Raw genomic sequence first — 72,089 nt, 5'->3', positions numbered from 1 at the left:
GTGATCAGCTTATACAATCACATGTTCTGCCCCCCTAAGAGTGACAATACCATTCACCATCAATATTTCCAGGACAGGACAGGAACAGTCAATGTCACAAATCTCACAAATACTGATGGTGCACACTAATCAACAACATAACCCCATCCTGACTCACTGCTCTGGCGTTAATGGCAGATGTTGAGTAGAATTAAGAATGACCCCATGTCAGCACCAGATATAAGTATCAATCATCTGATGATAAACGATGCAGTCGAGGGAAACTGAAAGGGTTCTGCTTCTGTGTAAGAGCTGATAACTCTCTCTAAACATATCTCGTCCTTCACCAGAATGTCAGAGTGAACCTGTTTCAGAGACAAAAGAATGCAATGATTAAATTCCTGCCTTCAGCCACAGAAACTCAACACTCTGGAGGATAACACGAGCCAAGGTCATTGCATTCACATTCCAAAGCAAGGCTCCTCGGGTCCATTTGCTTGTTGTTGTTTTCCCATTGAGCTCCCTGTGAAGAAATATGAAGTCTGAAACGTGGAAGAGGAAGGAAAGTCGGAGAAGGATTGGTCGGAGAACTATCAATGTGGTGGACTGTAATCTATTACAATGATGTTCCCAAGGATCAAAAGCAATGAGCTGCTGACTGTTTGATAAACTGCAAGCTTACACTGCAGTATGGTCTTAACTATGATTCATTACTGTCACTAGATCTTCTATGAAAATAAAAGAGGTGCCCGAGGAGGCTGCTGGATTCCAGCCACACTAAATTGCTGTAAATTGCCTTTGCATTACATGTAAAGACTTTTTTTGGTGTTCATTTTGCTCTGTTTTCTTTCCTATTCCCTTTATTTTCACACTAATTAAAAATGCATGAAAATAAGAGTTTTAAGATCCTCACGAGTTGCCACAGGGTTTTTCAAGTTTACATACTCAAGGCACAGTTTGATATTTTATTCATTAATGTGTTTCCTCACATCATAATTATAGAGGTAGACTTAAACGGCTTGCCTCAAAGTCAAGGCTGACATTTCTTACTTTATGAGGAAACTAACTATAGTGAATGTTCTTCAGCTCTTGATGGCTTCATCTCATCTCTTACAGCTAAATGAACTCTTTAGGACATTCAGCTAAGATAAAAGCTGTCATATTGAGGTCAGAAATCTGTAGAATGAGAGGAAATACATTACTTATTACCAGGATTGGAAATTTTACATATACTAAAAAAACCTCTGATATGAAATTCTGTTTCATGTCATGTCATGAGAAAATGTTTGTTTTAAACCATGTATCTTTTAATTAGGCCTTTTTTATCTTAGGATCTATGTCTCAAGAATTTCTTGTTATTACAAAGGTGAAATTAGGGCTGTCATTTGCATTTTAAACACCAGACTTAAAAAGCAAAGGCGGTGCTTATCACTGAAGAAAGGCTGTTTGGAAGGCCAGCCAGAGACTGGTGGGAATTGAAGGAGAGAGCTTGGTACTCAACACACACACACACACACACTCACACTTATGTATAGCAGCAGGACTGGTTTAGGGTGCTGCTCTGGTTAAAGCCGACGATTGGCTGACTCATTACTGCGCTGTGAGTACACTCATTAGTCAGTTTCTGTGGGCACTGAAAACTGCTAAAAAGTGCCTTAAAATGGTCACCAAAATTCACTGTGTACTAAAGTGCTCAAATGATTCTTCTTCAGAGTATAGGACAATCTATAATTCATTCTGCTGGGTCCATTGTTATTCTCATTGGTGAAAAGGAGAGTCTGGGGAATGTGATAGGGTCTTTTCTTACTGTTAATTAGCAGAGCAGAGAGGACAGCTTTTTGAAACTTGTCAGGGACATGACACAAGGCCATTAGGTGACTTGGAAATTTGACTCATTGCGATATCGCTGAAATACAATCAGTAGTTCACTTCTCATTTTCATCTTTCACCGGGGGGAATGGTACATAAAGGGAAAAGAATCAGGCCACGAGGCAGTCAGGGCTTCAAATGTTTAAGTCTGAGTCACCCCCGCTGTGTATTCATGTTTGAGTTTAATTGAGGGGTTTCAAGGATCCATGGAAACGTAAAAAGAGCATAAATAAGCACATCTCAGTACATGGGAGGCACTTTGTTGGTTTGTGGACGTATACAGGAACAAACAGAATTCTCTAGGGGCTGATATGTACAGTAAAGCAGTTTTAAATGTATCTTTCTGTCAGCCACATCGCTCCTCTCCAAGTCTACAAAAATAGTAGCATGGGAATTTAATGATAAATCCCCTTCAAACTGTAATAAGGTGCCAGTTCACTCCCCTTCAGCACTCTCGACCATGTTTGTGATGTAAATATGTGAGTGAATATGCAACGCTTATGTCAGGGCCATTAATAAACGCAGATGCTTGTGTTTCATTGCTAAAGGAACTCGCTTTTATCCTGATACTGAAACTATCATTTGCCATATTCACACTCCTGCCTTCAAATGCAATAAATAATGTTTCTGCTCTTGACAATCAAATTTCTGTTTCGGTTTTTATATTGCAGGTGATGATGATACAAACATTTACATGGATCTTAGTGCCTCCATGGGCTCAACTATAATCTGCTGTCAGATTCTGCTTTTCACATTTTCAGAGGATTCTCTGTGTTGTAGGGGGTGGAAAGAAAAAGAAATAAAACCACATGATAAAGTGTTACTTTTAGAGATTTGACAGGTAATAAAGAATCCCAGGCCAAGCTTAACAAATACATTAGACCATTTCCCTAAGCCCAGGGACATATTAGTGCAGTTGGAGAATATTCATTCATAAATAAATAATGGTGAAACAGCTTATGGGGGCATCTGGCTTTATATTCGTATTAGCTGCTGTGCTCATGAAACCATGTATCATGATAAAGAGGATTCATGAGTGCTGAAGCCTTTTTAAAATATGGTTCCTTCAAGCCTTTGTTCCTGTAGAAAAGCATAACATAAAGAATCAAGTAATGTTTCTTCTTCTACTGCCTGTTAATCCCACAATGTGTAGTCTTAATGTAGATACATTTACATTCACAAAATCCTGGGCAGGTTAAGGGACTGCAAACTTGAATACTCTCAATTTGGAAAGAAATCATAAACTCCCAGTTAAACTATTTCATGTTTGGCAGGCCAGTGTGTACATTTCCAGATCTCTGTTACCCCTTTTAATCCAGTATTTACTACTTGTTACTTTCAGTTCTGGACCCTTCTCAGTCCATGACGGGGTTTCGTTCTCTTGCAATGTTCAAACATGGCCAACTTCAGATTTTCTTGACTGCTTTGTTGTATCATAGCATGTATGTACGCCCCAGAAAAGTTCTCTGTACAGTAATATTTCTGTATATTTTTTGTATTTTTATTTTTGTTTTATGTTCCAAAGGCTCTGAAAAGCTCTCACAAACAAGATCGGTTATTTATTATTTAGTTTACTTTATTTCATCAGGATAATCCACTCAATACTGCTTTCCAGGGAGTCCAGGGTACTAGAGCTACAGCTGAGGTTGTCAAAGTACACAACGAGTACCTCAAACTGAAGAAATCTTCACAAACATAATCCTCATGTTATATTCGTATTCCATACATGTATGCACATGCAGTATATAGCTTACTGTACTTATATGCAAATGAGGCACTCAGGTATTGACCTGCTCACTGACAGGTTCAGGCATGTTTTATCCTGCCTTGATGGAAACGTGGCCAAACATAGAATTACATATAACTGATTTCTAGTGACAGCACCTTAAGCTAGCTTTCAAAGGGTCATTACAACCTGTGTGATCCTGATCCTGCAACCATAATAACAAGAGAATTGGATAATTAATGCATACTGCATGCTACTGCTGTAAAATGCCTGGGACTCACAGCTATGCCAACACAATGTTCCCCCGTGGAGCTTAAAAAATAGATTGTGTTCTTCTGCATCTTATGAAGCAGTCATTTATTGATGTTTCGTTATTTAAATATTCATATTTTGATTTGTGCTAATGAATACACATTTTACACTACAAGAAATTAACATTACAAGAAATACTCATTTTTGATTTTGAATTATAATTCAAAATCAAAAATGAGTATTTCTTGTAACAGATGCACCTCCACCTCCCCACAACTCCTACCACACAAACACACACACACCCCAAAGTGGAGCATGACCCTACCAGACAAATATCAACTTCTAAAATCGCTTTTGTGATATTGAACAAATTATATTTTTATAAACGTGTTATTTTCATAAGAGAAGAAAAATCTGTGCAACACTGTAACAGCATTGTGATTGGATGTCCGTGTGTGCGCATCTATATTAAAATCAACTCACCGTTCGGATGGCTCTGATCAAAATCAGGAAGAGTGACGATTTCTCTCAGTGCTAATCTTGGTGTATTTGCTTTGTCTGAAACACTAGATAAAGAAGGAGAGGAAATGACGGCAGGGAATAATAAAAATTCAATAAAGAAAACAAGGAACAAAGAGGAACAAAAAAAAACAGGTTCTCATTTTCTCTGAAATTTCACTCATCTTGAACTATTGATGGGTCCCCAGGTGCTTAGGTCTGCAGGTACTGAGTACTATTCAGCAGCCCTGATGACAGGGGGGACGTGGCCCTCAGCCAAAAGACCGCACACACACACACACACACTTCACTGAGGGATATGCCACATCTGCAGCCTCCCCACCTCCACCCCACTCCACTGGTGCCTTGGATCACTGCTCATGTTGTCCAACACTGTTCCGCCTGGGAAAGATCTCAACTGTCTATCTCCAAGCTGTCAGCCCCTCTGACCTACTGGACCCCAAACGAATCCTGCAATAGAAATCAAAACAGCCCTTCCTCTCTGTAGTGAAAGTCTGTTGCTGTCTTGTCCTGCTTTGAACATTACCCTGTGAAGGGTTGATTGAGTGGTCTCTGGGAAAAAAGGGATAACAAACAAGCTGTGTGAAAGGGAATGTGAAATGAACCTCAACAGCAGATAGTAGAAAACAGGCAACTAATTGGCTGCTACGAGGAGGAACATGACAAATTAGTTCTGATAGCAGGGCAGCAGATTTAGTTTTGATATATAATTTCCCACTTTACATTGAACATCAAAAACAACCAAATCTTGCTGTGTTTATGAGCTTAGCTATGAACATCTGCCCTGCTATAGGAAGAAAGTTTTCAAGACCACCTTCCTCTTTATGGATTAAAATGACTTAACATTGAAGAGGTGGTGTCACTGTTCACAGCTGCCATTGCTCTTATCTAATATGTGAGGGTAGCTGTGGGGCCTACACACTTCATAATCTGTTGTTACAGACAGGTTCATGTTGGTGACCTTTAGCTGTGCCAGCACATGCATATTATGCTTAGGGTCTCACACCTCTCTGCTAGTACCTCTCTGTCTCTGTCTTACCCTGGTTCTTCCCCTGAATTCCAACCGCCTTTTCTTGCCTTCTAAAATCAATTGTTATTGATTTTTCTGCACTCTCTGGGGTGGAGTCAAAAGAGGGGACAAAGGAGATAAAACCACAGGCGAATTGCTAAAGTAACTCCACTGTACCGTGGGGGACTGATATTATCATGAGAGAGAAGTGAGATGCTGGTTCACCTCCATTAAAAGCACTGGAGAAGAGGAGTAAATGGCATTCTCTGCTTACCAGGAAATTTCAAATGATTCATGAGGTGGATCTCAGCCAGGAGCTGACTGGCTGTCCTGTTTTATGGCATAAACCATGCTGATGCCAGTCAAATAGACAGTGAGAGAGTGGGACTAAAATACATCAAACGTTGAGCAAACACAACCATAGTTTAACAGCTGCTTTAAGGTGATCCATTGACTGGAAATCAGCTGGGTGGTGATGACATACGGAACTCTTGGTCACTAAATATGCTTGCCTGGCTATGTACTTAACTCATGTATTAGATTGAACTGCAAAAGCCAAACAGTTGTCTCTACTTTATGGAGTAAGGAAGACGTTATTCTGACCTCTAAAATGTCATTGTTATTAGTAATCATCCCATGGCACTTCAATGACAAGTTGAACAATCCTTTAGTTGATAAAAAGTACTGATGACTTTTTGATTAATAGTGGTAGAAAGTAACTACTCAAGAACTGTTCTTCTGCAAATGTATGTCCTTGTCTGAGTATTTCCATATACTACTTCACATTTATATACTCACACTTATGCATTTATCTGACAGCTGTAGTCGATACTTTGCAGACTGAGATTTCTCATATGAAAACAGAATATCTTATAAACTATGATGCATTGTTATATGAAGATAAAAATAGATGAAAAGGCCTCAGTAGATCAAATTTGCTCCATCAATAATCAATAAAATATTTATATAATTATAGAATATGTATGACTATATAAATGTCTGATTTTGTTGATAATATTGATATACTTTTACTTGCGTAACATATTGAATGCAGGACTTTTATTTGTAGTGTAACATTGTAGTATTGCTGGTTACTTAAGTAAAGGATGTGCAGGCTTCTTCCATCACTGCTGATTAATATTTAAGTCATAGCTGGAAAAATCTTGCTGGTTGTAGCTTCAAAATACTTATCTAATGGTCAGTCATTAGGAGCATTTTTCTTCTTTCTTTCTTTAGAAATTTTAAAGCACAAGTTGATGAATCAATTGCCTAAAACTGGTTGTTAGACAGAGAGAGTCCAGGAACGTGTATGTGTCAGATATGTAAAGAAAAAACATATTGATGAAAAGAGATACAGACAAAATCTAATTTTGATCCAGCAAAGAACATGAACTGCAGTTCTTATTGCTTATTTAAAATATTTCTCACTTTCAACCAAACATTCACTAGTGTTGCAGCCATAGGTGCTAAAGTATAATGACAGGTGGACACCCCTCTTTGAGTGCAAACTGAGCTCAAACATGCTTGCATCTGCACATCCCAGCTCCTGCCCCCCCCTATATTCTGCAGCCAGAAGAAGCTTGAAATAATAATCCTGCCCAGAAATTTAGAGCCGCTCATGTATTGCACAGCCTTGAGGTCTCAGATAATAGTCTCTGCAGCAGCAAGACAATGAGCAGTAGATTTGTGTGCTCATACACTTGCTTGCCCAACCCCAGCAGGATCGAAACTGGATAAAAGCAGGAAATTAAAATAATAGCATCTTCAAAATGTGTCATGCTGCTACAGTACATGTGACAGCTGTGAGAATACAAATGCTTTTATGGAGACAGACGGTGGAAAGTCTTGCAGATCTGAAAACTGAGCCCACTGTTGAGTGGTTACACTCATTACTGGCTCGATCACAGGCTTTTCTGACGTGAATCCATCTGAAGTTGTGAAATAGCGACACACAAAATGGTGTGTAACTTAAATGTTAATTTGATTTTACTTATATTCTTAATGCTGCATCAGTGAGCCTCTATAAACCAAGGAAATAGCTGCATGTTGTATGGAGGTGTACTGAGGGACAATTTGTTAGAGAAAAGCTCCCTCTAGTGTAGGAAAAAAAAACATAATAATAACACACCATTATGTTTCAATATTTTTAATCAGATTTTCATTTTGTACTTGCATGGGTAAACCAACAAAGTATATACACATTTGTCCTTTTGGAGAAACAAAAAAAACCAAAACATTAAAAGTGCATACATGACAACAAAAGAGAAATAAATTAACATAGAAGACTTTGAATAATGAATGTCAGAACAATTAAAAAAGTAGAAAAAGAAAATTAAGTAAATATTAAGAAGCAAATGCTGGATCAGGGATAATGTTATTACTAATGTAATGTAAAAAAAAAAATGATTAGGCCAGTTCAGACAATGCAATTGTCAATTGTATGTCAATTATAACCTCATGGACCTGGTACAACAATGAATACAGTAAAACAGCCTTGAAAAAATTCTTAATGAATGCAACACACAATATTTTACAAAATGCTTTATGAATGATAAATTTAAAAAAATCATAATAAAAAAAGTCATAGAAGAGAAGTGCCATGAATTTAGCACTGTAGTGTTCTTTGTTAGCTTAAAAAAAAAAAAAAAAATCTAAATCAGACTCATGACATTCATTCATTACACAGCTCCTTGGTTTCTGTATCATCCAAAGACAGAAACTATTCACTGCAATGTGTTTTGCTTCAGGCTTCTGAAAAGTCTCAGTATCGTCTGTTTGTAGTGTTTACATCTAAAAAAAAATACGCTCAAAAGTCTAAACTATCAGCCCCAGAAAAGTCCAAAAATATGTTTTTACCCTAAACTCACAATTGTAGTTCCATATTTTGAGTCCCTTAATATTACGTGTGTCCATGCCGCTGTGTGGCTGTAGAACTACAGCATCTGCAGTGTCTGTGGCTCAAATGGAGGATTTGGGTATTTTAGTGGTTATTGCAACTTTGATTCAGTGGTAAAACACCTACTAAAACAGGCTGCAGATAATGTTGTTAATTAATGGTTTCACCTTTAAAAAGTGGAACTTTTTGTGACTCTGTTAACAACAAAACAAAACAGCTGTTTCACAACAATAACTCAATGAACTGATTCTCTAATCTTAATTAACTTCTGCAGGGAATCCTATATGTATTTTAACAATTAGAGCGATTGATGTTTTATACCCACTTCTCCAGTTATCACAAATAAATAGTGGTGTTGCTTTAAAGCACGTTTGGAAGTTGCCGTTTCTTTGCTGATAAACTGCCTGTTTCAAATGTAAAAAATCACATCATGACTGAAATGATTTATGTGGCGTAAATACTACAAAAAGTATTAACTGAACATTTACATTTTAATGTCATTGTTCATTACATATTGTAATATAAAACTACAAATTATCTATCTTTCTTTATTGCATTTAGCTATATACTGTATATGTATACATATTTATATATAGTTATTTGAGTTGTCTTTATATTAGACTGACCACATCTTTGATGCAGCTGAGAACATTTTAACATGTATCACTGAAGTGAACTGATGGAAGATTTTTCACAATACATACATACATACATACATACATACATACATACATACATGAGGCTATTTAGTAACCACATAGAGATTATCGCATCCATAGTGTTGTTTCTGCTGGTGTACAAAAGTAATAATTAAACATCTTGAGGAAACACAAAAAAAAAAGACAGTAACCTACCAGTTAGGTAGGAGCACCCAGAGAGCACAGATCAGCAGAATTCAAAAATAAAATAGTGAGAAAAATATATATATAAACATTAAATGGTAGAATGCTAAAAGTAATTATGGCATTAAATAGATTTTCATATAGGTGAGATTTGAAAGTTTTAATCCTTTTAGCTGTACAGATGAAATATTCTGTAATTTACAATTTCTAAGTATTGGAATGGTGTGCAAATGAAGCAATGGAATATACCAGCCATGCTCTGCTTTCTACTTTACCAGCCATAGATTTGCATAGTTAATTAAATACATGCATTAGCGTTTTCATGCAATACTGCATTCCTTAATTATTCTCAATTCTGTACATTGACAACAAAAAAACATAGACAATAACTGCTGTGACGAAAGCTAAATAGGAAAATCAATTCTGTAAAGATGTTCATTTTCTCTTACAATGGCTTTTGACATCTTGTTTCAATGCGTAATGTGGATTAATTGGAAATGTAAATACTTCTCGTATGGAGTACAGTACTTCTTCAATTTGAGCTCTCCTTTTTCATCTAATTGATGAATGAGATGAATATTGGATTATTGCTCTACCAACGGTGTGTTGGCCAAGGCATAATAAAACCGAATTTTTGTTTACGATTGGAAGCTTCATGTTCATGACTAAATGACAGAAGGTTCCCGTGACTTAAAACAGGACCAAAGTAATACTGTAGATATTCAAATCAGCTCTGCAATATACTACAGACCTCTTCACAACTGCTACTGAACTAGCTTACTAAATTAGCCATCATGTCTCATCTAATCTTACATGTAAGAAAAAAAACAGTAGTGTAGGCAATGTGGTGACTATAAACGTAATAGTCATGGATAAATGAAAAAATGGCTGAAAAACAAGCGAACAGGCTTCAGCTTTCAGATTACTGTAGAGAAAAATAATTCAATCATAAAATGTTACAAAATATTTAAATATTAAGAGCAATATACAGTATGACTCACATTGTCAACTGATCCTAGTTTACAATGCCCCCAAAAACCAAATCAAAATGTCAAAAGTGAGGGGCCTCACATCCTAATGCACTAGGTTCTGGCTGCATGAATGGACCAATAAACGTTTTATTTAGCAAGTGAAGGAACAGACAACAAATAAGTGCAATGGCATGATCCAGCTCTAAAATGTACACTAGCCACTACAACTTAATAACAGACTTAATAACAGGCAAACAAGCCGGTGAAAGCCAAAATTACATAAAATTGTCCTGCTTTGATCCAAAGTGCCATGCACAGGTTCCTGATAGAATACATTGTAAAGTAGAAAAGAGCAGCTAAAGGAATACCACCACATTTAAACAGCAGCATGTTATTTCTATGGTCACTGGCAGTTTGAACAAAATAGCCACTGTATTTTTTTTTCTCTCCCAATGGTGGGACACTAAAAGGGTCCCACAAGGTTTTGGGAGACTGAGCTGTTGGTTAGCTTGTGACAGTAATAAAGATAATGAGAATGCATAAAGGAGTTTTTGTGTTGTCCATGTTCATCCCTTAACAGGTAAACTGACTGAGACTCTTCAGAAGGTTTTTTTTTCCCTCTAAATGTCAGGTTTGATGATCTGGTTACACATTTTAGAGAGAAATGTATTCAGAAACTTACCAAACTACAGGTAGGAATAAACAAATACATAATGTGTGTTTGTTATGTGTTGTATTGTTTCTATGGCCTAATTAGTATTCTCAACAGATGGCTGTTTTAATACAGCATTTCTGGGTAGAATTTAGGTTAAAAATGTCACCATATAGCAATTTTGGCTGCCAACAGTGCGGTGATGAACAGCTTGTTCACAGCTTGAATCTCTGAGTAACAAATAATGATGTCTGGTTAGAAAACAAGCTGTATGCATTCCACCAGAAAAACATGGTGCGGCTGTGTTACATCTAATTTATACATCACGGGATGTAGAAAACTGCTCTTACTATTTGATTTGCACTGCTTACTCCAAAGGCAAATCCTTCTGACCAAAAACAGTGTGACCCATTTAAAGCCAGGCACAATAAGGCTGCTGACTTGCTCAAACCCTGCAAAGACCATTTAAATATCATACATAAATCTTTAAATTGAGTGGTATTTCTTCTGAAACCATCTGAGAACCAATGTAAACCTGGTAGATGCTACAGAGAAACAGTTGAGAGAAATGCTGTAGATCTATAATTCAAAGATTATGTTAATGTTTAAAGTAAAAACGACTTACTAATGCTTGGATTTAAATGGCATGACCACATTCATTCATTCAAAACATACACTATGCTGGTATCTAACGTATGAATATTGCAATTGCAGTTGGGGTAATTCAACAATAATAAAGCTGATGGTTAAAAAAAAAGACCACCAAGCATCATAACAACTGCAGTGACCAAATCCTGCCTCTATCATTACACTGCAAAATAAATATACCATGCAGTGTCTGACAGTTCAGATAATTCAGCCTATATATTCATATTTGGACAACAACTGCTCAGAGACAATATAAATGTACTTCTATGATTACATGGCTCATTATTAATATTCTGTATCAGCCTGATGAAGAAAAAAAAATGGCAACGTATCGTTTTCTCCAGTGAGGTACCACAGGTTATGATAAATGCTGCCGACAGATTTCTGGTTCACTGAAGTGTGTGGTCACAGCTCTGAACATCAGCATTTGAAAATATGCTCATTTAAGAAATATCAGTGCCAGAGGAGCATCGGTCTGTTACAGCACCAGGTGTAGTAAAGAGGTGATTTCTTAAAATGACCCCTGAAACATTGAGATGAATGTACCCTTTTACCATTTCAAGTCTAAGGCCTGTTGACGATACTTTACGATATGTCTGGAACTCATGAACCGACAACGTATTAAAAATGAGATAATTACATTTTAAGTTAGTGTGTATTTATATATATATGCTTGTTCTGGGTAAAAGAAAACTACTTTATCTATACAAAGTGCGAACAATTCAACATTCCTACTCAGTGATGCATACAGTAGTAGACTACAATGTTGCCAAAGGCAATTATTTGTTTCTGTGTACAGCATTGAAAGGCGCTTAAGATTATTTTCTTCTTGCTCATGGAAAGGAAAAATGGTTATATACTGTATATTTTGTACAGACACATATATGTAATTGTATACTTTGATTTTAAAGGGTTTCATTCCAAAACACACCGTCCCTTTGAGAGAAAAAAGTAGTTAACTTGATAAAATACATTTCTATCGAAAAAGTACTCGTATTAAACAAAAATAAAGTTTTAAAATATTGGAAAATTTGTCTCGATGTGTGTACTGACTGATTTGTCATCTCAAATAATTTTCTGTTTTTGTCCAGGGCCTGCCATCTGTATAATCTTTCTATTTCAATTCTTTCATAATCAGGAAGTTTAAAATAGTCTCTTATTTGTCTTTTCGGCTACACATCAATCCTCGATTCTCCTCTTTAAACGACTTATTAGTGCATATCGTTAACTAATGTCTTTTCCTCCATAGCTTTAAACAAAATCCTCTCATGCTACCCCCTATGAACCGATGCTTGAGGTGTATGCAGAGAGTATTTGAAAAACAGATTGCAGGTTTTACTTGAAAACAATCAATGAAAACTACTACGAATGCTTAGCCACAATCATTTCGGAATGAAACTCTTTTGTGTGTGTGTGTGTGTGTGTGTGTGTGTGTGTGTGTGTGTGTGTGTGTGTGTGTGTGTGTGTGAGCATCAACTCAGTTTTGTCCAGAGACTATTTTTGATGTTACGGTTCAGTTCTCACTGATACTTTTAGAACAGTGAGGTTTAAACATCAACAGCCAGCTTATTTCTGAAAGAATGTATCAGTTCAAAATGTTATTCTATTCTACAAGACAAATGATGCATTATTGGTATACAAGGTGAATTTCTAAACCCCCTGAATGAATCTTAGTGTACACTGCTGCGGCTTAAATCAGGTTTTTCCGGCAGGATATTTTTCAAGCAAACGAAACTTACTGTTTGCTACGATGCAAAGATATAAAAAGCCTCTTGTCTGAAACAAAAGATAATTGGATTTCAAGATTCCAACAGGGAATTCTGTCAGCTGTCAGCACAATCAAATACGTTGTGCTGTACAGCTGAATGCATATGGCATGCTCATGTACCCTTCATGCCAGAAAACATTTTATGTGTCAAGCGATCACCCTGCACTCCATTTCCATTTTCTCACTTGTATCAATATCATATTGAATGCTCAAAAGTGGTAATTAGTAATATACACTGCTTTAAAAACTAGGACTGGCAGCATACCAGGCAAGTGTTCTTCATCTTTTATCCAGTACAGCTAAAAATACTCAAAGCTGGCAGCCAATATTCAAACCTCAAAGCCAGCATATGCATCTGATGTGAGTATAAAAAAACACAACATCAAAAATGGTCTCTTTACAAATACATCTGGTGCTCACTGAAACTTAGGCACAAAGAAAATAGCTGCATTATGTGAGTTCAATGTACTATAGTTATATCATTGAGGCCTCGGTGTTGTACGTGCAGGAGATTGCATGCTTGATGACAGCTTTCGGGAAGATGCCATCCTTTCAAGAGGCTTCTTCCCATTTGCGGGAGATTTGAGACTTACTTCAGAACTGGAAGACTTGGATTTGCCAACGTTTAATAGAGTGCGACTGAGAGAGCTGGGGGGCTTGGAAGACGCCTTTGTCTCTGATTTTGTCTCACCTCCATGAGTCGCTATGGACGTCTGTGAGGACACAGCGTCTTCTGTCTTTCCCTTATCACCAGTGATGTCCTTGGCTTGTCCATTCTGCTTGCATGTCCTCTCGGAGGCCTTTTTGGCAAGCAGGGTGCTTTTCCCTAAATCAGCCGACCGGCGGCTTTCCCTTTGTCGAAGGGCACTCTTGAAGAAAGACAACCCTTTATCCTCAGGTTTGCTGCTGCGCTGCAGATCTCTGGTGGATATGCTGGGTGAGCGCAGGCTAGTGACAGAAGAGCTGCTGCTGGAGCTCCTCACAAACCTCCTCTCAGGTCGGCTGCTTTCCCCACTCTTAGACGGCGAAGCGCGAGCTACCGTGCTGCTTCGGAGACTGTCGACCAGAGGGCTAGTGTGCATAGAATCTCTGCTGTAGCTCCTTTCTACCAGCTTTTTTCGACTACTCGTGGAGCTTTTCTCAGTGACACTGGAATTCTTCTTTGCCGTTGGTGAGGGAGAAGCTGAGGACTGAGGTGTGGAACGGACGCATGGCTTATGTTGTGGCGTTGCCTCTACGGGTTGAGTTGCTTCCTTGGTTTTGGAGGGAGTTCCACTGGGTGTAGAGGTGCTTTTCTTGGCATTTACACTCTTTTCTTTAGTATTGCTCATCTTCTTGCCTTTAACAGGTGTACTGGAAGACGTCTCTGAAGTGGAGGTCTTGAGGGTTGAGCACAAACGCTTTTTGGAGGTTTTCTCTTGCTCCACTTTGCTGGAAGTCTTTGTGGAGCCTGTGCTTTCTGCCTTTGAGGCAAATCCTGCGATACTGCTCTTACGTTTCTGTTCTTTGGAGGGAGTAGGTTGGCTGGGTAGAATGTTTTGGTCTACAGCTGTAATCTGGTTGTTGTTTTCTGTTGGCTCATTTTTGGTGCTCTTCTTTTCCACTGGAGTGGGAGCCCTGCAGTACATCACATCGAGGAACCTTTTATTGTTGTCCTGGTCACTCAAGTTGCTCTCCATCATAGAAAGGGGAGACCTGCTGCCAAAGTAGCGTTCATGTCTACTGTAGCTGCCAAAACAGGACGTGGAAACCTTGTCATCGCAGGCCTCTCCTATCCTCTCTAGAGGAGGAGAACATCGAGAGTCGAGGGAGAAACGCGACGGCGAGTTGGATCTCATGTGCAGCTTTGCAGAAAGCGACCAAGAAGGCTTTATCCCACTGTCGCTGAAAGCTAACGGGCTAGCGATGGACGACCTGGAGGACAAGCTCTGACGCTGAATGCTCCTCACAAAAGGGCGGACTGAGAATCCTCCTACAAACAAGGAAACATTTTAGAAAGCAGATTTCTTTAAGTGAAGGACGCTCAACTTTAAAGTGATGTTGAGAATGAATACAAATTACAACAACAAATTTCAAATCTAATGAAAATAAGTTCATGCAATCCAAATCCCCATGAATTTTGTAATTTAAAGTTAAAGCTGTTCAAATATCTTCTGGCACAGTGTTATACATTTCTAAATAATTACCACAAATGGCTTAATAAAAAAAAGAATCACTACTATTCAGGTAAGTATTGATACCACAATTAAATGTTTAAGCACTCTAACATATAACAAAGTATAACAAAATACATAATTTGGAAGCCATAGTGAGATCTGTGAAAGTTTTAGTTAAATACCAGTTTGCCTGACCAACATATTTGGGGACTGTGCTGGCCCTGTATTCTGGAGGGTTAAACAGAGCCTACATTTATATTAACCACAAACAGCAGCCCAAGCCAAAATCTGTCTCAATTTGGATTCACTCAGTATGTGAGTAGGATTCTCACAGTACAGAGCTCTGTCAAGCATGTCGTCTTGTCCCAGTCACATGTGACAAATGCCATGTGATATTCTCCCTCTTTTATATCAAATTTAATAATTATTTGGGGTTGGCATTGCTGAGTTCAGGTGTGAGTTAGAACTCTGGGAAACCTTGGTGGTATCTTTTTATTTCAACAGAAACATTGTCTGTAGAGGGAGTGTTGCGTCTTGTACAAAGGTTTGTGTTACTTTAAAGGTGGACTATACCAAGACACAATGAAAGCAAAGCTGTCTCTTTGAAGCTGTTTCCGTTCATCATTTGGGTCTGATGATTTGCCACGTGTACTCTCTTTTATATTGGTTTTGATCTTCTGAATTTAAAAAAGCCTATTCTCATCTGGTATGTGGATGGATAAATGTCATTAATCTAACATAGTTTTGCATCTAAAAAGTTCAAAATCAAAAGATAATTGTGAACTTTATGCTTCTAGTAGAACTATGAACTGAAATTCAAAATATGAGTGTGAAAACATCAACTGTTCATGTGTAATCTAAAAGAATTACATCCAACACCTGTAAAATCAAATAAATACAAATGTAAGCATCTCACCATCATCTTCACTGCGTTCTCCTGGAAACTCTCCTGACTCAGCCAGGGATGCCAGAGAGGTGCGTCTGGATGAGGCTCCAGAGGCCAAGCTAGCAGGCCTACTGCCAGGTAACCTGTTGATCCAGTGGTCACACAGGGATGAACTGGTGGAACCTGCGTAAAAGACAATAAAAACTTTAATTTCCGTGTCCGTGTGGTAGGTCCATGCACATTAAAATCATAAAATGAGTGATGCTTTACTCTAAGATGTTAACATGGAATACGAATAAGAAATCTTTATTTTCCACAATCTGGGAATTTATATTCGGTTTCAACACAACAATTTCATGTCAAAACAAAACATAAAGACATTCATAAGAGTACAACTCACAATACACAAGTCTACGATATACAACATCATATTAACGCACTGTGAAAAAAACTGCAGCACAGTCAGGGGTGCTGCCTTTGACACTGACTACATGGTTGCTTTTAGAACCTTTACATGGGTACTCCGGTTCACATTCTTTATGCAGTCTGTTTATTGGCTAATGACACCTCCTGAATTCTAAATACAGTAGCTATAAGACAGACAGGAAGGAAATACTGACCAGCAACAGAGCTGTTGGCTGACCACGAGGGAATAGCTGTCCTCCGCTGGTAGAACAGTATATAGGCCGTCTGCTGACACACGTCATCGTCAGCTACTGGTGAAACCTCACTGTCATCAAAGCAGTACCACTGACCATCAATTGAGTTCTTACAGTAGGCTGTGTGTTCAAAGCAAAGGGAAGAATGGGTCAAAACAGATGTTGAAAACATCTCTATAAAGTCCAATTCTATATCCTCATAATGCTTGCATAAAGCCCCGAACTAGAACAATTGTTTATAGCGTTACCTGTGTAGTGGCCTCCGTGCATGTTTCCATGGTGGTTGCACACAGCATACAAGTCATACAGGTAGTCATCTGGGTTTCTACCCAGGCCATATGGCCGTCTCCATGGCGACCAATGAGAAGGTAAACTCCAGCTGCTCTGGCTTCTCTTAACCACATGGGGTGCCATGTCCATGCCCATCAGCGGGAACCGTACCATGTTCTGCATCTTCACCCTCCGGTCCCCCTCCTGAAACGGACACCAAGATAAACAGATAAGCATTAAAGGATGACTCCAATTTACTTACTAGTTGCAGCCTATAGCACTTGTGGTAGGGTGTTGTTATAAGATAAGATTTATTGATCCCACACTGGGGAAATTTACTTGCTACAACAGCTCCAGATACAACACAACACAAGAGAATACACATTAAATAAAAATAGAATAGAAATATACAAGTTAAAATAAAAATAGAAAAAATAGAATAAGAGTTATATGTACACTATATAGAGCTTTTTATATACAGATGTGAGTGAAAAGAGATATTGCACAGGTCACAGCCAGATCCATTTTCAGACAGAATCATTGAGTCTCAGTTTATTTGTGGTTTCATGAAAAGTAGCTAAAATAATTACAGACTTTTAACTGCTTTGATGTGTTATCTAGAATGCTACCCAGCATCTTCCTTACATTTAAGATCCATTTAGTCTAACCTACAAAGGATGACTGCTTCAGGAAATAAAATAACACCTCTTAAATATATTAAATATTAATATACCTCAAGTAAGGAGGGTGTAGTTTTAATTTTTTTAGGTTACATTTGAATATTCCCACATCAATTACGACACATCTTCAGGTAAATGCAAACGTGTTTTGCCACTGTTAGCTGGGTACCGCTACTTCGGATGCAGTGACACAAAATGGATTTTAAAAGCTCTAAAGCATGTGGTGAGGAAATATGACCCTGAATAAATTCAATTTGGATTCATAATGGCAGGCAGCGATGCTGAGCCGAACGCACAGTATGTTGAATGTGGTAGTCCTGTCAAATGAGGCACTAAAACCATCTATGCTCCAGGGTCATGCAAGTCAAGGTTTCCCATTGTGACCATCAGAAAATCAAAGGCAAGGAACAAACCTAAAGCAACTTTAAATGCTAGTCTGCGTGTCAGCCTCTCACCCACCCAACCCTGATCTCATTATTTCTCAGAAGCAAGCCCAAGTGTCTCACTAAGGGTAAGCAGAATATGTATTTTGACCATTACAGCTGACAGTAAATTTTTTCTCCTTTTTTGTCATGTTTTTTTATCACTAATTCAGGAAGGTGGTCCTCAGAATTTATCGGAAGCTGTAAAGGGTTGAGAACTCCTGCCATTGAAGATTAAGTCCAGCACAAACACAGATAAATAACAACTTCATCACCAGAGTGAATCTTCCCCTTGAAACTCAGAAAGTAGATGTAGTTTTTATTTTCTATTTTAACAAGTGTTTGGTTAAGCTGAAATACCTGTCTGAACCTCTTGAGATGCAGTATAAGCACATCCGGTAGTGTCCACAGGCTGAGCTTAATGCGGCCCTGCTGCAGCTGCTTGCAGTGGGGACAGCGCCAGGCATCGTCTGGGGCCAGCTGAAACACACAGAGCCCAGGCAGCAGCAATCAAGGACGAGCTCCAACCACACTGCTTATAAAACAGGCCTCACAAAGGATGAGGCCATGAGTTTTTTTCTCCCTTATTTCTATTCTCCACCAGAGCAGTCGCAGGCAAGTCAAACCACAATGTATATGTAGATCTACGCTCAGAATTTCTGGTTTATTCCAAACATAGCATTAGGAGTCAAATACACAGTAAAACCACAGAGAGTGAAAGACTTTCTGAACTTTAGCAGAAAAATAATAAACCAGTGGGGAGGAGACAAATGTGAGGCTATACTTGAAAATATACTAAACACTGACATTAGAAAATAAATCTTAGATTTCCCCTGCCACATGTCAATTTACTGACAGTGCAGTAATGGACCATGTGTGTGTGTACATCTGTGTGCACGAGCTATGTGTGCAGTCACAATGTTACCTGCTCCTCCTTGGTGTAGAGCTGAAAGCACTGAGCGAGGGTGCAAGCCTGCGGCTGGTGATGTTGTTCCCTGTGCAGATACACACTCTCAGCATCAGGAATGTACTCTTCCTCAGTGTGTCCAAACAGACTGTGGGAAACATGAAGCACAGTCGACCATTCATTCAACTGCAAAGTCATGTGAGGATCATAAGAGCTGCCTTGAGATTTTGGTCAAACTGCTTCCTATATCAGAGTAAAACATTTAAAGACAGTTGATGTAATTGTTTAACACATTTCTATTTGACCAGCAAACGGTGTGCATGTGTGTGTGTGTTAACCACACACAGTCATTTTCAAAAAATAAGAGCAGACATGTTATTGGTTGTGTAGGTGAAACAGACTCTGGTGTTTACATGGTTTAAAACCACAACTGTTTTCAGATTAAGCACATTTGTAGGTAGATTAAGCAAGTTTATTTTTTCAAATGCAAATAATGTGATAATAGCAGTTAGGGGAACATAGTGGGAGGCATCTAGATTCAAGGGCTTAAATAGGTTTAGTCCTATAAGACAGCCCTTGTTAAGTTTGAGGTGTTGCTTAACTTCACAGTCTGTCTTTTCAAAAATCCAGCACAATGCAATGACTGTCACCATCAATTTTACTGAAATGTTGCCTCACCTTCAACTGTGTTCTTAACTGACACAGGAAGGCGCAGTGATGTGTGGGCGAGATTGTTTTTGTGACTGTCGCTAGTTGTTGCCTTCTAAGCCAACAAGCAGTTACATTAGGTTGAAAAACAGGTGAGAACTGGATGACCTGATTGGCCAATTAAGGATCAAAATCTGGCAATTTGGCTGTAAATTGGAGCCTGTTAAATACTTTCAGGTCATATATGACAATGCTAATTGTTCTTTCTAAGTCTCATCTTTTACCACTGTAACATCCAGGTGTATTTTGCATAAGTTTAGTATTCAACTTTAAAATTTTGTCATCTCAACTTTGCTTTCTACATAATCACTTACACTGACAAGTTGTTAACCTGCACGTTAATGAATGGCCTTCAAAAAAATTACAATAAATGACACATTCAATGTTATGTCTACAAGGCAAGTTATTATATCAATAGGCTTAATCTAGTCTTCCAAACAAAAGTTGAATTAAATGTAATTTGCATGTCTCCCAAACAGTTTAGTAACAAACAGCAAATACATGTTAAAACCTGGCTTCTTTTCATTCAGTTCAGAACAAACATACTTTAGATAAAACAAAATAGACCTCTAGCAATTATCAATGTTTTTCACTCACTAGTCCTTTGTCTCTTTGTCCCACTCTACCACAATCTTCACATGTGGTGGCCCCCCTTGTCCACAGGACTTGTATGCTCTGTGGTGGAAAGAATAAAAGCAGGAAACAAATTTATGCAGGTGTCATTTATAAATGGGTCAATCACAGTAATGGCAAAAACAAATTAGATTTCACTTTGATTAATACATATCTATGGAGCCCCAGTGTTGTTACTTGTTTAGTGAACTTATGTAGGTATTAGCCAAACATGCAAAACTGGCATTTTAACAAACAGCCAAAATCATGTTAGGGCATGTCAGGCCTGAAAGAGGAACAGAACTGATGGGGCGTGTATGTGTTAAGAGAAGATTAGAGAACAAGATGGATGTAATTTTAACCTTGCCCAATTACCCAAATCATGGCTATATTTGCCTTTGTGTGCATATGTATACACAGTGTTTGCTTTTATTTCAACATCCCTCACTTTCACCTTTCACTGAAATGAATGCTAAGAAAACACTCTTGGTTTCAAATATCTGCATTTCCCTGGCTGGGCTATAGTAAAGTCATATAGTATTTTAAACAAAACTAAATGTCTTGTATGTTTATACTTATACTTGAGTACCGCTCAAGTCTTGGCTGTGTTTCCAACTTTTCAACCCGAAAGGCATTATGCCTGGAAATTTATGAGAGCATATACTGTATGCAGATACACGAGCTGTATTAAAGACAGGTACATTTGTGTAACTCCAAGACCTCAAAATCACATCTCATTCAAAATTATCCCCAATACATTTTTTTGGTTTAACCCTCAGCCCTAATTAATCAGTAAACAAATTGTTTATTGCATAAAACTCACTCACCTATCCACAGTTGGGTGACACAATGGTCGCTCATCTTGAGGAAGGAGGTAGGTGATACCAACAACGCCAACCACCCGAAGACTGAAAGGTCCAACCTACACATAGACACGAATGTCAATACTTCTGTGAGAACAGTACATCTGGCGTACTAACACGATGTAATTAGGAAAACAACAGGAATGTATATTAATCATTTCTAATAGTAATTTTACTGATCTGATTTTTTTAAGCTCATATACAAGGCAAACTGTTGCTCCTCTTCCTACCTGTATATAGACCCCAGGTCTCAATAGATGTCTCATTTTCTCCAGAATCTCTTTCTGCAGAGCATCCCAGGTCACAGTGCGCTCCATGTACAGTACAAAAGGCAGTCCGAACCTAAAGCAACATAATGTGCAGAGGTTTGTTAGCTGTCATCCATTTCTCCAGGAAGCTTTGAATAACACCAGTAGCCCATTAACCCATTACTACCACGTTTGGGAACTTACAAAAACTAACTGGATATATGCTATAATGATACCCCAGTCTTTATTGTTGTGGAGAACAAGAGAAAAGAACCTGTCATAAGAACAAAAAGTTACCACAGAACATAGAATATTCTGATTGTAGTACCTCTTTCCTTGGTGCCCACTGCAGGCTCTGTTACACACCAGAAGGATAATTTTTTCTGGTCCCAGGTTTTTATTGGGCGATGCAGTTAAAGGAGTCATGGCCCCCTGCATGAAAGACGGCGTCCTGCTGATTTCTGTTCCATACTTCAAGTTGTTATGATTCAGGTTTGCCAGAAGACTTCCTGTGAAAGATAAAAGAAATCTCCATAGATTCCCTTCTATTAATTTAGTGTAAAAAAAAAAAAAAAAAGCTGATGAGTATGAAGTAGGATTTACCTCTTTTTGTGCGTATGTTTTCCAGTTTGAAGGTCTCTGGTGTCTCAAAGGCAAATATGGAATCGCTCTCTTGAATTATGTCAAGATCGTCATCATCATCACAAAATGAACGATGAAAACCATCATAGTACATTTCAGTCAAAACAAACTGAAAGAGAAAAAAAAAAAAAGAGTAAAAAATGTTTTTATCACTAACAGTTCCTTTGAATGTTTTATACCGTTACTGCAAAACTAATACAGGCAACACCATATCACTTCTTATCCTGCTTTAGCCCTCATTGATATTTACTCTTGTGGCATTTTTATCCCGCCAGCTTTAATCATTGTTCACACACAGTTGTTGTTGCAGCCCTAAGGACAACTGTGTTTAAAAACGTCTCTCTCTCTGCAGTCCAATACATAAAAAACCCTGGGTTTATGATAAACTGCTGTTCAGAGGTAGAACTGGCTTTAGGAACAGTGCGCTAACATTGTGTGACTGTAACATAGTCTCACTGTGTCAGACCGTGAGCTGATAAAAAGACAGGAATAGCACCTGGTCCATTGGGATCTTGGTCTCACGTGACACAGCATCTCTGAGGCGATAGACAGTGCTGTTGAGGGGAACAGCAACTCCAACCCTCATACAGTGAGAGTACTTCCCCTGGTAGACCACTGTCACATACAGGGGCCTGGCAAAAACAAGTATATACATAACATACTTTACTATGCAAGTTCTCCCGTTTTAAAGACATTATATTTATTATAAAGTAAAGATGTAAAATCATTTCCCTCCTACTACACATTTTCACAAGTCTATAAGATCCATTTTTCTGTTTTGGTTTGAACCTCCAGTGCACACTCCTCCCACAACTGTTTGTTGCTCCTCTTGCACTCTCAACCCCTCACACACTCCTAATGCACAAGGTTACATTCCTTCTTCTGCAACCATACAGGTTCTCACAAACTTGTCAACACACACAAAAACAAAAAAGCTTTTTTTGAAAACCACATTAAAGATTGTTTTAGCCAGTACATGTTTAGTTTACTTATGTACAAGTGATTAATTATGACTGGTGTACAAGGTTAATGCAGTACATGTTAAAACCTGACAACTGAGAACTGTTGTGATCATGCTGTAACACAGCTCAAGAGAGTAACTCACCGTGTGTGTGGTAATGGGATCGGTAAGGAGATGCAGAGGAAGGGATCAAACGTATTGCTCTGCTTTTGGCAATGTGGGCAGGTGAGAGAAGACCTGTTGAAAAATAAAATCTGTTAATATAACAGAGAGATCATGTGGCCATACTGTGAAAAAAATTTAACTTTTACTGTACATAAGGCCAACCTGTACTGAGCCTGAAACAGTTCCTGTACAAACGACCCAGCAGAAAGAGGAGGAGATGGCCCCTCTATGCTTTGGTCATCTTCTTCAATAGGTGGCTGGACGAACAAACACAGGTCAGGTTAGTCAGATTTAGATTTATGTCATAAATAATACCTGTTTATCAGGATTTATAAGCTCTTGTGAAAGTCTTTATACAGTCTTGACGTTATTGACTAGTTCCTTGGAAATGAGAGGAAACAAGACCAGGCAAGCCTAGTGACAGAATAATTCAAACACCTGTGAGCTTTTCCACACACCAAGGACTGTACGAATGAGCAATAAGGGAATGTTTCGTTATCAATTAAACTGCAGGTCTGTATTTGTGGAACAAATACATTCTGTGTTTTTCAATAAAACACCAAACTATCCCCGTAACAAGCCCCACAATTCACCTTTATTGCCGGCCTGCTGTTGGGGTTGACAGTATTGAGGTCCTCGTGTACTCTGTCCAGCAGCCACAGTAGAAACTCTTGAGCATCGTGCTGAGCATTCCCTTTAAACTGGGTGGCATTCTTTGACACAGCATTCTGCAACAAACAGCGTGTCCCAAAGATCACAATGCATGCAAGGTCAAAATCACAACACCATGTACTGTCAGTCATTAAGTTTCATTAGCTGATCCTAAATATTATTTGTGTGGCAGTGTTGTTGGTCAGTACTGGCATTGTCAGCATGCACTAGCAAAGTAGCAGATAATGAATTTACCTTAAAATCCCTACTATGCTGGGGGGTATACTCAAACGTCCATAAAGCCCGCACAAGTCCTGACAGTTGCTCTGTAACTTCTCCTTTCGCCAGAGGGCCCTTCTTCTGCAGGTGTACACCATTTGTCTTTGGTTTGTCCCCATCCAGCTCATCGTCTTTATAGTGCTCCAAAACCAGGTACTCAGCAAACAGTTCAGTGTTACTGAGGCACTGCAGAATTGCATTCATGAAGCAGGTATTCCCGTGGTTTTTGAGACCAGACACTCCAGGAATTCTGTCTCCAGACAGTAAACTCCCGAGGTCCCCATCATCCATGGGCACATCTTTACTTCCAGGTTTAAACGTGGAAAATCCCCCATCATCTTTGTCATCTTCTGTTTGCACTTCAGAGCCAAAGTGAGATAAGGCTGTCAGGGTCCTCAGGACTCTGCTCATAAAACTGCCCACAGACCGCACAGAGCCTCGCCTGAACAGCTTCTTGCTGAAGCTTGACTTCTTGTCCTTGGTTGCGGCTTTGCAAGACATGATTTCTTCTTTCACAGACGTACAACTCAGACAGATGTGCTGTGAAGAACGAGAGCCACCTCACTGGCTGCTGTCTGCTGCTCCATCTCCAAACATTTAGACAGCAATAACGCAAACTAGTTCACGTTAAAGCTTACGGTGCATGCAGCATTAGGCGTATTAGCTAACCTTAGCTAATGATACCATCTTTAATTGTGGTGTCTTCTGCGGTAGGTGGTTAATTTCACTTAAATAATCTTAGCAAATCGTTCACTACAGCCTTGCCTAAAATACTGGCTACGGCCAATTACGTAATGAGTAAATGATCGGGACACAAACATTGCTCAGGTCGGTTGTTTACGGCTGCAACTTGCTCCAGAGTTACCTTGTTTTGCGGTTTACTGCCCCGCAGAAATGAATCAACATCGGGTTTTGCTGAGAGCGAAGACAGTCGTGTTAGCTAATTTAGCTAACGCTGGCGCTAGCTGCAATAACAACAAGACCAACAGAAACAGCGACAGTCCTTTTCGGCTTTTCGTCCGTGTCGAAAACAAACTGGTAGTCCGCCATGGTATGCAGGTAATGGCAGTTAAAGTACAGAGTGTGTCCGAAATGTGGTTAACCTCACATTTGTCACATACTTGCAGGCACATTCGGGCTAAGCTACCAAATAGCCCAGTCGTTTTACTTCTTCTTCTTCTTCTTCTTCTTGTTTTTCTTCTTGTTTGTGTTGGCAGCTGGTACTCTTGTTTACAACTGCATTACCGCCACCTGCTGGACTGGAAGTAGAGCAGCAGCCTGTTCTTTTTATTGACCGTGTTTAAATATAAAATGTAGACCCCCCTAGCCAGCTATTTTAAATTGTCAACTCAACAATTTAACTGTACAAACTGATAAATAAACAGATGTTCTCTTTTTAACAGCTGCATTGCTTTAAGGAAGGTGATCTGCTGCGCCTGCTCGCCACAATCAGGACAATCTATGAATGTGAATAAGAAAGCCACAAAAATTGTATCAATATAACTGAACTAACCCCCCATGCAAAAAGACTCATATATCTTCTCTTGCTTTCAGGTGCAGATATAGATATTGGGTTGACATCACACCAAAGGCTGTATTGTTAATTATGGTTTTATAAATCGAACATGCCAGTTTTCTGCCTTTGCCATGAATTAGCTGTTAATAGATTACTAAATCTTTATTTATATGCATGTATTTTTTTTTTTATACTTTAAATATTCACATTTGTTGGATGTATGCTGTAGTGCATCTGAAGGTTAACCCAGTATACAAACATTAGTCTGACTCTCCCCATCATTAGTGGAGTTTCTTTCATTTCAATCTGAACTGCAGAAACAGAGTATTAAAATACACCACTGCAAATTCTACACGCGCACTTCTTAGGACCCTTGCTTTTTAATATTGACAGAAGATCTTATGTTTAATTAAATATAGAACAATAGAAGACCATGTATATGTCAAAACAAATTAAAAAATATTAAAAGCATTTAAAAAACGAATAAAATATAAGAATAGAGTCATTGTGTGACTGCTCTTTGTCAGTTCACTATTCTGCCTGAGGGAGGCACAACGAGCACGGGAAGAGAAAAAGCAATAGAAAAAAATGTGTGTATGTGTTGTTTTATGGACATGCTATAGTTATGTGGGTGTGTGTCTCTGTGTGTGTGCAGTTTGTTATGTATAATAAGAGAGGGACATGGGGATAAAGTGTAAAGGCACTACTTCATCTGTGTGTCCAAGTCTTTGCACAATTTAAGTGTGAAACAAAATAATCAGATTATTGCTGCCTTAATGACAGGGTATGTATAATTAAACAAAGTGGACCTGAGAGTGGAAACACTGTTAGTTGTAAGTAGCTATTTAATCAATATGAATCATCCGTTTTCCTTTTCAGGTTAGTGGGTGGAGAAGATAAAGATAGAAGAGAAGAGAAAATACACCCACAAATATCACAAGGACAGTTGGGTTTAATGATGCCTAATGAAGCTAATGTGAAAAAATATACACAAGGAAGAGTTGCGCCATTATGACTCACAATGTAAGTAGTTCAGATGCCTAAATTATACAACATGAGTGTGTTCAAAGTGCTGTTGTTATGCTTGTCACGTCAATAACTACACAGCATTTTTTTGGGGAGATGAGTTCTGATTTTTGAGTGACAATTGTTTGTCAAGAGCTGATTGTTCTCACTGATGGAACAAACTGTATACTGTAAACACTAAGTAACATTGATAGTTTTATAGTGTATTCTGTCAGATATCATTGTGGGACCACTCCCACAGTAACACTGTTTTTATTCTTCCTGCTGTGTGAAAGCTAAGATATTAGTGACAGTGTGTGTGAAACACTCAAGGTACAGTACATACACACTACTCACCACTGGGTGGCTGTACACAAACATCCTGTCTTCTTTTGGTCACAAGTACTGCTGCTTTGAAAGATTTGGAAACAGCGTTATGCTGCTCATCACTGACCTAAATGGGTCAAATTGGAGTGGGTGCATTTTTCTAACCTTACAACAGTCAACAGTTTACATGATCACAGCACCGGAAATGTGTTGCTGCCTCCATTGTCGCAAGTTTGGAATGAGCTGTAATGTGGATGGCAGGATCAGCAGAATGTCGTTCTCTGTATTAATCTGTGATGTGCTGAACACACCACATCAGTGTGCACAAGCTCATTCTGCCACTTACACTTACAAGGCAAAATGGTTGGAGCAAAATACCTTTAAATACCAAAGCATATGTGGAGATTTCTATTCCCAGGGCATCCCCTCGGTTGAGCATTCATCGGGGGTTGCCCTTTTTCTAGGTTAGAGCAACAGCCCTTCAAAATGTCGGCGCTCATCTCCGCATCAAATACAAGTTTCTGTATGCAATACACCTCTCTTCTCTACAGAATAGCACTGGTATGACTCAAATGTACTGGAGAGGAGAAAAAGAAAAGAAGACTGACTTGCATCTCCATCTCAAGTTGCAGCAGTACGACTAATGAATACAGTAAGTGTCTGAATGACCTTTGAATGACTCAGAAAATTGAAGACATGAGTGTGATTTGAAGGTAAGATAGTGCAGTGGCTTGACACTGATTGGCACTGCATTCTTCATGCTGCTTAAGTCCATCAAAGTAGTTATAACTAATTTATATGAAATTGAAGAAGTAACAGTACAGAAAATAAGCACACTCATGAAGTAAACAAGTAAACATAAAAAGCATTCATTTCCAGTGTACTGTAATGGTTCCATTATGTGACAGCTGTAGGACTTTAATCAGACTAAGTGTTTGACTTGAAAGTCGGTTTTCCTTTTGTCTTGCTCCTAACTAAATTCTTCACTTGTTGTTTGCCATCGACACTTCAAGCAGTCGGGCCAGCTGGGGAAGTTCTCTAATGATGTGTCCAATGATGTGTCCATGGAAACAAGGCAAAGGGTCACATGTGTCTTATCACTCAACACAGGAAAAACATTCTGTTCAAATTTGAATTGAATTGATTCTGAAATTATGTCAAAACACATCAAAATCAGAGATGAGTCTCACTTTTTCTTTTCCCTCATTAGAGTATTAGAGAAGGTCTGATGTTATTCTCTAGAGTCAAGCTTTATTCTTCTTGTTGGTCTGTGTCTGTGTTATTCCCCGCTTATTCACAGCTCAGGAGGCACTCACAATCAGTAATAAGAGAAAATCCCCTTATTTGTTAAACATGCATTGGGTGAGAAAATACCTTTGAGCTGAAAACAGTGGATGGACCACTGAACTGCAGCTATTATCTTTTTGAATGCTCAAGTGCTTGCCCAACGTACAGCTGAAGTGTTGGGTTATTGCTTTGTCTTTGAATGTGAGGTGGCTCCAAAATGGTTTGGAGTCTTGAGCTTGCGCCAGGGATTTGCAATACCACGCTACATTATCTCTAAAACAGATCAGATTTGCTGTTACCTGCGGCGTTATAAACTAATTTTAGTCTTAGTAATTGATTTTTCACATGACACAATAAAAGCTTTAAAATTGGCTCTTATATAGATTATTGTAGGTAAACAGTGATAAGGTTACTCCCTTATCGTTGATAAGCTTTGACTTTGTTGATGCTGATGAAGGGTTCCATTCGTGAATTGTCAGTCCTGCACGGTGAGATGGTGTCTGACTGCAGCTTCTGTTATAATGGCCATGTGTGAAATAATTTCTATGCTTAGAGAAAGGCACCTCTCCCTACAAGCATATAATTAGTGTTCCTGTGCCTATTTAAAGCATTTGTGCACATGCCTTCCGTTCATGTGTCTTAATGTGCAAACAGACGAGTGAGAAAACGCTGGATGTGTCCTCTGATACAGGAGCTTCATAGTGCTCTTCATTATCTGCTCAACCTTATTTGCATGTGCTGTAAATATTACTAAGTGAGACTGCCAATCGACGAAGCACTGACACAGAATTGTTAAAACAGGTGTCAGTGCCAGGAGTCAATTCAAATAACATGAAGGAAATTGTGTTTATATTCATTATACATTAATCCCACGCTTAATCCACTATTAATCAGCAGGAAATGTAATACTGCACATCTCCAGTGGCTAATGTAATTATGGGGAGGTTTTTAAGAAATCTCATATTTGGTAGAATTTTAAGCCATCTATCATATTGGGTTGCCATGGCAGGCTCAGTGCTGTACTAACATAATGGTGGACAAACAACTGGCTTTAGGGCAGTGACTCTTATTCCTCATGGTGCATTTATTTTTTAATGGAAACCCACATACAAGGGTATTACAGTTGTTTTAGTGGCAGCTACATGTGTCCGCTGTATAGTGTAGTAGAATATATTTGTGTCATTTTGAATGTTTTGTTTGTATAAATAAATAAAGCAGACTAAATAGGCTATAAGGAAAATTAAAACAAAAAATAGAGCCAGCGTTTACCCTTCTTCAGTTGTTAATAAGAAGTCATTATTTCATAGGCAAATCTATGATTTAGCCTACAAATTGACACACTATGAAAAAATTGGATTTTTCTTTATTTTTCCGTTCACTGAGACCTACTGCACACATGTGGAGCCTGCGGTGGCTTCTTGTACTCCTGAGAACCCTTTAAGGTTCGTTTAGATGTAACCAAATTAAAGCAGTGGAAGAGCTCATTAGGCAGAACAAAGTAAAAGTACGTGGATCCCAGTCTGATTGACAGCTGAACCTGCTCCCCTCCGTCGCTGAGAGGATTTTTCTCGGCGACATCCCTCAGCAACAGTCAAATGATGCCTTCAGGTGCACACCGTAAACTCCTACTTTTCATTTCATTCAAGCGTCTGTGGTTAGAACTGATCTGTAAAGAGTAACCCAGGCATGGACAGTTGAAATAACAGTAGTTAATCAAGAACATCTGAAACTTTTCTACAAAATAGAAGATGTTTATCTTTTTAAGCTGACAGTATCATGTTACATATAGCTAATGCAAGGAATAACACCACAATGTCACTTTGCAGATGCTATTGCATTATTAGTTCAAGTGCAACTCCAGTTGTGAGTACATGTGCTGTTATTAATTGTGTAAAACGTAATAATAGACATAGTGTCATTTGATTGTGTGTGATACTTTAAATTAGGACCCATGGCACAAACTCAAGCATGAACAGATTGTCTTATCTTATCATATGTAATCTTAATGGAATTCCAGCATGACTGGACATGATGATGAGGATGATTTTGCATATAGACTCTTAACTCTTATTGAGAAATATAAATAAAGTTGATGTCTGTGCTCCATAACAAATGCAGTTTCACATTTATATCATCCCCCTGGTTGCCCCTATATTACAAATAAATGCAACATAAGTGCCCTCTTGGATGCCCCAATACATAAGTAGATAAAACGTGTTTTCTACTGCTTGTGTCCCTCCTCATGGAGCTGTTGCTCAAGTGTAAAACAGCAAAAAGTGTAAAACAGCAACAGGTAGGCTACACACAAATACACAAATCAGTTGTTCCCACATCTCCACCCACATCATTTCAGAACTAATTTTTTTCTTCAATACAATTAAATGAAATTTTAAAAAAAATCACAATATCTCCAGTTGCATTGCGCCTCAACCATCTTTGTGTCGTGCGGTCAACGCGTAATGGCGATATTTCCGACATTAGTCGAGGGCAGGGAAGTGTCGCTGCACTTCCTATGGCCATATTTGGGTGAGCATCGGTGGAGCGTGAGCCCAGGAAAGCATTTCGAAGGACCAAAATGAGCTTTTGTCTGCCGTCTATCACCAGAAAAATATCCAAACGTTGTTTTCACCTAAGTTGACTGCGTCACGCTCGCAGAGGAAGCGGCGTCCTGCAGCAGAGAGACAGCTTTGATTCACGGGAACTCTGACACGCGCAGCAGCAAAAACATTTCACACTGGAAAACTGTCAGCAGACACAGGTAAACTGGATTTTTATCATTTAACGGAATGAAAAAAAATGACCTCTTTGGTTTAGAATAATTAAAGTAAAAAATGTGCCTCAGCTTTACAGATTCATACTGTCGTTATTAAGGAGGACGGTTTATTGGCACCTGTTGATCTGAATTTTCTTGTAGTTGGACATCATTTTAAATGAGCCTTTTTTTCCATGGAGGATAAAGTTCTGTTTATGCTCAGTTAATGTTAATGTATGAATGAATATGTGAACGAGACTTATAACTCATCAATAAGACCTGCTCCACTTTTTTTGTGAGAGGAAACATCATAAATGCTTTACTATGTCTGCCATATGGCCAAAAGTTTCCCTTCTGCTCATTATAAAGATCTTAAACACAATACAACCTGATCACTTGCTCAACTTGTCTCTGTGTGGAACCAGATTCAGGCGGCTTCTGGAAATCCATTTCAGTAAAATGTTGCATAATGTTGGATTCACCTAAACTTGACAGGTGGATAACATGCATGGTTTCATGAGGTTTATTTATTGTTCTACCTTTTTTTTTTTTTTTTTGTAAATGTTCTCCTGTTATGTAACCTAATGAAAGCTAGAAACGCCCCACACCCATCAAGAATCAACACACACACACACACACACATAGGTGCAGAGCAGCACCACATCAGATGGAGATAAAGCATACATTTGGCATTGAGGACATGATATTCTACTCATGAACAATGGTTACAAACACCTTGAATGCACTTTTTGAAACATCTTGTGTTAGAAGATGTGCTTAATTCTGCCTTTAAAGAATGACAGTTGTATCTGTCAAGAGAATAAAGGCAGATTTAGACCTCTGGATCTTGATGTGATTTTAACCCCTTCAGCACCATGCTGAGCTTCATACTGTGTATAAATCAATCTTGTGCTTTGGGGATGTTTGTGAAGTGAGCGCTCTCTCTCTCTCTCTTTCTCGTTTTCACACATATACACAATTATCTTTTTCCCTAGTGACAGCAACAGCAATTTTGAGCGTGTAATTTACCTGTGCTTTTAATACTGACAATAATTAAATGTGTAGCAGATTAAAAGGGTAATAAAAAGGAACTATGTTTCATTATTCAACAAGTGCATGAAACTGCAGTCTAATAGAAAAGAAGCTCTGGTTGTTGTGGGCAGAATTGATGTGTCTCTCCTCATCTTTTCTTAAGAAGCTGCCTGCTGCAGGTCATAACTCCACTTTGGACTAATCATTATGAGTCCATTAGTCATTAATTAATCATTACCTCTTATTATTATACAGTATATAGGTGGTCATTACTCAAAAACCTGTCTGTAAAAAAGCAGCTTCCCCAGTGTTTTCCTTTTGCCACTCATTCACAGCCATCATTAAAAGGTTATGGTAATGTCGTACAAAGATAGTATTCAGTTGTTCTGTTCGGAAGTATACGCCATTAATTGTAGCGTGTGTGTGTGAGCAATTGTATGACTTCAGAGCATCAGTTGTATTGTAGCACAGTGTCTATGCAGATTGATATTTTTTGAGTAAACTATGGAGGTGGCATTATTGCCTCTGCATAAAGACTCAATGGCTGCTATATTTGACAGCAGTGTTACTGCTGGAGTGAGTGTTTTCAGGGTGACAAAGGGTGTATTATCTGTGCTATAATAAGCAAGGATTTGTACCATTGTTTAAGTTTTATATTTTGTCTGTGGCTGTCAGTAATTTCTGCTGCCTGGCTGGGGTGCAGACGCCCTTTACCAAAGCTCACAACCGCCAATTCCTGGGATTTTCTCCGGCAATCAATTTCCAAGCCGAAGTGCCTGTCATGTGCCCTGACAACACAGACACTGGGAGCTTTTGGGAATAGATGGCTAGATTCACTGGTTTTTTGGGGGGGCTAGAGCTGGCTGGATTATAGATTATGTGTTATCTACAGGTGCATACAGTATAGATCACACTGATGTCTACACATTTACACATCCAATCCATTGGAAAGCTTGTTAAAGGACTGACAGCTTGATCAAATATATGTATGTCCCTGAGGGCAAGTCACATAATAACATTGATACCCCATGATGATCTTGGTTTCTGTCTAAAGGGTTATAAGGATGCTTTTAACAGCAGAAACACTCCAGAATAATCTACTTACAGTTATGATATGAATGTATATACCCTCAGGCTGATGTGGTTAAATTAATTGAAAAAGGAACGCAAAGGTTAAAACGGGCACATCTTGTTTGATTCAATTACACAAACTGTCAGCGTCACCATCAAAGGAGACGGTTAATATTTCCCTTTCATTTTTGTGACTCAGGAGGAATGTAATGAATTAAATGCATGCCCCTAATTGCATTGATTGAAAGACAAAGAAATGTAGAAAACCATAATCCTCCTCCCCCTCTCCCTCTCCCTGTTTCCCCCATTTGAAAGACTCAACAACACTCTAAAGGGGAAAGCTTTCACACTCAAACACACACGTGGAGAAGTGCTCAACAACAAAAGACTAATGACTTAGAAAAACCACACAAAGGCTAATCTTGAGGTGTCTGAGGCGGCTAATGACCGACTGGAGCAGAACACATTGAAAAGCTTGTTTCTTTATTGACCCCCTACAGTATCTCTTGCTGCCATTTGTCTGATGTACACGATGCAAACACGGAAACGGGAACGGAATGCGAAGAAAGAACAAAAGTTAAGATGTACAATGTCACATTGAAGTATAATCCATGATTAAATTGGCACATTGACAGGTTGAGATCCTATACGAGGGAGGCAGTGTTTTATTTGCCCCTGGATTATAGCTGTTTTATATATTTGTCTGTGCTAGTTTAGTTCACAAGATTGTGGCCTGTGGTGACTGCTCTAAGTATCAGTATGAACTGTCTGTATATAATTCTGTCCATGTTTGGCTGCGTTAAGGTGAACACATTTTAACATCAAGGGTCTTTTTTTCAGCCTTTGTAGAATTCCATTTACCTGTATTTACCAGCTCCTTTTCCTCTGCTGTTACCATAGAGACACTGCATCCCTATCAGCAAGGCGCCTTTGGCTGCCGGGCTCATTGGCTTTCTCAGGAGAGAGACACTGGTGAGCAAGTGTTTCCCTGGCACGACTTCGGCACCAATGTAGCGAGAAAGGCATTTACTTGGCTTTGACAGTGTTTCCTTGGCAGCCAGTGCCCCACCGTCGGTGGCACGTCGACCCGTTTTGTCACTATGGGTTGACGGCTGAGACAGAGTGAAATCCAGTTGGGAGAGATCCACTCCCGTAATTGAAATGAGTTCACCTGGGAGACAGCTGCTCTGCGGTGCCTGTTAGCTGTCAACAGTCCATGCCTACCAGCCTTCAGTAGTGGATGTGATGTGATGCCTGAGCAGGTTTTCTTTGTCTATGACACCACAGTTTAAAGTTGGAAATTTTTTTTTTCCTGTTTACCACAGTGAGGAAACATGCTTCAGGTATTTCAGCTATGCTGCCTTTTAAAGAGGTCATGATGAGAGAATAACACTGTTGTCTCCAAGTAAGTCGAGCATAAAGCAGCAAACACTTTCTCACTTTCCAAAGCTGTAGCCTCTCACTGATGTTCAGTGAGAAAATGCACATAAATGCAGCGTTGTGTTAGCAGTCAAAGTGGAGGGCTGAGAAATTGGGACTTTCTGATACGCATGAAGAAATATAATATTTAAATAGAACATATTCAGCATAATATCCTACATAGTGATGATACGTACATAGACTCAACAGAGGTGGAACTTCCTGTTAGACCTCTTATGAAGAGTTAACGTCAATAACACAAACCCAAATAGATCAGCATCAGTCACAGATATACATCCATCATATTTAGCCATGTTTTACAGCTATGGTTTTTCATTTATATTCTCATAAAATGAGTTAAAGTCAGGAAGCATTAGGCTGCTGAAACAATATTTAGTGTGTTTTTTAAGCTGTTAAAGGCCCCTAGGGTTGACAGACTTACAATCTGCAATCAAACAGGTAATGAGTGCCAACCTAACCTCTCATTTCAGTGGCAGTAATAGTAAAAACTTTTGCAGTTTACCCTGCTGTTTCTTATCCTTGTGGATAAATAGTATCTAAACTTAGCCCTCATATTTATGACATGTTTCCAGTGCAGCTACAATGGAGATTGACAGCGGAAAGTATCAACAACTCAGAGATTCAGTCAGATGCTAAGACCAAGAGCGTTCTCGAGACTTTTAGCAGTGACATTTGAAGAGCACACAAGAATAAATCCATCACACGAGAGGCAGCCACTCACTTCAATAGATCTTAATGCAATACCACAAGACATGTTGACAACTAGTTGACTGGCTGAATGTTTACATTTGATTGAAGAACAACCTTATAGCTACCATTTTGGAAAATCTCTTGAGTAAACTCCTTAAGCACATTGAAAATTACACTTGATGATATCTGACAGAGAGCGAGTATCGACACTTCAGTCTAATAGAGGAAAGTGCGGATACTCTAAGTGGATAACAGGTGTCAGCCTCCCGGATCGATAGCATACTGTCCTTTGGCTCAGCCAATGATGCAACTCGTACCGTGAATTTCTGGCTTGCTCCAAGCTGGAAAGCCGACTGCACGCTGCTGGCCTGGAGCACTGATTGAGCAGTCACACAGGCAAATATGTTTCATTTTCTGGATCCATTTGATGTCAGCACTGCAATTCAAAACAGGCGATTTTCTGCAGTGCCATCCAAAAAAATTAAAAACAAAATCAACATTGCTTGTAAAATGGGCACATCAGCTCAGAATCTCTGTCCACAAGCACACTGAGCTAATTGTCTTCTATTACAGTTTGTTAATAACAGTGACTATTGTGTCTTTTGCCAGCTGGAGAATCAGAACAAGCTCCCAGCCCACGGTTCATTGCTTCTTTTTCACAAGTATGTACGGGCATTGGCTGTCAACTGTTGAAAAGAGTGTCTGACTGTCTGAGTCTGTCTGACTGTCTTCTGAAACAACTTCTCCATCAATCAAACCATCTCTCTTGTGTCCCTGTCATTCCTCTTTTTTTGAGTGCTCTGTCTCTTCTCTGTTCATCGGCACGCTGACTTTTGGAGGCTCACAAAAGACTCACAGTCATCCAGGTGGAGCCAGTCCCATTAAAAACACCTTGCATCACAGTTTAAATTCTATAAATTGGACGAGAGGGGACAAAAGTGATTGGATGCTATTAATGAGTCTCTTTCATTTGACAGTCAGCTTCACTCTCTTCCTCAGTTGCCAGGCAGATGTGCAAGCATCCTTGAGTGTTTTGCTGGAACAACTACTGACATTTATGTGATGCAATCACATCATTTTTATGCTTTTTCTCCTTGAAATGAATAAATGAAACATAGCCTGCACTGTAAACAGCCTCGTTGGCACAGAGGCTTGAAATGTTGTGTTGTACTTGAAAAATGTGGCAGCTAATAAATGTATTCTGTTCCTGTGAGGGTTTAGTGAAAAACTTCAATATTGGACCACAGGTATTTATAGATGCCCAACCTTCTGTCGAGATTAAAGGGATTAACTTCTAATAAAGGGTAGATATACTGCAGACACATAATGAAGTGCAGTGTCTGACTTTTGACAAAAAAAAGGTCATAGTGGGGCATTACACTTTTTTTTCAATTCTATGGCCCTTGAGAATACAGTATATTTCTATTAAACCTTTTTTATGTTACACAGAGCAGTTTATACTTTAGCTTCCTGTGCCCACAGACTCAGACTGCAGACTCGGCTTCGGTCATAGTTAATAGACTAAATTGAAAAGCAATTGATGTTGCTATTGCAAAGAAACTGTAAAGTTTGCTTACTAAACGTTTTCTTTATAACTTTTTTCTTTGTCCCTTTGGTTGAGGAAAATGCAGACATCAACAATTTCATTAAATAGCCCTGAACAGAAAAGTTTATTTTATTCCTTAGCTCTTCCTCTGTGGGGAGCACTGGCAGTGCACAATATGTTACGAGGTCATATAATTCAGTTATAGTTTAAAGACACCATGAAGCCAAAATGAGAATTTAGTTTATGGCACTCTGTCTCAGGGAATTGCTTAGCAACACAGTGCCAATCTCTCTAAGGTCGCCACACCTCATTTTTCTAAATTCATATTTCACTCACAATAACCAGAGTAAAATTTTTTCTACAGATGCTTAGATAACAGTCCTGCTTCTGTTAAAGTATGATTTTATGTAAGGTTTATTTATTGAATATTATGCCTCTGTTCCTATTTATACCTTTCCATTGTAATATTATATTTAGGTCGGTTAATGAAAACAACAACAACAACAATAACAAAAAAATCTATCCATTTTTTAAAATGGATTGATTTTCTTTGCCAAGGGTCAGACAACATTGTTATTATATGTTGTTATATATGAAGCTATAACCAGCAGCTGGCTAACTTGGCTTAACATAAAGACTGGAGACAGGTGGAAAGACTCACTGTTTGAAACTCTTGTGCATCGCCAGCTTCTCAGTGTCTCTGTGCCACTAGATGTTACTATTACTGAAAAATGTGTATTGTTTTGCACAAAGAGGATGAAATTGTAAATTATTCTATTATTCAGTTTAATTGTAGGTTATGTTACTTTTGTTGTGCAGAGGTTTTTACTGAATATGCTTCTTATTAAACCACCAGTGTTTTTTTTTATTATTAGACTACCTCTCTGTAAACTTTCAAATTGGTCCAACAACTCTGCAAGCCCAGAGTACAGCACTCTTTTCCTACAAACTCTGTTTTTGACCCTCAGTAAAACTCTTAATATTCTATAAATGTTTGTTTGACTGAGCTGTTTTTTTATATTCTGGGTGCAACTATTAGATTCTCTTATAGTTTTAACCATGCAGATGTTGAGACATTCAGGAAACATTTGCTAAACATTGCTTTTACTTAGCTCTATTTTCTTGCCATTTTGTTTTAGTGGTACAACAGATTATGTTTCTGTTATGGGGCACTTTTGGCTCTGCAAGGCTTCTTCATTTGCATATTTTGTACAAAGTGTGGTCCCAAAAAAGAAGGCTGATTTGACGCTGAACTGACCATGCTCAAAGGTGGGAGATAAATTTAACACCCTGTGGCACCAGTCAGGCTAAGACAGAAATAGAACACACCTTCAGCTGAGGAAGAGTATAATTATGTTAAAAGAGCAAGGGGTGGGGGGTGATTATGCAGCTGATTAGACCAAAAGAATCCCCTGAAACAACAGGTATATAAATATGATCCTACAGCTGAAATTAAATGTATTTTGACTCACTTCCCCAAACGCTGTACATCAGGGTTCTGATGTTTGCTCTTTGTGTCTGCTCTGGCAGTGAAAGATCATGACAACGCTGCTGGACCTGAAGAGTAGTGTGCTGAGGCAGGTGCAGAGGAGCCAGTCGCTGAGGAGCCGAAGGGAGCCACCGCCAACCGCCAGCAGCCCCCTCACACACTGTCCTGACCCCTTACCTCGCAGGTGAGTCACCGATGTACACACAGACACACTTAAAGTACTATAGCTGGATTCCGGTCATTATGAAGGTTTTTCACGGATGTGGCATTTGGGACACTTGGTGCTGTTTCGTTTAAGATCTCCTGGAGTTTCTTTTGTGACTGTTTTTACACTGCTGTCATTCAGAGTGTCTTTTGATATTAAAAGTAAGGTTGTGATGCACGCTCTGATTTTTCTTAAAGATTACCTACTGCATTATTGTCAGAGACACCTTGCTTGAGTTTAAGCAAGAGGCACTATTTGTAGATACATAGTTTCTAGCTAAAGTTAATATTTGTTTGATCGTTGCTGTTAAGAACAACTAATAGCTTGGATAATGAGAGTCTTTTTATAGGAAATTTGAACTGCAGTCAGCGTAGCTCATAAAGATAATGACATGCCTTTTGAAAACACCCGCACAAACTCATAAGCAATAATTCATGTCTGTTATTCATTTGTTTTCCACTAGCCGTCCAGCTGATGCCACAGGTCATCATTTCTTGTCAACAGAGTGTTTTAATGCGGTTGGCATTTATTCCAGAGTTGTTACTTGCTGTGAGCGGGCCGTGCACAAGCTGCCTCTCCCCCAAGGACACATCAACCACACTATTACATGCACAGTCAGGCTCTGACTGGAATCACAAATGCTGCTTTCTTGTATATTAGTTTATACCACTTGGTTCTGATGTCCATGTGTTTTCTTTAACATATGAGTGCACCCTATACTAGCACACTGCTGTTTTTACATAAGTATTAAAGACATCTGGCTGTATCATAAATCAGGAGAGCATATCACCTTATGTTTTAGTTTATGGATGTTTTTGTTTTGTGTGTAAGTTCATTATAAGTTACATATACATTTGTTTAGATTTACAAAATAACATTTTCAGCCTGGAAGAGATCTTTCCGATCAGGAATTATTTATTTATATGCTAATTATAGCAGGAATTAATAAAGAAACCACTTTTGCTATAAGCCTAACTTTTTTCCTGATTAAAGACAAAAATTAGGCTTCCCCACTTAATATATCGTAGATGTTCCATATGTGAACAGCCAACAATAGAAAACTAAATGGATTACATTTTTTATATTACTGAGATGGCACGTTTGACTACAGTTTAAACAATTAGTCAATTATTCAATTAGTCAATTAAAAATAAATGAATCTATTTGGATAATCAATTAATTGTTTCAAGTCCCTTTTCAAGAGAAAATGTCAAATATTTGGCTGCTGCAACTTCCAATCCTCCAATATGAGGATTTGCTGCTTTTCCTCATCTTAAATTAGAGTAAATTGAATATCTAGGTTTTGGACTGTTGGTTGGACAAAAGAAGCAATCTGAAGATGTTACCTTGGAAATTGCGAGTTTGTGATGGTTATTATTTTCTGACATTTTATGGACAATTAATCAATGAATCAAGAAACATTGGACAAAGCCACTTTTTCATCTTACGAACATGCCATCCAGATAGTAAAATAGATCTCAGCTGGGCATATGAAGATGTGCGTCTTGCAGTAGATAAAAAAAAACATAATTCTCTTTATTATATTTGTATTTTAGTATCATAAATGTTGTGATTTACTCATGATGTTACTCATAACAGACACCACTTGTCTTATATAAACATAGTTATTATAGAAAATACCACAGGAAACCTTTATTTGTAAATAACTGCTCACAACGACCAACTTATTTATGTGGTAATTTGTTATTAATTATTATGTGTTTTGTGTATTTGTACATAATACATGTATGTTTGCATTTATGTATTTGTATTTATGTCCATATTCTGTATACTGTATGCATGTATGTGTGTATGTGCTCATGTGTGTATATGTAGATCTGTATATGTGTATGCTATATGTACTTTATGTATGTATTCTTATTTTTTGTTCTTCAATTCCTTTTTATTTTTCTGTTATACTTTTTAGTTTATACGCTGTTGTACTCTTATAATGTTGTGTAATGGGTTAATGAATGTCATGTGTAACTATTAGCTGGACAGCGCTGTGTTCTTGAGGGCATGGAGAATAAACAGGATCTTAGTGGGTTTTATACCTTGGCCTTGATCTCTCCAATGGTTTATTCCTTTTTTTATATTGAATGTTTTTCCTCTCCTGCTTCTTAGCAACAAATAAAGTGGCACAGGTAATATCATCATATTTTTTTCAGTCCTGTTTTGGAGCTTCATCTGAAGCCAAAAGTAATAGTATGAACCTGAGGTTTCTATAGCAACCTAAACACAGGCTGCTGCCACGATGTGAACTTATACTTGTAATGACGACCGTGTCTATTTTTAACGTGGAAGATAACCCCAGATGCCTGTTAAACACTGATCAATTTTGGATTTGAAAGACTAATACTAGACCTACAAGAGGATTTTTTTGGCCCATTTGTCATGTATGTTTTATTTAATGCATATTATTGATTCTGTGTTGGTATGTTTGATCAAATTAGCATTTTTAATTATATATTTTATATTTTAATTATTTTAGCACAGTTTATTTTAAAATGTGCTCCAGTAGGACCATATTCATGTTCTTCATTAAAGACTGATTTGAACTGTCAGTATCTCACCTCTATCTCATTTCCCATGCCTGCTCCCTGGTGCTAAACCTTCCCACTGAGCCTCAGCCGTGCACATACCCAGAGTGCTCATCATTAGGCAGGCTACTGATCTTTGTTATCCATTCAGACTGCTGCTGCCCCGCCTGCACTCTCACTTTAATTGAGAATTTGCAAATGAGGCCGGGTGGATTTGTACTGGTCCGTACACAGTTGTTGACCCAGTAGTACAGTCATCCGTCAGACCTGAACTCTCAGAGCAGCGAGTGGCACGTTGGAGGTGAACTTTTTAATTCCATTGAGCAAATTATGTTTTTACCTCTAGGTGAGCTGGTTGTTAAGCCTGTGGAAATACACAGAGACAATGTCAGAGATGAGCTTGATTGGGCATTATACACCAATAAAAAACCCACATGGATTTGTTATATTTATATTTTGGTTTAATATTGTTTACTTATCTCACTGCACACTTCCATCTCTATCAGTAGCGGTTGACTTCACTGTGTTTTGAATCGGGAGCTCTCTGCAGTGTCGTTAAAGTATTTAACTCCTCAGTGTCACTGTATTGAGCTCATTTTTTTAATTAATGCAGAACAACACAATCATATTACAATGAAAATAAACAAAGACCGCTAATGTGTATGCAGTTATAGTAATTAATGACAGACATACATTTAAAGGATAAGGTTGGTGTAATTCTCTACTTTTTTATTGTCAGTTAATTCCGTAAAACCACCAAAACCAACAATATGTTTTTCTGTCATTCAGTATTCCTGATCTCCCCATTCTGCCATTCTGCCTGTGGCACCAAATCCATTTGTTCCGACTGAAGTTGTCTTTTTTTTCTTTAATAAGTGATGTATAATTTCATCAAGGACCAGTGTGTTGGATTGAGTGGCATCTAGCAGGGAAGTGCAGATTGCCATCTTCTGAATACAGTTCAGCCTTCCAAGCACATAGGAGAAACTACAGTGGTCGCAAAAAGGAAGAGGACCCACTTACTCTGCAGATATAAAACAGCTCATTCTAAGGTCACAAAAACACAACAATTCTTATTTGATGATTATTCACTCATGAAAACATACCTATGAATATTATTCCATGTCTGCCAATATATCCTCCTAAATATTAATGGACCTTTAAAAAGGCTCAGTAAATTTCTAAAACAAATGGCCACTGTAGTTTAACATTACGTCACAGATCAATACACATTTGGTGCTCTTGTCTTTTTGGCTTTTGACCCCTCAAAATGAAGCAGTGTACTTCCAGTGTACAACCCATCATCACAGAGTTTCACCAAAGTTGGATTTTCTGGCAGAAACGGAATATAATCTTCAAAGGGATGTTTTGTTTTTGTGACCTTAGAATGAATCTTTTATACCAATCAACCAGAACATTATGACCACTGACTAATTAAATGAATAACACTCAAATGAATAATCTCGTTATCATGGCACCTGTCAGTGGGTGGGATATATTAGGCAGCAAGTGAGCATTTTGTCCTCAAAGTTGATGTGTTAGCAGCAGGAAAAAGGGGCAGCGAGAGGATTTGAGCAACTCTGACAAGGGCCAAATTGTGATGGCTAGACGACAGCATCTCCAAGACTGCAGCTCTTGTGGGGTGTTCCCCTGTCTGCAGTGGTCAGTACCTATCAAAAGTGGTCCAAGGAAGAAAAAGTGGTGAACTGGCGACTGGGTCATGGGGGGCCAAGGCCCGTTGATACACGTGAGGAGAGAAGGCTGGCCCGTGTGATCCGATCCAACAGACGAGCTACTGTTAAAGCTGGTTCTGATAGAAAGGTGTTAGAACACACAGTGTATCACAGTTTGTTGTGTATGGGGCTGAATAACATTACGACCACCAGGGTGCCCAAGTGGTTGTAATGTTATTGCGTCTGTTTCTACAGTACCCCAAATTTAACCGAGCTCTAGAGACAGCCTTTCGGGGTTCGGGGATGTGTGTAAACTTAGTGCCCCTGTTCACTGTAATGAAGGAACATGTGGTCCAGTGCAACAGTGTGGCTTATTCATGTGTTTTTAATAGTTTCTGGGCAATAATGGAGCTCTATACCACAGAAGAATGAACTATATCAGACTCCAACTACACAGACAATACTTACAGGATCAGTTCATTCAGGATGATTTTGTTCTTTTCATTGGATTTGTTGCCAATAAGAAAAATATATAATCAGTTTAGACAGATAACCCCTAACACACACAGTCATGGTCATCAATGACAGACATACTATATATTTTATACCTAAGGAAGGAATACCCACTATACTGGTGTAACTTGTATACTGGTATGCTATCAGTACTACTGTTCTGCCTGTCAGTAGTTCTAGCGGGGAAACTCATCATATCTCCAGTCTTTTCACCTGTAATGTTTTGTTGCTTAATTAAGTGTGTAATTAGAGTAAAACAAACAGTCTTCTGTGTAGTATTGAAGGGGGGGTGCTTGTTGTAGTGATCCTCGGCTGTGATAGGAGCCGCAGGCTGATATTAGGCACTGACAACTGTGATGAATTCGATTAAAAAAATCATCTTATTTTATTAGAATGCATACAGACGTCAGAGTGTCTTTCATGCTGCAGACAACAGTGATGTCGGCACTATTAATTACTATGTATGCGCTGCCATATTGTATTGAAGTTTGAAGTGGGGGTTGCTGTCACCTGTCACACTCCCAATTAGCCACGTTTAAACACATATTCTCGCACATAAAAGAAGTTCTGACGTAGTCATGTTTTTATTTATGTTTTCCTTCTGATTTACTCTCCAGACAGAACACATAATTGAATGAATTCTGAAAATAAATTAGAATAAAATGATTGTTAAAAAAGGACCTGTTTCCTAGCAACATCAAATCAGTTTGTTATTCGGGTGGTGTGTGTGTGTGTGTGTGTGTGTGTGTGTGTGTTAGAGAGAGAGAGAGAGAGAGAGAGAGAGAGAGAGAGAGAGAGACAGAGAGGTTGAAAAATATCTGCATCATTTATTTTTTTAAGATGTCTCAAATCAGAATTTACTTGATTTGCATCATTTGGGCATTATTTCTGCTTATAAACACGTCGTCCAAAAGCTTGAAACAAAAGATCTCAGACTGTCTGGACAAATCCTCAAGCTGCTTAACTGACAGATGATGGGACAGATTTCTGGATACGAGAATGCCCTAGACGACTGAAGATGGATGTGGAGAGAGAATTGAGTGTCTCACAAGTATTACAGTCAAATGAAGCCTATTTGTGCTAATTGTTTGTGGAGTCATGCACATATTGTAGACTCGATTTGTGGTTTCAAGCTTTCAAACACTGAGTGAGGGGTTTTCAGATAAGAATAACAACTCAGTTTTTGATCAGTATCTGAGAAAATCAACAAACACACCAGTGATGCTGAAAAACTAAATCAGCATCAGAAAAACGTTGTTTACATTTATCCCAGGAGGGAAGGTTTTTGTTCAAGGTGCTCACACAATGTTAAAGAATAGAAATAACACTTAATATGAAATAGTTGTATATAGTATATATAGGTATATAAATATAAGTAAATAAATAAAATGGAAATAGAAATATAGTAAGAGCCTATGTACCTTATAGTGATAATAGTATACATACAATATATGCTAATATATACAAAGTAATGTATGCCACAGTATGTGACCCACAGAAATGAAATGGGTAATAGTAGTTCATTTTTAAAGTCATTTTAAAGTTATTTATAATTTCTGCAATACCACAATTGTATGCAAAATAGTTTTAATTGAATAGTTGTATGCTAACAAATTAAAGGTTCAACTCTATTATGAAAACACAGGAACTACCAAGTAGGTTTTTTTATTTTGAAATTCTTAAAAGTAAATATTTCAAGCATCTAAAAAAATAATATTTGCTATTATTATGTGTTCACTAACTTACTTTGGGGTTTTGGCGGTTGGTCGGACAAAACAAGCAATCAGAATTATGTCAACTTAGGCTTTGTGAAGTAATAATGATGGTGTGAATGATGGTGTGATGGTTTAAATGTTGTGTGGTATGATTTTTACTAAAAAGAGGACCTTTGTTGAAGAATACAATGTTTTTTACAGCTAGTCTGACTTTGAAAAAAATATTTCACCCATTTTAACTGAATCCACCTTTCAAGTTTTACTGGGTTTGAAGCCAGTGGAAACCTGACCAACTCTCCCAGCATGGCTGCCATTAGTCCTCATCAATACCTCAGGGATTTGCCATCCGCTCCCCCACCATGGTGAGAATCAGTGGGGGCTGGGATGGGCTGCCACACCCCTGTTGTGATGCGATGACGTTAATAAAGAAGCGTGACGGGGCCTCTGTGGACGGCTCTTCTGTATAATGTGCCGGGTATGGCTGATAAACGAGAAAGGAGGCAGAAGTCGGGAGGGGCGGGGTTGAGGAGTTATAGGCACACGGCATGGCTGATCCTGACGGCTCTGCTAGAGGGAGGAAGATGCCCCAGTGAGAGATCTGGGAGGGGTGAGAGAGGTGGGGGTGAAGGTGGGGGGGGGAATTCCCAAGGTGTTCAGCCAGCTACTCCCTGAATGTGCCTGTATCACCATGACAACTGGGGCCTGCAGGAGTCCGGGGATTCACTCACACCTGGAGGAAACAGAAAACATAATTTGCATTTTGCACACAGCCCTGCTCATCATAGTAGATTAACATGGTTCATGCAGAGTGCAGACATGTTGGATCTCTGAGAGCTTTGGTCCAGACCAGCTTTCCTTTTTAGTGCATGAGATAAGACGGTGTTTGATTGCTAATTAGAAGCTGAACTGCAGGCGATGGAGTCCAGTAGTTCCACATAAAAAGGAAACGGATCATCTTTATTTGCAAACAGGATGGGCACCAATGTCACTGAATCACTTTGTTTTTAATGACGACAGATGAGACGATGTAATTGTTTACCATAAAATGCATTTCATCTCCCCTTTTCTTATAAAAATTAACGTTCTTTCCAAGTATTTCATCTCTGTTTCAGAGTCAATCTGTTTCCTTGTCTTGGCAGGATTTCCGAGGAGAGTGTGGAGTTCTTTGAGCGTGTAAATGCCATCCTTCAGAAACAGGAGAACATGCTGCGGGCTGCCCAGGCTGAGGTAACCTCCACCCCAACTTCCACCTTTCCATCTGTTACACACTTGAAGCATGTTTGTGTAGGGAGAAGGCCTCAGCGCTGTTTCTCAGCCCACCGTTGTGGCCAGTATGACGTTTTTTGTACAGAAGGACCGGGTTGAGTTGGGTGCTCAGAAGACTGGAAGCTCAGCTGTGACAAGCTGCTGTTGATGGCAACGCTCAGCTCGTCCTGCTGCTACTGCTAACAAGGCAATGATGCTGTATTAACAGCAACATTGCCTTGCAGCACTCAGGCATTATTGCTTGGTTTCTGATGAAGACCACTAGTACAAAACGTTAGCATGTTTGTTTGCCACGGCCAGAATAAATTGGTGAAGTCCTGAATATTTCTTCCACCACTGGAAGGCAAACCAAAGGAAATCAGTGGAGAGGATGATTGACAGTCTGCTGTCAATACTACTTACTGTGACCTCAGCTTCTCCTCCCTCCAGTTCTTACTCAACGGTAGCCATAAGGAAAGCAGGTTATGTTTTGGCTGAACTGTTTCTGTCCCCTTACAGTGTCAAAGAGGGGACTGCACGGTGCCGCCACCTCAAGAGCATGTGGACCAGTCCTTTATACCCGACAGAATCAGCAGGACAGAGGTGCCTCAGCTTTTCTGTTTTCATTGCATTTCAGTAGGGATTAAATCTTAAAAGTCACAATAACCGAACGCAGTTGAGTTTTTTTTTTTTTTTTATCCCTGCTTTTGATGTGCAGCAGAGCATAAAGCATGAAGGCAGAGGAACATTTTATTTTTGAAGAGTTGTTATTAAGTGGAGTGTGTTTTCATGTAGCTGGACCTGCTTTATGAGGAAGCTGTGTACACGGTGGTCAACCGGGTGGGAGTGCCTTCACCAGAACATATGAAAAGTGACGAAGAGCTATTTGCTTACCTGCTAAAGGTATCTATCCATCCATCTATCTATCTATCTATCTATCTATCTATCTATCTATCTATCTATCTATCTATCATCATTAAGTCGATGTTAGTAACACTGATGCTAGCCCAATGAAAAGTGTTATTTGTTGTGAGAAGGCTATAAAAATTCGAACAGATGCTCTTGGCTCAAACCTGATTAAACATCAAAAGCCCAGTCACACTGTGTACTGATATTCTGCAGTGATATTACATTCATTCAGATGATGTCACGCCAAGGATTGTAGCCTCCTTTATTTCTAGAGTGGGTGTCTTTTTTCAAGGTGTGTTGCATTTCCCCAGCTGGTCAGATGCTGGCAGCAGCTCTATAAAATAAAATCCTTTTTAAAATACATGATTTTTTGTGATGTTGTCATAGATTCTATATCCGCTTTAGAAAGCACATCTGTTCAGTTCCTTTTTTTGAAGTTTAACCAGTAAGTGGGTGTTTCAGGTGTATTCAGGTTTTTGTTGCATAAAAAAAAAAATCGTATTGTCTGTTCTCTCCAAGGTGTTTGATATGGGCGAAGAGGAACATGACATTATTCTCCAAAAAGTTCAAGAATCCAAGGTGAGACTCTTTATATATAAGTCTATTCTTCAATGTTGTCAATACAATATCCTTCAGATATACTGAGGCAAGGTAAGCGTTATTCATCAGTTTTCTATACTTAAATGGAAAAATTGATTGATTCAAATCAATGAAACAACTTCTGTTCACAAGGGCTGCCAGAATCAACACAAAATGAAAGGGCTTTGTAAGTGCTTTAAAGGAGACAGCAATGGAATACAGGATTCAAGCTCATTTAAACAGACTCCTAATATATTATATATTATATATATTGTGTAATAACAGACGTAAATGGTAACCAACTGGTGCCTGCAACAATAGCAAACATGCTTAAAAATGTCTAACATACAACAACAATGTTTGCAAACACAGTACGTGGCTTGTGGTGGTGTGTGCCAAACCTCTGGTACATTCCTTTAAGTCATTAGCTCAATAAAACACATAACTGAATTAACTCTTCAGTGGTCACAGGGTGCCACTGAGAAGTGCAGAGTTGGAGGTATCACTTAATCCTCAGTTCTACAGCCACAGATGTTTTAGTGTATTTACTGATATTTTCTCATGCTCATGTGTAGTTTGTGAAGTAGTAATAAGGTGAAAACATGGCCTTGAGAGCCACAGCTGGAGGGCACTGATGAAAAACCTGTAACTCCTGAAAGTTCAAATATCTCTGTTAAGAACTGTGAGCCCTGATGATAGACTGCTGGTTATGTTGTGACCCGAGTCACAATATCTTCCATTTAAATAAATAAATAAATTGCATAATTATTTTTCCTATAATGGAACTTTTTCTACCTTATGTCTCACAAAGTCCTGATGAATATAATACCTGATGAAGCATATTGGAGTTGATTATTTCCATACTCTACAATGGATGCTGGCGTTTATTTAAATGGAGATGCGGGAGAGTTATGAAAATACATTGTGATGTTCTCAGTGCATGACGTTGATATTGTGCATTTACAGTTTCTTACTGAACTCTTTTCACAGCGAGCCAGTTTTTCTTTGAGAGTTTCTGTTATGAAGGCAAAGAATCTGATGGCCAAGGATGCAAATGGTGAGACATCTAAAGCATTACTGTAACTTTTATTTTCTATTTTTCTATTATAAAAGCAGTTATGTGAAATGTGCCCTATGCAGCAACAGCAATATGCAATCAAAAAAATGTCATGGCACTCACCCAATAAACTGTCAAGTGATTCACCGAACATCTTAAAGTTTTTAGTCATTTATGGCAATAGGTTTGTTCATGATAAGCAAGGTCTGTGCAGTTTTGATCGGCAGTGATGATGCAATGCATGATGGGAAGAATTCTGTCCAACCTGCCCATGACTTTTTCATGATGAAATAAAAGAGACTTTCTCAATAGCAGTTGATATCAGAGTCAGGAGGTGCAGTTATCATCTACCAATAAAAACCTAAAAATGGGAATTGGTTTTCCAATTTATGCCTCACTACATTTTCTGTGTACTTGCATTGACTTTGATTCTAATTGCTGCATGGTTCATGATCGCCCATCAGAAGTAGAACATTTCAAATATGTGTACAACAAGAGAGTTTTTACAGTAAAATACAAACATGTAGATACGAGTTTCATAATACATCTGCATATATGAATGTTGAGCCCATATTCTAATTGATTCACTGAACAAAACTTTGATCGTAATCATAAATGAGCCCAAAGACTTCCCTCTTCTTGCTGCTGTAACAGCATCTTCAAGGTGATATAAACAGTTGAACGCCCGCAGTAACCTTTTATACTTGTCACCCTGCGTCCTGCCAGGGTACAGCGACCCCTACTGCATGCTGGGAATCCTGGTGGGCCAGAGCCCGCGGGAGATGGAGGAGAAGAAGGAGAGAAAGTTCAGCTTCAGGAAGAGAAAGGAGAAGCTGGAGAAACGTTCCAGCACCAAGGAGGTGTTACCTGCGAAGTGTATCCAGGTGACTGAGGTCAAACCAGAGACTCTCAACCCAGTGTGGGACGAGCACTTTGTGTTGTGAGTACAGCAGGTCGACCTTCATCAGAGTACTGGACATGATGATATGTGTGACATGCAGGATTCACAGTTTCATTTGTTTCACACTAACAGCCAAAGCTGTTAGTTATGTGACCAGCGCAGCACATTGTCATCTGTGTGGAGGGATCGAGGTGTTTATTGTCAGTATTTACTCACCGAGAGGACAATTCAATTAATGATTTTCCTGTTTTTTTTTCACAGTGAAATAGATGATGTTCACAATGACCTCTTACATCTCGACATATGGTAAGATTAGTGTGCAGAAACACCTTGAATTCCTTGAATGTAGCTGACGGGAGTAGCTGGCTGAAAACCTTAGGAAGCCAAGAGCTCGATGTGAGCCATGTTGCATAACAAATCATTTTAGTCTTTATTCCGCTGTTATAGAAACTTTAAACCCCTCTGGTCAAAGCTCTGTTAAGAGCTGACTCTTTATACAAGTACAAGTTGAGTAGGCTAATGCTTTTATTGAACTACAGTGGCTCTTGACTGTAGATCTCCTTCACTTCTCAGTTCAGTCAATTGTACAAATATGTTCCAGCATGAGATGAGAGGTTATAATAAAGTCTGAATGATCCTCTTTTCTTCAGGGATCACGATGATGACGTGTCTGTTGCTGAAGCCTGCAAAAAGCTCAATGAAGTCAGTGGACTTCGCGGAATGGGCAGGTAGAACAAAATATGTTGTGTAATCCTGAATTGTGGTGTTATGAAAGTGTAACGATCTTACTGTCTTAGATACATCTTAGGTAAAAAATGCTGGAAAATACTTTAGCAGGGTTGTTCTTTTCTCTGAAGGTCTGAAGCGCAACTGAATGACAAATTGAGATTGTGCACACAATTATTGAGTTGGTAATTAATTTATTCATCCAGTTGGCATTGAAGCACTGAATAGATGAGTCAGTCAACATGTCAATCAAAGGGCCATTTCCATTTGAATGAGGGTAAAAGTTTCAGTTCATGAATGAAGAGATCTAGATTATATATATATATATACAAAATACAAACCAACCCAACCAAACAACATACTATTTAATTTTATGAGATTATTTTATATTCGTCCTTTAACTGTAATATTCTCATAGAATATGCTGGATGTTCAATTTAATGACAGTATTTGATGCAGCCACTGTCCCCATTGGATGCTAGATATAATTTGAGTGTGATTTGTTATTATCTCATAGAGAGTCCTTCCCCGCGCATGCTCAGTGTATGTTTTGCATACCAATATACGGCATCCAGTGCTCTGGTTCTTGTTATGTAGCCATCAATAAAAGGCACAGTCATAGCACGTCGCTGTCCGAATCCGAAACATACAGGAGAGATCAGTGCCAATAAAGCAGTGCACACAGAGAACACAAAGAGTTCAGTCATGGCCATGGAGAGACTAATAAATGGCAGACATGTCTAATGAAAGCCTGAGGATGTCAATCATAACCAAGAGACCAAAGGATCATAATCCTGTGGTGGAAAATGTGCAACTTCCATTTGAACAAAAATCTCAGTAATAGCCCACTTTCATTAGGAAATGAAATGAAACTCATTTTGCTGAGTCTAATTGTAAGTCACAGTGGATAAAAGCATTAGCTAAATGCCTAAAAATGAAAACTGTGAAATTATAGCTCTTAAACATGAATTAAACCTGTGACAAACAAGACTCCCTTTTCCTTGCACTCTGTCTTTTCTTATCAGATATTTTAAGCAGATAGCAAAGTCAGTGCGTTCCAATGGATCTGCATCATCAGGTTCCGAGGAGAACGCTGATGACTTCCTCGGATGCATCAACATCCCCTTGAATGTGAGTGTGTAAAAGCTCAAACCAAAACTCACTTGTTAGAGGCATCAAGCAGCTGTGTCAAATCAAACACAACCACAAATAGATTTCCCCCAAGGATGCAATGTGAAAGATTTCCCTGGAAGTATGTCAGTGCCATTAATCTGGCTGGTTTCCTTCTTATAGGAGATCCCAGTTGTTGGCTATGACACCTGGTTTAAGCTGGAGCCTCGATCGAGTACTTCTAAAGTTCAGGGAGAATGTCACCTGATATTGAAACTCTTCACCAGCCAGGTCTGTGCGTTGTAACAGTAATTCAATATACAGAATACTGTTCTTGTTGCATTGATATGAGGAATCTTTTTTTTTTTCTTTCAGAGAGACACAGCTCTATCTAAGAAAGACTCAAATGTCTCTATTCACAAGAAACTGCTGAGTCAGATTGTGGAATACGAGCACACTCACGTTAAGGTGAGTTTCTTCCAGATATTTATTCAAGGCAGACTCTTTAATAAAGTGTTTTATGATTTTTGGCAGTGGTGTACCCTCATGCAACAGCTTTTATTCCAATTACTTTTGAATAGTTTATTAATCATTATAATCCCTTTAATTTGCATTCTTTTTGTGTTATTGCCATTTGCTACCCAAGTGAAAGCATCAAGCTATTAGGATGTCCTTTGATTCAATTAGTTACTTGCTCGGCCTGTTGTTTCAGACAGACCACCAAGAGTGGCCACTAAATGGGATTTTAAATTATAGGCTTTGTTCTGACTCCACCGAAATCAGTTTTGTGTATGTGTGAGAATTGGAGTTGAATTATTCTGGTGTTAGTAAATTGCAGATGCTTGGGCTGCTAATTTTCATTGTCATTATGTTTACATTTACTTAGTGTATTAATAGTTCATTAGTTTATAGTAATGCTTATATTTTGCATTCTGCACTGACTGCCAAGTTTTTGATGAGTACTACTCTACTACATATAATTGTAGAGAGAGCCCTACAATTGGAACGGGCAAGTTTGTCCTCCAGCATGGACTGTACTGGCTCACCATGCTGTGCAAACTGATCTCTCGCCTCTCCAACAGGCCATTATGTGAGTATTAATGGAGAAATAAAATTGATCAGATCAAACATGAAAGCTTTAGCGTCAAGTAAAAGGTGAACGTTTTATTTTTTAACACAGTCGCTGGCAGTGCTACAGCAGCCACCATAGGACCCAGAGGGTGTGCTACTCCCTGCTGCTACGCCTCCTGAGGACCATCGATGCAGAGTGGGACCCTGCCGCTGTGAGGGGCGACCTGGTAGGTTCTTGGCCATCGGCCTCTCAGTAGGATAAAAACCTTTCATCAGCTGGAAACAGTCACCTCATTAGCTCAGCTCTTCACTGACATTCATCAAGGTTTTTGGTTCAGCCAAAAATGTCTCACAGCCAGTGTTCTTGAAGCTATAACTGAGGGCCCTTCCTGTGTCCAGGAGAGGCAGCTGTCAGACAGCTTCAGGCTGTACACAGAGCACTGCCTGTGTCTGATGAAGAACATGCGTCAGGTTTTCCCCTGCACCAGCGCTGCTGCCATTACACGCTACGAGCTCATGTTGAGGTAAAGTCACACTGCCATCACATCACATCACGCACTTGCCTGTTCTGCCATACCAAGAAAACGCTCAACCTCTCACCCCACCAGACACAGAGAGGCTTCAACCAGTGAGTCTGTGGTGGAAGCAGTGTTGGGCTCCTTACTCAAACAGATATATCTTAATCATTGCTCATTACTCATTTCAAAATAAAGTATTTTTTGTTCCTGACCACACATTTTGTTGTATAAAACCTGTCAAATAGCGGTTAATTACACTGACATATTGTGGTCATAAGCAGCAAACAACTTACATGTTTTTACTTTAATGTATTATTCCATATATGAAATTGTGCTACCAGTACAATCAGTAACCAGATCCTGTCATACACTGGTATGAGGGCCATATACTCATGGTATTATGATATTGCCTGTGTACATGTGGAACGTTTAGCTTGAAGATATCACTAAATCATAAGCATTCATCATTGGAGGACATGAATATCCACAGTGAATTTCATGGAAATCTAGGCATTGATTTTTAGACACATCGTCATTGACCAGTGTGTCAATCTAGGGGAGACTTCAACCATAAAATCATGAGAAACAATCCAAAAAAGACCATGGATATCTGTATTAAATTTGATGGCAACCTGGTCAGCTTTGCAGAGATTTTCTGCCCTCATAAGAGTCTTGGACAGAGCGACTGGAATCACCATCCTTTGGCTTCGAATTACCATTGCACAAAAGAACAAAGTTAGAGCAGTGAAATGTACAAAATTAGGGAGTCTGTTCCACATAAATGCCAGCCAGTAAAGTCAGCTTATTATTGAAGTTCATGTTCCGGTGTTGCACTAATTTGGAGGAGACTGTTTTTTATAGAAATTTCTCCAGTAAGAAGTCCAGCTCTGCCCAGTGATCAACACCTCAAGGGAGATCTTTTCTACACCTCTCAGAAACACACACACACACACACACTGACACACACACACACACACACACACTGTGACTCATAGTTAAAGTTCCTGTAGTGATAATGTAGGATGCATAAATTTAGTGAGTATGTAGCTTTTGTGTTTATTTAAATTGAATAACAATATGTTAGTGTATGACGTGAAATCAGCATTTATTTTTCTTGTACTGTAATTGGCTTTTTCCTGTCTGTGTATGCCAGGGGGATTGGCCACATGCAAAACATGCAGGCATTTAAGACTGTATGTCCCCTTCGAAATGAACTGCAGTTGGACATCACTACTGCTGTCAAGGTAACAATGAAATTGAGAAAAAGTTTAATTAAAGGTACCTCGTGGAGTTGATGTGAGGCGATGTACTGAGATACTGAGAAGGGCTTCAATAGCTGGACACCGAATAGTTTGCAAAGCAGCACGGACATGCATCATCATGAAAATAAAGCTGACTTGATGCAGATTTCTGTGTGCTGTAATGTAAGAAGTAAAAAAAAAAGAGGAAGAGAAGACCAGAAAGAGATCTGCTTTAGATGAAGCATTTCATGTAGTAGTAAATTAATTCAACACTATAAGCTTTTAGGGATATGCATGTTGTGTTTTAGTGAGAAAATTTGAACATAAACAACATTGAATACTCCACAGGGCACCTTTAATCAACCCATTTATACTCCTTAATTTGTGTAATTATTTCAACAGAAAGGAAGTGCGGAGTGGTACGAGAGCTTAATTGCACGATATAAACCAGAGGAGGGGGTACGTTTGTACTGATGAGAATAAGTCTTAATGATAAAAATCATTACATCTTATAATCTTACTGACCTTGGCTTGTGAGTTGATATGCAGGATGTTTTTTTATTGTGTACTGACAATGCAGACTCTGGAGGAGCAGCTAAAGAAGCTGGTTCAGGTGGTTGATAGTGTGTGTGCAGACGTGCAGAGAGCCCAGAACATCTACAACAAACTCTTCTACAGGTGAATATCATTGCTCATCAAGAAAAAAACAATGTAGAAATGTTATGCTACTTGCATTAGTGGACTGATATCACTTCATCCTCTGTTGGTTGGTTCTCACAGTGCAGTGAAAGTAGATTTCCTCAGCATATCATACCGGCAGTTGGAGAAACAGGTATGTCATTGAAACTGATGTGAAAAGGTATTGTTAATAAGTCTTTTTTGAGGCATACACAACTGTTGTTGGTCACTTTGACACAGGTATTTGAACACAAGTCAAATTCTTTTATCCTTCAGGTAGCTGATGATGTAAATGTAGCGATGGAGCGGGTTTGTGGGACTTTGGAGCAGGAGAGCTCCAGACTGACTCAGACAATGGGAGAGACCATCTTTGAGCTCTTCATGTCATTGAAAACCCTCAAAGGCTTCCGGGAGTTTCTTCCGCTCAAGTTGGTTATGAGTTCCACTCTAATAACTATTCATATAGAAACCTAAACGGTTTTGACTGGTGCTTATTTGTTTGAAATGTCAGCGAGGAGATGAGACTTCAACCTTTTCTTCAGCTTTGAATTTATTAAAAGGACTTGTGTTCTTCTCTGACAGGGATGCCAAAATGTTGGCCTTGACAGGCTTTCATAACTGGTTCAAGTCCTCGATTCATAAGTGGCTGCAGATTGTTCATGACAGATCCTGTGACAGAATTCGTAAGGCTGTGGAAACAGACAAGGTGAGAGGTTTCTGCTTTTGAAATGATGAATTTGAACACAATGAAAATAATGTAAGTTGGTCTGTGATGACATACAGCCATAAGCTGGACTGAATTCAAGTTATTAAATGTATTTGCTTACTAACATCTACTGTAGTAGCATTTTATTATATTTATCATAGCATATAAACATCTGTAAACTGATATGAGGGCATTTTTTAGGTTTATTGTAAATGATTGTTGATAAATATATCTAAATAAAAGTTATCCCTAAACCGTAGTTGTTTCTTATACTTATGTAGTGTGTAATTAAGCATTTATTAATACATACATTAACCTCCCTATACACATACAAATCCTTTGTATGTAGAGTGTAAAATGATTCATAATATCCAAATGGAATTGGTTTGGTTTTATTTATTTTTTATTATTGGGTTTGTTTGTTTTTCATGAATAACCAGTTCTTAAAATATTCATGTATTAACTGTTAATACAAGGGATTTAACATATAATAAATACTTGTTTTATGTGTTTTGTGAGCAGCTCGAGCCTGTGCAGCATGCCAAACACAGTTCTTCAGCAGTGGAAGTGACAACGTGCTTCGGCCAGGTACGTGAGATCTGGCTCCAGCTGGCCTGGCCAGACTCTGCGGGGGCCTTCATCTTCATCACTCGTTTGACAGATGTGAGTGCCACTCTACATACATCCTGCATGCATAAAACTCTAGAAGATTCATACACAGGATTACTAAAAGTTTTTTACCAGCATTTGAGTCAAAATAAAAAAGAAACAGAGTTATTCAGTTTAATAACAGCACTGGTATTTTATAACAGAATTTCTGCAGTGAGGCTGTGTGCTACTCAGAGATGATCACACGCAAGATTGAGAGGAACCAGCAGGGCCAAGACCACAAGAGCTTCACAGTGCAGGTAAAGCCTATAGCAAAACAGAACTGGGGGAGGGCACACAATGACGTGGAAAGTAAATGTCAGCAAGTGTTCTCCCTGGCAACACAAAGAGCTTAGCAGGAGATCAGATATGTTTACACTCAGAAAAAAAGCAGTTGCCTCTTGTCACTGTCAATCATTTACACTCGCACCCCATCCCTCCACTTCTCTGTAGCCCTGCTTCTTTTCCTTCTTTGTTTCTCCACCTCCACCCTATTTTTCTCCTCTTCTGCTCCTCTTCGCTTTCTGCTAGATCTGCATTGCCCTGAACAACACAGAGCATGTGCGTGTTTTCCTGGGTCACCTGCCCCGTGACCTGGACTGGCAAGGTGTGGAGCGGGCAATGGAGGAGTCCTGTGGGGTGGAGGGGAAGGAGCAGGTTTACAAGGCTCTCAATGGGCAGCTGTTCAATATGGACCTGGACCTACAAAGAGAAGCCAAACGTCTCATTACACTGCTCACTGACAAGGTACACAGAGCATGAATACCTGCTGATCAACTACTCTTAAAAAGACATGCTACATTGTAAAAGTGTATAAGTTAATCAAAAAAATTGTCTAAACTGATTACATCGAAAGTTTTAAGGAAAACCAGCTAAATTCTGCAAGTTTTATTCTTGATGATGCAGCTTTTACGAGTAGTTTTAAGCGACACTAACTTAGTTTATTAAGTTACAGAAACATTCCTGATTAAGTGCTTTTTAGTGTGTATTGTTTTCACAGTACAAATAAATAGTCATGTGTCAAATTAAATAAAGCTAATTTTGAGTTTAATTAACTTATTTGGTTTTACAGTGCGTACACACACACACACACACACACACACACACAAACACACACACGTATCAATTAGTCACTGCCAGTGAAGATCTTGTAACTCCACTGTTATTGTATTTGTTAAGAAAATGATTAATCTTGACAGGTTGAGGTTTCTACAAGCAGTGACTCCCTGTTAGAAAAACAAACTTACTTACTTACAATATGCACATGCACGTGAATGAGAGAATATTTCTGTGCAGATGCTGCCTGAGCTGCGGAGGTACATCCAACACATCAGCCTGTCTCCAGACTCCATCAACAATGATGAGGTAAGGCCTAGTAAAGGTTTTGTATCAGTGGTGTTTGCAGCAACAGTACATATGTAATATATATAAATGTGACATTTTTCTAGGCTGTGGCCCCTCTTATGAAGTACTTACAAGACACAATGGTCATCCTCACTCAAAACCTTGTAAAGGAGAATCTGACTAGGTAATTACTTTCTCTTCTTCCCTCCTCACTAAAAATATGACTTCATTTATTTTCTGTTTGACAGGGACAATATAAATTAATTTTAATAACGATTCTGAGTTATAATTGCGTCACATTCTGCCTAATTGCTAATTTCCATTTGGTGTTCCTATGCAGCTAATGATAAAAGTTCAAAAGAAAACATTCAGTACAAAATTAAAAAACACAAAAACAATTCACAACATAAACTCACAACAAGCACATGCAGCACATGTCCAAGTCCAAGTCCATTGAAACCACTGTGTAAAATGAGAAAATTCCTGACTGCCTCCCAGTGGCAGTATTTTATTATATTATAATAATAATTTAGTAATGATTTATATTTTTACATTAAGACTGATGCATGTTTTGGTGAGCTGGCTTAAAATAAAATTGATATTTACCTTAGGGCTCCTATCTGTACCCTATTCTCTGTATATGTATATATACATATAATGCTGCGTCATCAGCATACATTTGATTTTTAAACCAGGAAGAATGCCAGCAAACCCAAAATTGATTTTGGGGAACTTGAACTTAATAACAGACATATCCTTATGTCAAGTAACACCGCTGGTTCATCTTCTCTAAATAGAATTTCATTTATTTAGTACTAGGTGAAAGCTCAGCAAGTAAGATGTTGCGACTGTGTCATTGAATGTAACAATAATAATACCCTTCAGATATGTTTTGTGCTACAACATAATTATCAAGCTATTATCTGTGACAAACATACATGAAGCTAAGTGAGGGTACAGGGGTGTAATTGGAAGAGCTGCTAAACGTGAGGGTGTCTCATTGTGTCTGCTGCCTCGTAGAGTTCTTCAAAGCATGTGGGAGCTGCTCCTGCGAATGATCCTGGATGCGGTTGCAGAAAACAGGGGCGTTCAGGTGGAGTTCTACAACCGTTTCCAGTACACAGTGGAGGTCAGTGATTTTTGCATTCTATCACAAAATAGTTAGCTATATACTATAGCTGTGTCCAGTCTGGTATAGTTTTGCCGCTAAGAAGAGTAGTCTGCTTAAAAAGACTTGTCAACTCTGTAAAGATTGTCATCCCATCATCCTTTAATTAGCTCTGTATGCTTGCTGTCGTGCAATCATTAGCATATATTAGATATTTATGTAGTGACTAGGTAATAGTTCAGCGGCAGAATTAGTTCCCTCATGAATGACAATGTGAGAGCTACTGTATATTCTAATGCCAATTTAACCAGCTGGCAGGGGATGTGACAGATTTGCATGAAAAGTCATGGCATGCTACACGAGTGGGCTGAGTTTGGAGCTTGGCAGACAGATATTGTGTTTGCCTGCCAGAGGTTTCATGCTGTTTGTGTGAACAACACGTCTTTCTACTATGCTGAGACTTCATTCTATCAAAATTAGAGGGATGAATGCGATGACTCTGACCTCACTCATATATAATTTGTTTTACTTTAATGCTTTAGACCTTGTTGCAGTTCCTCCATGCTAAGGGGGAGGGTCTTTCCCTGGAAGACATGAAGAGTGGAGACTATAAGGTAGGACTTCTTGCCTTTTTGTTTTAGCATTTATGTCCTCATACCTACATTAAAGTGTAATTTATCTTTTTCCCTTTCTGACTGTACTCTTGGTGCTTTAGGTCCTGGATGAGGAGCTCAGGCTGAATAAATGCTCTTCCTTTGAACTGATTGAACAGTACTATCTGGAGAAGATTTCCCAACAGGTGTGTTCAACTTACCAGGCTGGCAATTTCATTTAGCCGTGAAGTGAACAGAGGTGTTTTGATTGGACAGCACAACACCCAGTCTTCTGTTGTTTTAACTCTGATTGAAAATCTGCCTTCTCCGGAAGTCAAGATGCTGTCAGATGATGCAGAAAGTAGACTGATATATGCTGAATATGTCATTTTGGTTTTGTGTGTGTGTGAGGGAATAAGGAATAATTCCTTCACTTTGTTTTGGCTGAGGAAAAATAAATAAAAATCAGTTTTGCATTTACATCATATTATAGAATAATTTCACTGTTACTGCACCTTTACATGCTAATTATAATAATATAAACTGTGTTTAATGCTTCAGAAAACACTCAAACATACCCGTTACGGTCGGATCAGTGTGAAGTGCTACTATGACGCTCCAGAGCAGAGACTGACCGTAGAGATTCTGCACGCTGCAGATATCATTGCACTGGATGCCAATGGTAAAACTGTACAGTCAGAGTAAAATACAGCTTGTTGTTTTAAAGTTGAGTTTTCATTAACTCTTTCATGTCCTCCTCAGGTCTGAGTGACCCATTTGTCATAGTGGAGCTCTGTCCTCACCACCTGTTCCCTATGGCCAAGAGTCAACGCACGCAAGTGAAACTTAAGACACTGCACCCAGTATTCGACGAACTCTTTTATTTGTGAGTACTATTTTTGCTCTCTTCCTCTTTCTACTGTTGCAACACATTATCACTCCCAACTTGTCAAATACCTCAACTTGGTCAAGGCCCCAACTTCCGGTGAAGTTAGTTATAATAAATATGCAGCATCCAGTTCAAAATACTTTCAAAATAAAGCAGTGTAAAGTGATATTGTGAAACTGTTGCAGTTTGGTCAGGTTAAGGCACAAAACTTGGTTAGGATTAGGAAAAGGTTGTAAGTTACTTTACATACCTGAAGTAACTTAAGTACATGAATAAAACATAACCTACATAATGTACCTAACATAACTCACGTACATTAAACTATGTCACCTGACTTTCCTACAGCCTCTTATTTTGACTTTGACGAGTGATGACCAGATTGTCCTGTTTGTGCATACCCTAAGCCCGATTTTTTTGTTTCCTGTGTCTTCCAGCCACGTCAGTCCTGAACAGTACAGACACAGGTTTGCCTGTTTGACCTTCACTGTGATGGACTATGACTGGCTTTCCACTAACGACTTTGCCGGTGAAGCTGTGGCTCCTCTCAGCGACTTCTGCTGGCCAGGGAGACCAAATGCCTCACCAGCTGGCAAGAGTGTCCAGCCTGTCATTCTCCACCTGTCTCGCAGTAAACCCAGTGGTACATATAGCTCCAGGCTATATCCAGTTTTTTGTTTTACACAAACATAATATTGGCTTGTTCTTGGGAGACCAGAGGGTGTGGGTCTGGGTTTCCAATTACTTCTCCAATACAACATGAAAAGCCATTCAATCTAGAGATATTTGTGTCAGGTGTAGGAACTACTCTCATTTGTTTGCTCTCCCCTCCAGAGAAACCAATCATGAGGATGCTGGACGCTCGCATCGGAGACAGGGAGGCTCAGGAGTTTGTCCGCAGGCTGAAGGAGATTGAGAAGTCAATGGAGGAAGAGTAAAAGTTGTCAGCGCTGCTGTATTGGTGTTTTCTGACCACGTCTTGCAACATGTGCTTTTGTACTGGTACGATGTTTACAATATTTGAATTTTTTCCAATGTTATTGTTTGTTCAGTAATTATACCAAAATGAAAAGAAAAAAAGAAACAGTGAAGCTTATCGCTGTTTTCTAACTGAGAGATGAACATCCTGTCACTGTGCAACCCTATGCTGTCTCAGTTAAACTATATTTTAGAATTTAATGGATAGTTGATCCTAAATGTTACTAGTCTATATTTTTTGTAATTAAGTAATTGTTATCTTTGTTGTATGATCTTTGATATGATAGATTTAACATTTCAGAACTATTTTGTGGAAGTAGCTTACATATCCAATAGTATTCAGTCAAAGTCTAAATCTATACCTCAGATATTCTCATTAGTTGCAGGGGAGTTTCATAGAGACTTTTCACATTCTCCATGGACAGTGTGGAGATAAAGTGCATGAAAGCCTATTTAGGATGTGAAAGCTTGAACCAACACTGATTTCCCTGATCATACAGTGGCGTACTAACAAACACTTATGTATAAAAATACCTATGTCATGAAGGAAATCATGAAGACATAGCTTTGGGGAAGTGCACTTTCTGAGACTTGATGTTTTAAGGCCAGTCAGACAGATCAGCAGCAGGGACAGGGCAACAGCCTAACACTCCCCTGAGGCTAACGCCACAGCTCCGGTTCATCCGACTTTTCAGATTGCTCTTCACAAAGCTCATGATGGGTCGTTGACAAGGCCAAACACCTTGCGCTGGGAGGACCAATTCTTTTAACTCAGTTCCTTCTTGCTGTCTGACACCAGTAAGTCAACATCTCTGAGGAAATGTGTAAATATGTGACAGTTTTGCTGGCAACGGTGCACTAATTTAAAGTTGTGTGAACTCAGCACAGTGACAGTGACAGAAACAAACTCATCTGTCATATGTAAAAGAAGAAATTGTTAATTTAGAGAACTGATGAGAAAAAACTGACATGTGTACTGCTTTAATCAATCTGAATCAGTGTTGGTAATTTTAAAATGAATGAGCTACTAATATATATGTTTACAACTGAAGCTCTTGGCTGGGCACAGTGACTTCCTGGAGTCTCTGCTGGTTTTCTGGCTACCTCATGGTAATGACAAGCAATTGTTATCGGATTATCATAATAAAATATTCAGTGCAGACATATACTTTTATGTACTTAATGTAATAATACTTTAAACTAGATTTTGCCAACCTGTGTAGCACCAGCAGGTGACATTTTGGGAGGTAGCCCCCCACAGAAGGCATTCATTTTTCTGTAAGAAATCTCTGCAAAAAGCTCAAGTGCATTTCCTAGCACTGAAGTCATTACCAACAAGATTATTTGTTGGTAATGACTTTTAAACTTCACTTAAATTACTATTTCAAGTTTCACTTATTTATATTGTGTAAATAAGAACAGTTCAACCAAACAAGTTGAACTAATTTCATATTCTTCATTCAGTTCAAATTGATGCTTAATTTGTGAAATGATTTATCATTTCAAAAGCTATATTCAATACCATTCATACTGGCATGGTTATGTGGATGCACCAGGAGACCCTGATGCCTGATAATTGAAAGGTAGAGAATACACCCTGAGGTCCCCAAAGATAACACAGTGTGTGCCACAGTGGGTGGCCTCATGTCCAGATGGCAGAGCTTCAAAAAAAACGTATTAGGAGAAACCCAGCTAATTGCAGTTAATGAGCTAATGTAGCATTCAGAGGTTCTTGAAACAGCCATTAAACATGGCAAATGCCTTTGTTATACTGACTTTAAATCAATACAGGGTCATCACATGCCTTTTATTAGGACTAAAATTTGAACTTGTGTCTGAGTGTGGGGCTTAATCTCTTGAGGTAAAGAGAAAAGAAATTTTGAACCTGTGCGGTGGCATAATTATACTTAGGGGATAGACAAGACCAGCAGCTCTCTTTGGTCTTACGGGCATAACTCAACACCATCTCTTGCCAGCACCCCAAAGCTATGTGTCTTGACTAAAAGGTTAGGATCTTAACACTTTGAAGAGAAAAATAAGGCTCAGATTAAAACCTGGAACCAACTATCATCTTGTGGAGAATATAAAATTATTATGCAATTGAAACATTACAAAAAAAAAAAAAGAAGCACAAATTCTGGTGACAGCTTAATGATGGAGTAGCCTAGATTTTACTCTAGTAGCGGTAACTTAGCAAGCTAATATTATCGTAGCAAATTTAGAGGCGCAGTTTCCTGGACAGACAGAGTTTGAATTAAACCGAGATTATGTTTAAATTTGAAAAAGTTCTGGACTAACCATCTTAATTTCAGTCAGCTGTTCTCTGGTGAGAGCGCACTCTCACTAAAGAGATTAATATCAATCACCTGTATGGTCCTCGTTAGAACTGGAATGAAGGTGCTGAACTGCTCACAAAGATCCCATAATATAGTGGAATCTAAATCATAAAAACAGACAAAGCAATGAAAGCACTGAAACTTTCAAACTGGAGTTTTAATTAAAGCCCAAACCCCCGACTGCTTAAAAAGAAGGACTATTCAGAACCATTTCTGAAAAACCTATTTTGAGTTAATATGGTTGAAAAGGCCACTCTAGTTTATTTAAGGCATAATTTAGGCTTTATTCCTGTCTAGGAAACTTGCCCTTACTCTCACAAATGTAGCTTAAAGTTTACAATGAGTAAATATTTAATAAGACAAGCAAGTCATGCTCCTACTCAAAAACACCCAACATCAAAAAAATTATGCCTATTAAAAAAATATACTCAAAAAATATACTCAAATCAGGCTTTTAGGAGTTCATAATGAATGTTGCCAGTTAAAATGTGGCACTTTTATTGTAGAGAGACACCCTAAAGACAAGTCAACAGGAATACAAAATCGTAACATGTTTAGTACAGAAACACTGAAAAACACTGTAGCAAGTAGGCTACCGAGAACTTAGCACCAAAATGTTCACACCGACAGCATTTTGATAGTGATGTAACTTAACAGTAGCTGCTTGTGTAGTGCTTTGTCGTTACCCTGTGGAGTTGTGAGGATGAAGCACACAAAACCTATATCTATGCCTGGAGAGTGTGCTGCATTACAGGGATTGTTCAGGTGTTCATGAAGACTGCCTTAGTTAATGGGAGCAAGGAATGCTTTTGGTCTATCTGAACAGCACTTGCCTTTTATGTTTTATTTTGTTTTTTAAGATATTGCAGGCAGAATTTGTCTTTGTGTGCATTGTTACTGAACTCTTTCTTCGTTAGTATATTAATATCACCTGCCATTGTTTATGTTTACAACATACTGTAGGTTATCATAAACAAAGACAGATGGACTTCATATAAATAGTTAATGTCTATTGACTAAAATATTCTTAATTTTCAGTGTGGCAGTTATATTTTATCTATATGACTTTTAAAACCAGCTATTCTGGTCAGATGTTTACACCAAAAATCAACCTCACCAATAGATAGTCAAATAAAGCTAATATCTAATAAAATGTATAAGTCACAATAAAACTTTCACACCCGAGGTAGGTGTTCCTGGCACGTCCAGCTGGGAGGAGACCACGGGGCAGACCGAGGACCAGGTGGAGAGATTATATCTCAACACTGGCCTGGGAGCGCCTCGGGATCCCCCAGTCAGAGTTGGTCGATGTGGCCAGGGAAAGGGAGGTTTGGGGTCCTCTGCTGGACTTGCTTCCCCCGCGACCTGATCCCGGATAAGTGGATCCAGATGAGAGTGAGAGAGAGAGATAAAACTTCACGTAATTCACATATTTTTAACAGTAATATTATTAAAAATTAAATTTCCATCAGTTCCATCTATTTCCATGTTTTTTGTGAGAAAAGTACAGTGTCTTTCCCATTAAATACAATTGTTTATGTTCAGTCACAGTATTGTAGATGTCCTTATGTTGCACAGGCTGGCAATCTGGTCAGTATTAACTGAGTAAATTGATTTATTCTGGTGATGTTCAAATTCAAAGAAAGTATTTTAGTCTTCAAATGTTCAGTGAAGTCAATAGTATTATTATTGTATTAATTTCCTACAAAGTACATTTAATAAAAGACTATTTTTTTTGGTCATAATGAAAAAAAAAGGATATGTTTAAAGGTCTTAGTATCCAGTTTGGAAAACATGGAAAAGGATATCGGACTGTGAATCAACAGAATATCGTCACAATTTAATGACCACCAGTGCTGACATATTTTATTTAAGGTACTAATATAAAAATATTGTTGAATTAAGTATTTGGTTTGTTGTCTGTCGTCCAAATTTAAAGGCAACAGGTAGTGAAATGTATCTTCAAGAGGCAAAACACCTTTGTTATTGTAAAAGTGAATTATTTGTCCTTCAATTGTAAATGCCTGTGTTGCTGTTTATTGGATTATACCTTAAGGATGATGTCTATGACCTTGAATAAAAATTGTATTTAAATTTAAACATGGTCATTTCATTAACATGAGCATGAAGTATTTAAATGTGTAATGCATGGATATATGAATAATGGTTTTGAAAAATTATATTATAATATAATATATATTATATAATATAAAAATAAATATATAAATAAACAATACTTGCACCTGTTGTTTCTAGGCTTTCACGCAGCAGGTGTATTTAGTGTAAAAAAACCCTTCTGCGCGACCAGTCTCCCATGTTCCTACCCTCATTGCTGTCTCTTTAATGTATTTCCTTCCCTCTGCAGCAGCTACCTGGAGATCAAACACATCCTGTCACACCAAAGCAAGTAAAAGATCACATACAAACACTGAGAAAGTGTTTATTATGCCCAGTGTGAGATCAGAGGGCCACAGGACTTGCCGCGACACAATCATTTTCATGTCCACGTTTCTTTAAGAGCTTCTATGATAGTACATTAGACAAGAATTTCTCATAGCTGGAGGACATTAGTGTCTGTGAGTGCTTGTACTCTACTGGATTCTAGTCGATACATTTTAAATTGGAAGCCGAGTGATGACTGAAGGGTATTGAATTGTGTGCTGGCTCAGGTGTGGCGAGGACCTTGTCATCTAATGCAGACATCGTGCCCTCTAGTCAGCTCCTGCACACACTGTATCCATCAGTACACCCAAGAGCTCTCTGCTACTTCAATGTCTCTGTGCAGCTGGAAGCCTCATATAGGTTAATACTCTCACTGCTTCCCTCTCATCTCTTCTAGATTGCAAAATACAAGTTGCATTCAGTGCAACTTGGTCAGACAAAATATGTGAGAGGAAGGCTCAAGAGACAGAAAGACTGTTAATTTTAACCACTAGATGTCCTCGTAATTTTACAAATATTTCCATGAGACCAATGCTGGTAGTCCTCTGATTCATTACAAAACTACCACTCAGTCATGGGAGTACAGTCCAGCAAATCAAGACTCTATCCTCTTAAAGCTAATAGTGCTGTCAGGTCAAATAGACATATCATATCAAACACTACAGAGCTATAAATAAAAAAGAAAAAGCATGCCATACAACAATGAAATATATCCAACAAATTGTGGCACTATGCTACAGCTCTTATAGTTGCAAATGGAGAAGCAACTGTGACTTCATCATATACGGTGACAAATTGCGACAGTACACTTGGAGGTTCTTTTTTTTATTACATTTCAAAACTCCTACAAAAAGTTGAATATGTTGGGGTTCTATCCTACTCTGATTAATCCTTCAATTGAAAACTGAAACTGTTAAGGAACTACATTATTACATTGTTTATTGGAATGAGATGCTACAGTGAGTTTCCCTTATCAGGTATTCTTTAAGTTTTGGCAGCAGGGGAGAGAGGTGGGAGTCTTCAGCTGGTGTTCATCCCCAAGAATGTTGGCAGAGTGTCTGCATTGCTGCTGTTCCTGTGCTGGCTCTGGCAGATACATTTAACAGCGCTGTGATCCCTCTGTGTCTTATCTCCCCTCAAACACCCCTAATCCTCCACACAGAAATGTTACACCACAGAGCCTCTCCCCTCCCCCTGTAGGAGCTCAACCTGGAACCCCCACACAGACACTCCTTCTACTTTTTTTCTATCTAAGATTTTAGATTACACACCTGCAGATTCCCTGACGTGGCACTGCATGGCTTTCCTTTGAAGACTGACGCCACAGGTTTAGTCATGACACTCCCCCATACATTTACAGCTGCCAAGGGAGATCATTAATTCAACCTAACCAAGCGATTGTATACTTGTGCAGTATGCTTGTGTACCTGCATGTTTGCTTACATGTATTTAGTTATTTTTGAAGTGTCTTCAGATAAGTTCAAGGAATGGAAGGAATGAATACTTCTGATGCACTTCCACAGAAATGTTCTTTGGAATTATTTCAGACGTACCACATAATAAATGTCTGTTACTGGCAAGTCCTGAGATGTTTCCTTTAGAATAAAGGAAGCTTTCTCACAGACTAAGGACATAAACACCTGTTGCCTGCAGGTGCATCCTTTGCTGTGGCGTCAGCATAATTTGGCACTTCTGAAGTCGGCCTCTCCTCTCTAGCAAATGTGATGAGGCCAGGGTGAGGAGAGGCCAACACAGCAAGTCCTTTGTGGCTTCAGAGGCCTCTGTCGGTGTGAGCAGAGATAACATTGGACAGCTTGCCCCTGAGGAATGCAATTGGGACCATGCTTGGGCCAAAGCCAGAGCCTACACTGAGCCTTTTAACAGAACCCATCACAAAATCATCTCTTCAGCTTCACACAGTGCGGAGTCAGCTGATATTAATATACTAGCATTGTCCAATCCCAGCCCATCGACATGGACACACAGGCTTTGACGCACTCTGGTTAGATTTATCCCACTGTAAAACCAGTAAGTTTTGAGGGCTCTCTCCACAATTTATAGCACTGCTACATTGGAAAAAGAATGACAGGGGAAATCCAGACCCCTGCTCTAAAGAGTTGGTAAGAACAAGTTTAGACCTACATGTACACCTCAGTAGCAATCACTGTGTTAATGTGTTTTACTATCTTTTAGCTCATTGTTTCGGTTTTACAGACCATTACTTTACTGTTTTGATTCACCCTTACCTTCACTCTCATCAACCTCATTTCCAGCAGTAGTAGACACTTGCTTTCTGCATAAAAGTTCAGATAAAGCGCTGCCTACACAGCACTGAAACAGCAGATAAAGTTAGCAGCTAGCTATTGGACATAGACTAGCATTTAGCCGCTAAAGAGACAAACATTTCCCGCAGCAAGAGACCAAAAATAGAGCTAAACAGTAAATATTGCATTACATTCATCAAATGGCCAGATGGGCAAATGGGCAAAACTTCAAATGAATGCTAAAGTTGCTCCATAACTGCTGGATGTGTAAATAGTTTACTTTTTTGTCAAGAAGTTCCCCATATCAACTTCCATAACAGGTATATAAAACTGCATTAATAATTTACTTCTTCCCCATTCTTCCCCGGACAGACTGACTTGGAGCTAGTTTCATGAACAAACTAATCAAGCAGACAGCCCCCCACTGTTAAGCTCCTCCCCTGCTGGTGCACCTGCAGAGTTTGGCTCCCAACCTTTACTCCATCTTTCTGTGCATGCTCTTGTTCGATTGTCTTCAGGGTGTCTACACAGTCATCTGTGCTGTAGACTGTGTAGAGGCCCATGTAATTAGTTATGACAGTTGCACAAAGTATATTGTATAGCTAAAGCAAAAAATATGCAGTGCCTCAGTACATAAAGAACAGTATGTGCTTTACAAACTATCACATGAAGAGCATCTGATTCCTTCCACTCTTTATATATATATCTCAGCAGCCCAGAGGAGGTTCTTTAATTCATTTTGTCATTGTTAGCTCTCCAAGACGACTGGATATCCTGTTTGTGAATTTACTCTCTTGCTGGTAGACGATGAATGGCTGAGTCATAGCAGAGAGGGAGGTTCTACAAAAAACGTGAAAAGTAAAGACAAGAGCATACAGTGGAGACTGGCCAACACCATAGTTTGACGTATGAAAAGGCTGGTCATTTTGGGACTTAAATGAAAACAGAACTGTTTCCTCACAGAGCCCTCTGTGAAGAAGTCATTATTGTGGCATTGCATGTCCACATGAATCCTCTGTTTATCCACTCAGTTCGGCAAGCACACTAACTGTGGTTCCCTGGGTTGGTCCCTAACACGCACATCCATCCACGGCTATTTCAGCAAAAGCACAGTGACTTTTATACCTCTTTAGCAGTGTGTACTCCCTCAAAGCTCACAAATAAATCACAATGTCAGAAAAAAAACGGGAGTAGAATTTCAGCTCAAGTTCATGTTTTCTTTATTTGGTTCTGATGACATTAGGATGCCTATATTGGAAATTATCTTTGTATGCTTGTGTTTACAGTGATTACAGGATTGGAAGAGGGCATTAGATGTCTTTCATTAGCTCTCTTAGTATTGTTCTTTGTCTATGGAAATGTGTATGCGCCATAAGACTTTCTTTTCTCGTGGCAGTTTGTTTTATGCGTGTAAGGGGAGACTAACTTGGCTGGTGGTGTTAAAATGAACTGTTACCTTACCTAGAAACATCAGGCCTACGAACTCTTGTTGCCACACAATGAGAGTCTACCTTACATACAAGAGTGGCTCTGGAGCTGCAGATTTGCTCAAGCAAACAGGAAGTTGTCACTCAAATTCAATGTGCAGAAGGCAATAAAATGTATAAATAACTTTCTGTGAAAGTTTGAGATTATAAAAAAGTTAGCATGACAATGTGCATAACTCTGTTCATAAAAATTAAAAATTAAAAATGTTGAATATGATACTACAACAAAAAAAGCTACTGTAAATGTCATTGTAATGTAACTCATTATAATATATTCAAATACAAGAAGGATGATTTAAGGTTGTAAATGCATGAAATAATTTATCTCATCATGAAGTCTCTCTAATCATTATACTTTATTTTAAAAAGCAGTGCAGAGCAGTGACTATTTCAACACCAAAACATTTGAGTATTACTAAATCTGCTGTGTCTTTATGCTCACTGTTTGCTTTGGCACTGCAAGAGCAAAATGGCAGACTTTGAGGAAAACTGTATTTAGGGATCATGCCAGTAATCTGGCCTTGATAAAACAGTTCAAACGGAGTAATTTTCCTTCAGCGCTGCATCCATTTTTCATCACATTAGTCATACACTGTGACACAGTTTTACTTTTACTATCAATACACAAGCATACGTAAACCTTTTTAGTTTTTGGCAAATGTTGACTGCAGTGATGGATGTAATAAAACTTTATTCCCTAACTAAAAGAAATACGCAAACTGTATCCACTCTAACTGCACCCACAGGGTGTGAAGGTCACAAAAGGTGAAGACTGTAGCAGAGGGAAAAGACTTGTGTCCACTGCTAATCAAAGCATGCTCACTATTGGGTGACCGCGGTGACATTAAAGATGACATTTTGACCAGAGCTTTTTAGTCCTATTGTTATTTATTCCATGTCACTGCTGCCCTTTTCAAAGACAAGAAATAACAGAGCCAAAGTCTAAATTCTTCAAAGTAGCAGCCATGCCACCCAAAGTCAGTAATAATTGAATCTGAAGGACCACCACCCTTTTTCTGTAGAAAGGCCAGTGTATTCTTCTCTTTCCGTGCTGCAAAGGCTAATATCCTCTGGTGTGAAGGCCTTTTTTTTATCCCCTGACTGATTGTAGCTGGAGTAATCTTTAGTTCATTTCCTATTAGAGCTCTCCACAAGCGGGGCGTCCGAGGGTCAAGTGGTCAGTCGCAAAGCCAAAGTGTTCACAGCTCTCTCTTTGAAGTCTTTGATGGCCACTAACTAACAAAGACGACTGTATCCATGGCCACCGGTGGTGAATGAGGGAGAATGTGACCAGTTGCCACAGATAAAATCTCCCAGTTCATTTCAAGGTCAGCAGACTTTTCACACTTCCCAAACTTTGTTGGACGAGGAACACATTCTGTATCCGACCACTGCAGCACCTCTGGAAACTGATGTTATGATTCATACAGGAAACTTTGGCCTCTGAAGCAGAATTCAACACAATGTGCTTCCTCTCTTGCTCCTTCCATCCTTTTGAATGGGCTGCATATTTCACAAAATGTAGGTGGGTGCTGCATAGTGTTCTGGTTTTACAGTGCCAACTGTATAATTTTCTTGGAAGGTTTCCAGTCAGTTCACATGAAGGATATCACGGCACCTTTTATTCCATGCATTAATTGGATGTGATGCATTGTACAAATGACCTACCAGCAAACTAGCTCTAATTTCATTCTTGTGGCAGTTCATCTAAAGTCTCCACAGTCAAAGTTCACTGGGTGGGAGGTACAGCTGTATGTAGCGCTCTCTGTCTTATAACTAGACCCTAACATGCAGGCTGTGGGAAAGGGCCGAAGCAATCCTCCCAGAAGGGAATATGGGTGAGAAACACAAATCTAAAGAGAGCCTCTGTGGTCACGGGGACCTGTGGGTACAGTATGTGAGTCTGAAGAATAGTGTATAATATTAGCCTCTCTCTCATGCCCCCAGACCTTCACATAAGTCACATCAGCTTTCTCTGACAAAGCCACTCACCAAACACCACCACTCCCCCCCTCGAGCAGTACATCAGCAGTGCTGTGTACACTGGAAATGTATGTATGTGTGTGTGTGTGTGTGTGTGTGTGTGTGTGTGTGTGTGTGGGTGTGTAGGGTTTTGGGGGTGGGGGGGATTGAGTCAGTGATGGGGTGTTGGCACTTTCAAGTTGTGTTTTTTCAGGACAGGAGCAGCTGTTAAAATGTTATCCTACCATTCTGTCCAAGC

The 72,089-nt window shown here is 38.9% G+C and overlaps 2 protein-coding genes across 3 annotated transcripts; one reads left to right on the top strand and one right to left on the bottom strand.

Moving 5' to 3' along the window:
* Positions 1-12,080: 12,080 nt before the first annotated feature.
* usp31 (ubiquitin specific peptidase 31) lies at positions 12,081-25,414 on the bottom strand. The gene is made up of 16 exons (XM_051388064.1): positions 24,217-25,414; positions 23,904-24,038; positions 23,473-23,567; positions 23,290-23,382; positions 22,681-22,816; positions 22,146-22,293; positions 21,871-22,051; positions 21,525-21,636; positions 21,259-21,353; positions 20,417-20,494; positions 19,130-19,259; positions 18,565-18,684; positions 17,081-17,306; positions 16,794-16,952; positions 16,204-16,356; positions 12,081-15,103 (listed from the first exon to the last, which is right to left on the bottom strand). The coding sequence occupies exons 1-16, from the start codon at positions 24,739-24,741 to the stop codon at positions 13,611-13,613; spliced, it is 3,879 nt and encodes a 1,292-aa protein (XP_051244024.1). The 5' UTR covers positions 24,742-25,414; the 3' UTR covers positions 12,081-13,610.
* A 5,418-nt stretch (positions 25,415-30,832) lies between these two features.
* Positions 30,833-65,775, top strand: baiap3 (BAI1 associated protein 3). Of its 2 annotated transcripts, XM_051388065.1 has the most exons (34): positions 30,833-31,133; positions 38,437-38,579; positions 46,181-46,268; positions 46,806-46,889; positions 47,082-47,189; positions 47,715-47,774; positions 48,765-48,831; positions 49,558-49,771; positions 49,994-50,038; positions 50,383-50,460; positions 51,484-51,589; positions 51,752-51,859; positions 51,944-52,036; positions 52,555-52,658; positions 52,749-52,866; positions 53,039-53,163; positions 54,311-54,401; positions 54,801-54,857; positions 54,979-55,076; positions 55,179-55,230; positions 55,353-55,504; positions 55,659-55,782; positions 56,305-56,445; positions 56,595-56,690; positions 56,962-57,177; positions 57,727-57,795; positions 57,879-57,958; positions 58,795-58,903; positions 59,425-59,496; positions 59,598-59,681; positions 60,037-60,157; positions 60,238-60,361; positions 60,799-61,004; positions 61,196-65,775. In XM_051388065.1, the coding sequence occupies exons 2-34, from the start codon at positions 38,446-38,448 to the stop codon at positions 61,297-61,299; spliced, it is 3,528 nt and encodes a 1,175-aa protein (XP_051244025.1). In that variant the 5' UTR covers positions 30,833-31,133; positions 38,437-38,445; the 3' UTR covers positions 61,300-65,775. The 2 variants fall into 2 exon arrangements, with proteins under 2 accessions (XP_051244025.1, XP_051244026.1); XM_051388066.1 differs by lacking the exons at positions 30,833-31,133; positions 38,437-38,579 and adding an exon at positions 45,802-46,068.
* Positions 65,776-72,089: the final 6,314 nt, after the last annotated feature.

Source organism: Dicentrarchus labrax, unplaced genomic scaffold, assembly GCF_905237075.1.
Source record: "Dicentrarchus labrax unplaced genomic scaffold, dlabrax2021, whole genome shotgun sequence".
NCBI classification, from domain to species: Eukaryota; Metazoa; Chordata; class Actinopteri; family Moronidae; genus Dicentrarchus; species Dicentrarchus labrax.
The sequence above is the reverse complement of the archived record's forward strand: the minus strand, read 5'-3'. Positions and strand labels throughout refer to the sequence as shown.

Excerpts from the sequence above, each read along its gene's own strand:
- usp31 (XM_051388064.1), bottom strand. The coding sequence starts at position 24,741 with ATGTCTTGCAAAGCCGCAACCAAGGACAAGAAGTCAAGCTTCAGCAAG. Across the intron at positions 21,637-21,870 it reads AGTGGGCACCAAGGAAAGAG|GTTCGGACTGCCTTTTGTAC; the intron begins GTACTACAATCA and ends ATGTTGCTTTAG. Across the intron at positions 16,953-17,080 it reads GCACGGAGGCCACTACACAG|CCTACTGTAAGAACTCAATT; the intron begins GTAACGCTATAA and ends TTGAACACACAG.
- baiap3 (XM_051388065.1), top strand. The coding sequence starts at position 38,446 with ATGACAACGCTGCTGGACCTGAAGAGTAGTGTGCTGAGGCAGGTGCAG. Across the intron at positions 54,402-54,800 it reads ACATCACTACTGCTGTCAAG|AAAGGAAGTGCGGAGTGGTA; the intron begins GTAACAATGAAA and ends TTATTTCAACAG. Across the intron at positions 55,231-55,352 it reads ACCGGCAGTTGGAGAAACAG|GTAGCTGATGATGTAAATGT; the intron begins GTATGTCATTGA and ends TTTATCCTTCAG.